Here is a 72,089-nt window from a genome sequence, read left to right on the forward strand (position 1 = left end):
GAAGTTGATTGGCTCCACCTTCAATCCAGTTTTCCACAAAGAGGTGATATCTTTTGTATCCTAAGGAAATTTCCTCTTACTCAATGATGGAAATCAGAGTTAGTGGATCAATGTGACATTCAATGCTTAAAGCTATACCTCACTGAAGGCGTGCATATCACTGCAGGTTTAGCTGAGTGAAAACTTAATGGAGTCTATTGAACTGTCCAGCTATTCAATTTCAAAACCTGTTACTATTATGCAAATATTTGTGCCCACTCAGTGGACAGACTCTTTGGCAGAACTTAATAAGTATTTTTTCTACCTCCAGCCCAATCTGAAGCTGTTTTCAATCGATTAGGTATTCCTGATGGAAAACTACATAGTGACAATTCAAAGACATTTCTCTTTTCAATTGTAGTCGTGAAAACCTGCAGCAGGGGATGGACCTGCATTTATGATATTGAAATGTATATGAATAGATTAATTGTCTGATGAAAACTCTGAAGATGAGCTGTTAATGCAGCGTATCAGAATTTCCCGTTTACCTGAATTTCACTGCACATGACAGTACTTCTGCCATCAGAGTCCAAGCTTAATAATTTGGACACTCGGTATGACCCAGGTAAAGCCTTCTTTTAAGCTACTCTTGTTAGTATGGATCACTTGCCCAATTTATCTCTTTGTAAACAGCACATTACATGCGATGTAACCACAATGTGAACTGACTGATTTTCATCTCCTCAGGGCAATGAAAGCTGCCTTGGCATTGCTGACATTTTTAAACATACAATTTGAACAGGTAAATTCATGGTAGAAAATCACTACCATTATTTCAAATGAGAAGCTATGTTACCTGGGCTCTTACTGAATATACTTTTATAGGAATACAGTTTCTGTGAAAGATATAGAACTATGTTGAAAATTTATAATCCAAACTGAATTTCTGGATGAAGCTTCAGTCTAAGAAGTGGGCTAATACAAACGTATAGAGTCATGTGTAAATAGATTGAAAAAAAAATAATTGGGTGAAAAATAGAGTAAAGTATTAAAAGTGGGAATAGAGCGGCATTTAAACATTTAGCATTATAAATTCAGGACTAATAATGAATATTTTCTTTACCTGCATAAACTAGGTTCACTGACAGACACAGAGGCTTCCACAGCTATTCATCCATCTAATTGTTAATGAAAACAAAGGGTTTGTGTTGAGGATTTAAAACCAAAAAGTAATCTCTTGAAAACTGTTGAAGAGTTGCTGTATTTGAAAAATAAAATTGGTTTTAATTGTTTTCATTGACATCCAATCTATTGTTCATTCGAAAAGCACTGACGTACAGTGCTAAATCTTTGCTGATGCACTAGTTGGAGAATGAAAAGTGGGGAAAAACACTTCTCAAAAAGATTACATCTGTGCCAAGATGGATTAACTAGTGTTGTACATAGGATGCAAGAAAGCTTCTGATTTCAGGGAAAATATGTATCAAAGGTGTAAGACAGGAATTTAAATGGTTGAAAATTGTTTCCTGAATCTATTTCTGAATGAGCAGTAGAACTCGAACTTTTGGACCCCTGAAGATCAATAGATGCCACATTTTCAAGGAACACATTAGCCAAGTGTGGGCTGTGGGTTCAAAATTAAAAAGGCATTGAATAAAAACTTATTGAGTTCAGCTTGTGTTTGGATGTAACAACAGCAATAACAACAACAATAAACTAACAAACAAACACATGGACATGTACATTCAAAACTATGGAGTTGAATCATGATGGCAAGAAAGGGAGACATGAATATGTACAAATGTGGTGAGTGGATTAGAATAAAAGAAGACGTTATTGCTATTATTTGTAAAATACCACCATGTGCTGATAGTCATAAAATCGATGAGGATATTATTTGATGTTTATTATTTCATTAGAATGATTGTGGTATAATGGCAATCAAGGCTACTTAGCTTGTTACACTATGCTATACTTTTAAGTATGAGATATATGGAAAAGAACATGACTTCTACCAATTCAAACCAAAACTTAGAAGTAAGAAACACTGGAATAAACAAAAGCGAAATGGATAAACAGAAAATAATTACTATGTGTTACACTTACATCAATTTGATATGTAAGTGTCCTTTTCAAGCATTCATAAATTAGAATTTCATTTGATTTCTCAAGTGTGTTCCACAAATTCCTTCAGTCCATGTCTTTCCTGTTATGACCATTAGTTTAAAAAAAATAGTAAGATGCCATTTACTTAGAATAAGTGGTGTTGAATACGCCATTTGAACGACCAATATATCCAAACCTAAGTATTTCTCAAAATAAGGACAAAGAAACCACAAATTAAACACGTATGTTTATTGTTGAAATGAATTATATGATGCCTTCTGCTGATATTTGTCAACATACATTTTAATCTTTGTTTTGCTTCATAGCCTTGTCAGTCATTCTGTGATTCGAAGAGGCTTCATCTTTTGTGGCATCTTTAAATGTGTGGAGTTTGGAAGTATACATGTTTACTTGTGTCAGCAAGAGAAACAGAACTATTGTTAGTTAAATGATACTTTGCTCTAAAGTGCTTATTGTTGAAATCTTGAACTGATGCAAATGATTGGGAAGCATTTCTCATCCCCACTCTTCTTTTCAATTTCCGTAAAAGATGGGGACAGCCCTGTTGAAATTTAAGATTTTGATAGCAGTGTAAGTAAAATAATGAAAGAAAGTTATTTACTGACATATAAAGAAAGATATGCGATCTAAAAGAATCAATGAAGAACCTAAGTTGTAAACGTTTATACATTAAGACCTTATGCAAAGACAATGTTGTCGATAAATTTACAGTGTGCACTGTTTTCAAAAATTACTTATTGATTGCAGGATGTAACTTTACTAACAATTGCCTCTCCTCCCCCAATGCAATATAACTTAAAAAAATACTTATTGGGAATAGAAATTTAAGTATTATACACTCAAGTGAAAAATGAGTTGTCTATTTAAAGGAATAGTGAACACATTTTTAATGTGTTTTCAAAGTTTCTCATTATTCAGAATGCCCACCCCTTTTCCATATTTTGATATGAAATTAATCCTTATGATTTTATATAATGCTTACAAATGTATTTACTGACTTTATCCTATTAGAAGTAAAAAACTGAATTTTGTAACTACCTTGCTGAACACAGATTCTGCCTTTTCTTCTTCCAGGAAGTCATGTAGGGAAGCAGATCTTTGAAAAGTCAGCCGCTGTTTCCTAAATCCATAGAAGTTTGCTGTCAAATTAAACTTGTGATGCTCTTGTTTCAAATATTTTGAAAGGGGCTTTTCTTTCCAAAACTTTTCTCTTAAAAAGATCTTCATCAATCACTATGGAAGTTCCATTCCTATCCCACCAGATAGATTTGAATTGTGTGCTTTTAACTATTTTCCAAAGTTTTCTGGGAAAGTTCATAAAGCAAAAATCATTGTCTTCCTCCGGTTCAGAGTCACAGTATTTGCAATGTAGTTCTCTTATCAAAGATCCTTCAGAGAGAGACAAAAATGCATTTTCTTCAATCACAGACCTCAAGTCCATGTTCTCAGTGTAGGAATGTTCTCGCGGTAAAAATGTGAAGGAGTTTTCTGTACCTGCGTATCCTCCTTTAGAATAAACATTTTGATTGCCTGAAGAAACATGTGCTATTTCAAAACAACTTTTCTTCACCTCCTATTCTCATCTGCATGGACTTGAGTCCTGAAGCATCAAATGTTGATTTGGCAGGCCTACTCGTGTAAATTCCACAGATCTTCACAATGGATTTCTACCTAAGCAGCAGTGATGTAACAAAACTACTGGTCTCCAAGCAACGGCATGTTACATAACACGAGGGCATTTTTCCCCACGTACATTTTATTCACTTCAAATAAATTTACACTGGTTATGCAGATGTTCTGGTGTGCAAAATCTGATTGCCTCAAGTATTTTACTCTGTACATTTGGGTGGTTCATTGAATTAATACCATTGCTTGCCTTTTATGCACACATATTATGAGATTTGTCACTGTAGTAACAGGTCTAATGAATGGATAATGAATAAAGTGAGATATGCAAAGCAATTGATTATATGGAGTGTGGTGTTTTGTACAATATCCTGTATAAATGTTGTGCATAATAAGGTCATGGATGTGTAAGTATAATTTTTTATTGTTAAAAGCAACAACATAGTTAATTGGAAAATCGAACTGGTTCACTATATCTGTTTTTACATGCATGGTTTTGTAATCACCAAATATTTATTACATTTCACAGACAAATCTCATGATAATCTCTTTTTGTTGTCTGTATAAATAAGTACATGTACATATAGAATTACTTATTTAAAAGTGAAAACCTCTTTCAGGATATCCTATGAGTCTCAAACAAACAGAAAAGTTTAAGACACTATATATCCTTGATTATATAAAGTATAATCAATATGTTTTCATACTTTTACCAGTTTTACAAAAAAAAAAGGAACATACAATGTGCAAATTGTCATTCCTTGGTGGTGTCAAAAGGACTCTGCTAATCCTAAGCCATTTTTGGTCATGTGATTGTGCCCTGGTGCCCTTGAACACCTCCGATAGTTCCTCAGTGCCTCCTGGTATCCCTGAGTTGGCCCTGGTTTCTTGAGTACACCCAGGTATTCCTGGAGTTTTGATTACCCCTTCGTATTTATGAGTGACTTTGAATGATCCTAATAACACTTATGTGATCAGCAATGTTTCCTGGTGATATGAGTCTTCTCTGTGGTGTTGATCAAATCCTGGTTGTGTTGATCTTCCCCTTGGAATTTTCATGCAGTCCAGTTTTGGTGTGTGACCTCAGAATTTCCTGAGAGTCCTAGCATTCTTTGAGTCTCCTACATTTCCAGAGTCCCTCACACTGGTCCTGAGGGGCATCAGGTCACCATGACTGTCTCCTGATGATCTTGATATCAGCATGGTAATTCTTATTGTTGCCTGCATTTCTGGAGAGAATGTATAATTGTTGTCATCACACCCTGGTGTGCCTATGCCCTCCCTGGGTATCTAGAGTGTCCTCCAATTACCTATTCAACCTAAGAGTGTCCTGAATCCCACAATTACTCCTGTGCACACTGATAATCATCAGTATACCATTTAAAGGGAGACACAAATTGTTAGCTGTATTCAATTTGGTAAAGCTCAAGCTTCAAAAATTTATCAGTAGTTTTGTAATGATCATACACTCTAAATTACAACTGTATCATGAACCATAAAATAATTGAATCCTAATGATTATGTTAGCAATTATGATATTAGTTTTTAATATGTAATAGCACATTTTCATGTCTAGTTGTTAGACTAGGGACAATAAAGATTTTTGACCCAACACTGGGGTAAGGTTGCAAAATAAATCTTCATGTTCATTTACAGTATTTCAGTGTTAGAGAGAAAATATTAAGACAATACCCAACTCATGGGAAATATGGCTCTCATTAGTTAGCGAAAGTGTGTCTGAAGGTAAAATACCTGATGCCAAAAGTGAAGTTATAAAACACAGAGGTTCACTGTACCTTAAAGAATAGGCCAGTACCTCTGCTGCTCTAATGTATGCCTGAAGTTCCTGTTATCTTCTTGTGCGTCCTAAGAGAACACTCTTAATGCCGAGCATAGCCTGGTGATCCTCCAAGTGCAATAATGGTTCTGAGCAAATACTGCTTGTTTTCAGTGACACCAAACAAGTTCAAAGTACCACTACTTACTGTTGGCACTTACTTGTAATCCTGTTTTAGGTTCTGGTGTTCCTGATCAAAACCTTTTGTAACTGAGTACCTGATGCAAATCCTGTGTATTCCTCATTTGTTCTGAGCGTCAGCGGGTTGTCCTGGGTAGCAGACATGGTATTGATTTTCCCCACATGCTCACAATATAAGCCTAATATTCGTCGAATCCCTCCAGTGTTTTGCAAACCTCCCGGTACTACTGAGAGGACTACGATGTCCTGAATGACTCTGATAATGAAGAGTGTCCCCTGTTTGTTTTGAGGGTATCTGGGTAGTTTTTATAGATGGTTGGTAGGCTTTTCACCCAGTGGAGTTTTTGAAGGTATCCTGGTGTTCCCACACATTCCTGGTTGCTGCTGAATAACCCCAGATTCTCTAGGTAAAACCTTGTTTTGTGGTTCTGAGTATCTCATGATTGCCATGACTCTCCCCTGGTGATCCACAGAGTTCCTTGGTGGTCTTGAGCATGCCTACTTTATTATGATTGTTCTCTGATGTCTTGATAGTGCTCTCTTTCTCCTCAGCAATTTCTGGGTATTTCAGTGTCCTTGAACACTTTAAAGTATTGGGATAGTTACATGGGTTTCCTGAAAATACCCCTGTGATCTTAGGGTAGTGGTTGTACCTACTGTTAAAACAATAATGATAGAGCACTGGATCCCTTCACTGCCTTGTGGTTCCTAATGCCCATTGATTGGGCTCATAGTTTTCTTTCTTGCTATGTTGTTGTTGATGATGTTGTTGCTTTTTGTTGGTGTGTCTCAGTGTCTTCTCATGGTCCTCTGGTTCACCCGGTATTCTGGATCCACCTCTGGATGTGATCAGTGAACCATCAGAAACCGGAATGTCATCAGGTAGTCTTCAATGAATCTTGGTGGACCTGATATTTCTCTGTAGTCCTCAGTGACTGAAAATGATCATGGATGTCAGCAGCTTGTCAGCAATGTCCACAGGCTGTCCTGGGAGCCTAGTGAATGCCACGAGTGCCTTCTCTTTTTCCTGATAGCCCTCTGGTCAACTGGAGTACTCTTTTTGGATTTTTTGGGTGCCACTGTTTCTTTTGAGTTACTCCATGTGTTCCTGATCATTATCATCATTAGTCTTCCTCAGGATCATTCCTCCTGACTATCATAATCCTGATGATCCTCACTATAGACCCCTGTACGTCCTGAGAATGTGTTTATTCTCGGTCCACTTTTGGTCTTCCTGACAAGGTATTTGGAGTTGAAGTGTTCCGTGGTATATTTTTTTTTAGCACTGTTGACTTGTCCTGATAGTTCTCTGAAGAATGTGAAAGACTGTAGGACTTTTGAGTACCTGCTGTTGCATCTGAATGCACAATGTGTCCAAAGGGCAAACAATGCTGTTTACTGATTGCTCTTTCCCAGAGATGATGCTTCTTACTTGTGCTGGTGCTCCCCTGGTCAATCAGAGTTTCTTCTGTACTTTTGTGCTGTGCAATGTTGGTTTTTGAGCACCCAATCATCTCCTGTGTACCTCAGGCATTGGTACTCATTTCTGGTTCATCATTAGTATTGCGTAGTAGTCCTCGGTACCCATTCTGGTCACAGAGGCCTGTGGTGGAACAAAGATCTCAGTGGTTCTTACACATGTTCACAGAAATGTCCATGTCCTGGAATTTTTCATGGCCTTTTTGTAGTTCTGATAACTCTCTAGTGTTTGTCTGCATGTTTAAGAGCACCCTATTTGTCCTGAAGACTTTATGATTGTTTTCAGTGTCCATGCGACCATGAACGCATGCTGCCTCTTCTCAGATTCTCTTGCTTTTCATGAGGGTCTCTGCTATTATTACCAGGTCCTGATGGGCCTTTCAAACTTCTGAGTAAACTTGTTGTTCGCTGTGTGTTCCAAGTACCGCAGTTTTACCTAATTGTTCTGGTGGTGGTTACAAGGCCCTGTAGATCCTTAGTACTTGTTCATGTTCATGAAAACTGCCTAGTGGTCCATGGTGCAGAGGGTATGCCATATTGTCCCATCGTGTTCCTCTTTGTTCTTGGTGGACCTGACAGTGTCCTCTTGTTTCTGGATGTCTTTCAATTGTCCTGAGGGCTGTTAGGTTTGAGGGAGTGTCTGCAAATTCCTCAGGAAGTTTTATTGTGCCGAGTTTCCCAGTTCTACCTTTAGATTTGTCCTGTGCACCCCTTAGTGCTGATGGCACCCTCTGTGTACCTGACGGACTCTGGTGGTCCTAATAGTTTCCTGGTGATCTGCAATGCTTGTGGAATCTCCCTACAACCCTGGTCCTCTTGAATATGTCCACATGATCATGAGCTTCCTCTCAAGATCTGTATATATCTATAGTGGTCCTGACTGCACACTGGTTGTCATGATGTCTCCTGGCTAGGCATCATCTCTTCACTGTGGCCTAGAAAGTGAATGGGAACAGCAAACAACTCCATAGATATCCTGTTAGTGTAAGAGTGGTTCCACAAATCTTCAGGTTACTCTGAAGTTCTCCTAGAAGTCCTGAGTGTCTCCTAAATGCCATGAGCAAACTCATAATCTTAGATCACCTATGTTAGTTTTGAGCCGGCACTGCTTGTTCCGAGCTACCCTAATCAAACTGGGATTGCCCTGCTTTAACTGAAAATCTAGTGGTAATTCTGATAGGATGCTAATTGGCTGAGCACTCTTTAGTGATTTGAATAGCCATCCAGCAGTTCTGGGTGACCTTGTTGGAACGACAGTGTTTCCCTGAAAATACGACCTAGGCTTACAATCAGCTGTAACACATCTTTTGGGGCAAAAATTAATATAACTTCTGGCATTATATTATATTATATTATATTATATTATATTATATTATATTATATTATATTATATTATATTATATTATATTATAATGTTATATTATATTATATTATTATAATTTATACTCTGTCTTATATCATAGTAAAATAAGACCAGATCTTATATTAATTTTTGCTCCCAAAAATGCATTAGAGCTGATTGTCCGGTGAAGTCTTATTTTCGTGGAAACTCAGTAAGTGTTGCATAAATAACTGGGAAAAAAGAGGAATCTTTGAGCACTTTCCTGGTATTGAAGACAGGCCCCATGTGGCCCTCACAGATCCTGATTGTAGTGGGGGCACTTTGTTTTGCTGAGCAACCGCTAGTACTGAGCTCTAGTACTGAGCCAATTTTTGCATTTCTGATAATGCCTTGGTTATCTTCAGCATTTTACAGTGATCCTCGGTAATGCCTGGTGATCCCGACCATCCTTGGTATTTGTAAATATCCTATAATGCTTTTCAGTGGACACTGAGCTTCTTTTTATGAGCATTCTTGCTAATTCTGAGCTCCTTCAGTCCAAGAGCACTGAGGTGATCCTGAGTTGTGCTTGGCTCTACCCAGAAACCAGACATTTCTGACGAATGCCTAGTGATTCTCAGTGCCCCATGGTTGTCCCGTTGCGCTTGTCATCCTAAGTGTACTCTGCTCATCGAAATGCACACTTGATTCCCTGAATATACCTATCCTTTCCAGAATGACCCCCAACATTTGGATATCTTTTTGTAATACTAAACAGTGATTGTGTATTAGTTAGTTTTCATGATTTCTGGTGAGTTTTGAGAGCCATTTTCTGATCTTGAGTACCCGCATCGTGATTACATGAGTGCCATCAAATTCCTGAGTCCAATCGGGAATTTAGGTGTTTTCTGATGGTCCTGCCCTATCTCTTTATGCCCATAAGGCCACATGTAATACTCAAACTGCCATGGATGTACTAATGATTCTGTGGTTATCCTGAGTGATATCTAGTGGTTCACAGGACCTCTTCATGATTTTTAGTGCCTTTGTAATTCTGAATAAGCTTTGCTGGTTGTGAGTTTTCTTGGTTTTCCAGATTCAATGCTGGTGTTAACAAGAGCTCCATTGATGTTTGTATATCTCCCTATTTTTATTTTTTTGGACAGTTGACATTGTGTCAAAGGCATGTTCGAATTTTTCTCTAAATATCCATGTTGTTTGAAAGACTGCCAATTCCCAAAATGTACAGAATGGTCACAGGTATTTTTGAGTATCCACTGAATGCCCTTACTGTATTCTACTGGATCTTGTAGTGTGCATGTAGATTTCATTCAGTACTTCAGTACTTCATTCAGTACCCTAGTAATGTCTGGTTGCTCACATCTACAACTTGTTATCCAAAAGAGCCCCTCAGTGATTTGGATTGTGTCCTTCACTTATCCTGAGTGAATCCTGCTTGTCCCAGTTGGTTTTCCCTGAATGCTTTGTTAGTCATAAGCTCCACCTCATGACTAAGGGTAACCCATCAATGTCCTGTGCATCCCTTTCCTTTCATTGTGAATTTCATTCTGTGTTCTACCAGTTTGTCATCAGTGAACTTCCATGGTTTTCATAGTACTCTGGTAATCCTGAGCAATTGTTGCTGGTCATGTGTTTCCCCTTCAGGGCCTAGTACTACTTCTTATTCCGATGATCAGGGGGTGCTCTTAATCACCTCATGATGTTGCTGGCATTTCTTTGATTGTCTTGAGAGCAACCTGGTTCTACTGCCTATCTGAGTTATATTGAATAAGCACTGATGATTTTGCATTCCTTGTTTTTATCCTAGGGTTGACATCAGTGGTCCTGTTTACCACCACAGTTCTCCCATGCTTTTCATCCATATCAAGGTCTTGTGTTTTTGGGGAAAATAGTGATAGTTTAATTAGACCATTGGATATTCTGAGTGCCTTCTTGTGGAACTTATAGCACTTGATGGTTCCTGAGAAAACCTTGTTGACTTGGGAGGCCTTTGTTGCTCCACCATAACCTTTGTTTTCATGGATGCCCACTTTTTGTCAGCACAACATGCTGTGTTTCAATGGGTTCCTTTTGTCTGTGAGTGCCTCATGGTCATCCTGGGAGATTTTGGTTTTCTGTTTGAATTCTGGCCGTTTGGGGCACATGCTGGTGAACTTCCTAATAGTCATGATAGCTCCATGTCTTCCATGATGAATTTAGGAGACCCCCTCTTGTTGCTGGTGTTCCTTAGCACTTCTTATTTGTCTTCAGTACTCCTTGTTTTCCTGAGTGCCATTTGTTATTCCTGAGTGTTTTCTGCTGTTCCAAAATTGTCTTTTTCAGACTTTGGTGGTACTGGAATATCCACCGGTAACCCTGAGTGGCCCATTATTGTCCTGAAAACACCCTAGTGTCCTCAGCAATTGTCCTCCATAATGGAATTTATTATGCCTTTGGGTCTTGAATGCTTTCTCTAATTGAATATTGATGGTCCTGAATATTTATTTGTGGCACTATGTGTCACTCACTGGTCTAGCGTAACTGGGAATTTTCTTCTGTTCCTGAAAGCTCCCTGGTGTTCCTGGCATTCCCCAGGTGGTCTGAAAGCTTTTAGAAGACATGGGCTTTTACTAGTGCTCCTGAAGTGTACCTAGTTTTGCAGAAAAATTTTGGTGTGCAGAATGCCCCCTGGTGATAAGTAATTTGTATTGCTCCTGAGAGATCATTGGTGATACTGAGAATGCTGAGGTAATACTAGGCCTCTTCAGTAAGTGTTTTGAGGGCCATGGTTTTCATGAATGGACTTTATCTATCCTAAGGTAAGTTCCTGTTGATTAATGAGCCCTCCATGTTCTGACACTGTCCTGTTTATGAATGACTCATGTATTATCCTGGATATTCCATGGTTGTTTGATCAGACTGTAGCAGTCCTGATAATGCCCTGGTTATCCCAAGTGTCTTTTAATTTTACTCAAAGCCTCTGTGTTGTCCTGAGTGACCCTGATGCATACAAACCATTTGCACAGGTTGAAATTCCCTGTGCTACTTTGAATGGATCATGATAATTTTGGGTATCCGTGGTTTCTTTAGCACCCCTTGTGTTCTCTGAGTGCTTCAGGATTTTTAAGACTTTTAAGATTTACATGCTTGTACTGACTAACCAGGACAGGAGAGACAGCTCTTCTTCACTTTTGGGCATCATTGGTACCACTGAAATGCTATGAGTGGTCGTGACTTTGCCACTCGTAGCACCATATAGCCCTTTCAGTCTGGAATTGATTTTGATGATACTGGAATGGACTGTAGATTCTCAGGTACTCCAGGTGCCCATAAGTTTACCTTTATTATGTAGAGCATGCCGAGGATTTCTTGAGTACTTTGATCCCAATAGATAATCTTTTTTATTATTTTCTTTCTGATGTTGAGGTCAAAATGGTGTTTCTGAGTACAGCCTAGTTCTCCAGAGCACTCCTTGATTGTTTTGAGTTTATCCGGGTAATTCTGGTGCACCTGGCTGGTCGTTATGGCCCCACTCATTTCCTGATAGCATCCTCATATTAGTGAACAGAAATTGGTGTACCTACGTTTCCCATGTTGGTATTAGGGGAGTCGAAGCATTCCTTGGTGTCCCCCAGAAATCCAAAAAAATGTGTGATTTTGCTGGTAGGTTCCTGAAATTCTTGATATATCCTGAAAGTTTACATAGTAAAATTGTGTTCTCTGGTACATCCTGGTTATTCTGACAGCATCCTCGGTCATTAAGTGTGCACAAAGTTGACCAAATAGCATACGTTTATACCAAGCGACTGAGCATCACTAATGGAACAATGATTCCGTGGGTATCTTATTGTGGTACCGAGTCTTTATTAGAGGGCCCAATAGTGTCCTGGTTGTTCCGTGCATCCCCTGGCACACCTGCGTGATATTTTTGGGTCCAGGTTGTCACTGGGTATTCATGATTATATCATGGCAGATATGATAGAACCATGGGAGTCTTGTACAGTTCTAAAAGATTTTGAGCATCCTCTTCCCCGTGTACTACATGGTGACTCTGACAAAGTGCTGGTGTCTCTGAGCATTGCCCATTTGTTTTCTCTAATTGTGCTGGAAGATATGTGTTGGTCCTGAGTGGCCCATGGTCATCCAGAGTTTTCACTACTTGTGCTAAATGCACCCTGAATATCTTTTAATTCCCGATTGTTGAAATGTATGTCCTGGGATTTTCAGTGTAACTGTGTCATCATTTGTGCCCTGTGGTTACATTTGATGCATCCTGCTTGTCCTGAGATCTACTTGGTAGTCCTGATAGACCACTGGTGGCCCTTGCACACTGCTGTGTTTCCTGACAATCCCGTGGAAATCCTTGGCTTGTTCTTATCACTGCCCAGTTTTACAGTATGCAACCTGTTGTCCTCAGCAAATTTCTATTTCTATGCTTAGGCCCTCATGGCCCTTAACACATCTTATTTGTTCCTTTTTAACTTGTTGTAAAGCCTGGCACCCAGTGGTGTTTCTGGATGCCCTGTGCTGCTCCTGAGTCTGCCCTGGTATTTCCTGGCTGCAGGTGTTCAAGTTACTATCTCGTCCTCTGGGCAGCACGTATGTGTTTCTAAGTGCTAGTTGGTGATTGAAAGCCATATAGAATATTGATGAAATCCTCTGTGTTAGACTGTGCCTCGTGGTGGTACTGAGCATTTAATAGTATTCTGACAGTGCTATTCATTGTTATATGGCTGCCTTGCCAGTGGTCTCGAGTGCCTCTTGGTGTCCTCCCATGCATTTTGATTACTATAAAAACCAGGTTGTTGTAAGACCTCTCTGGATATCATGAGCAACATCTCATCTTCCTTAGCAACCCACACAAATCTTGAACTCCATGAAATTGTGATACAGTTCTCATAGTCATGTATATCTCTGGAGGGTCCTGAGCTATCGTTTTGTTCTTGCTAGTCCCTTGGGTGCATTATAACATTGTGAACGTTTTGAGATTCCAGGAATATGAAGCATATTTGTTTTCTTCTGATTAAGCCTAGTTGGCACTAAGTTATGGCCAGTTGTGCAGAATGTCCTCATACCCAGAGTAATGGCAGGCAGTCCTGGTCATCCAATGTTTCTACTGACCATATTCAGGTGATCCTAATAATGCCTTGGTGGATTTGTGTATCAGCTGGATGTCCAGGATGCACCCCAGTTGCCAAGAGTGACTCCAACTTGTCCTCTACAAGCCAAGGGTATCCTAAGTGTACCTGACTTTTTCTGATATGCATCCCAGTGGTCCTCAGTGTTTCCTAGTTGTTTTCAGTGTTATCTACTGTTTTTGCTTGTCCCCGCTTCATAGAAGACTTTGAGAGGGTTTTGCCTTTTGATAAAAACCTCTTGCACTAAAAGCACAAGTGTTTTTCCTGTTTCCCAATGTTGTTCCTGAAAATCCCCTGGAAGTTTTGACAGCCCATGAATTGTTTTGAGAGTACACTATTCTACTTGGATGCAATCTGATATTTATGTATAACTTTGAATGTTGTGATAGCTTCTCGTTGGATACAGTAGTGCTCATGTGAACATCGTAATAATTGTGAGAGTGCCCTGGGTCCTCAGCACCCACACATTTCCCTTGGTGGGTCCTGCTCATCCAAGTAGCCACAAAGAGACTTAGGTGATTATTAATGTTCCTGAGCACCTCTGATTATACTAACAATGTAGATGATTTTTAAAAAATTAAAGTTAATGGAGTGACTACAATGGGATATAAATTATATATTTCAGACGTTTACACATGAAACCTATGTAATGATACTAAAAGTAGCCTAGGGGATTTAAGTACCTCTTGTTATTTCTGAGTCCCTGCCATTCGTATCAGTAACTTGATGTTATTCTGGTTGCCCTAGTGTTATTAGACAGTCAGATATTGACAATTGGTCATTTTCTTTCGAGAATGGTCATGTGCACTGAGCAACTTTTATTATTCCTGACACCAGCATAGGGTGAATCTATGATGGTTCTGCTCACCTCTTGGTGATTTTCCACACAGAATGGACTAGTCTTGAAATCTTTTGACTGTCATAGCCCTACACTAATGTTTGTGAAAGCATATGGTGTTTTTTGGTGACTGAAAATTGTTTTCATTATACAATGTTTGTCACAACTCCCATTGTTTATAAGTCAGATCCCATGGTTTGCTGTTGATTGTAGTGGTTTTGAGCACCTAATATTGGTTCTGATATACCCCTCATCTTCCTGTGATGAACCTGCATGATCTGAGCGAAGTTTTCTCCTAGTAGAATCCTTGAAGTTCTGAGTGACACTTGTTCTGGTGTCCTGTTCTCGTTTCGAGTATAATCTCCAGATCAGAATTTTTTTTTTTTTTTTAGATTGGCATGTCAACTGGTGGTTGTCTCAGATTTGTCCTGGTGGGGACGAGCATTTACAATTGATTTTTGACTTTCATTGTACTTTTCATAAAACCCTGGTGCTCCTAATTGTGCCCTCCTGTATTTGAGTGGCTCCTTGTTGTCTTAAGTACATGCTGGGTGTTCTGGGCCTCTCCTGGTCTGTTGTGATAGCTCAATTGAAGTTGTGAGTGACACCTAGGGTCGCTGATTAATGCCTACTCTGTTTACTAATTGTGTTTGGTGTACAGATGTATTTTGAGCAAATTTTTTTCCTCCTGACCATTGTTTTTTTAATCGTAAAAATTACCTTCCTCTTTTAGGAATCGATGGTGGTCCCGGTAATGTCCACAGCAATTGGGAATCCCATCAATTCCTGTTATTTTGGGGGATTGCTGTGATGCCTAATTGCTGTGGACATTACTGGGACCACCATCAATTCCTGAGAAAGGAAGGGAATTATTGTAGTGCTAAGACTGCCAAAAGAATTCAAGACTATCCCATTCCATGTGGAAAATCACAAAGAGGCGATCAGAACCATCATAGATTCACACTGTGGTAGTGTCAGGAATACTAAAAGTTGCTCAGTGCACATGACAATTTTTGAAGGAAAATTGGTCCTCAGCATTCCCTGGATTTTTGGTGTCCTTCCTGTCCACAAAGATGCTGGTTGATAAAATATTCCTGTGGTTGTGCTACAAAGCCCTTGTGAATATGAATGACTTCAGGTGGTCTTCATGACTATGGGTAAAGTTGCTACTGCTTGGTATTCCATATAGCCTCCTAATGTTCCTCAGGGCTTCTTGGTAGTTCTCCCTCTTATCAGGAGAATCTGAGTGTGCATGGTGATAGTGGAAAGATGCTTTTTAAAATTTTTACTACACTTTTGTGGTCTTGACTACTACATGGTTATCTCGGGTGTCTCCTGAAACTCCCAGAAACTCTTGGAGTGCCTGAGTGGTAAGATCCTTTGGAATGTTCCTGCATTGTTGTAAGAACACCCAGCTTTCCTTGGTGATGCCTGCTGTAACAAAGTGCCTTCTGGTGGTCCTCAGAGTCCCCCTGATGTCTCCCATACTTCCTGGGATATCATGTGTTTGTCCTGAGTGTATTCACCTGGTGCTCAGAGTGCAATAGTGTTTCTTAGCACACCAGGGGTGTTGTTCGATTTACCAAGTGTTCTGAGTGTCCCCTAGTGATGATGGGGGTTTATTGGTATCTTGATATTTTCTGTGATTTCCTGGAATCTTATGTTCAAAATTCTACTGATTCTATAATTCATGGGTGTTGTGGCTCCTCCAATTGTCCAGAGAGAGACTCAAAGAGGTTGGGGATACCCAGTGGTTGTTATGAGTCCCCCATGATTCTAATGATACCACACTCATTCTTTTGAGAACTCGAGCTTTTAGAGGCTACTGGTAATTCTGACAATGCCCTGTTACCCTGAAGTAATTTCTAGTTATGTGGAGAATTTTATTGTACTCTTCTTGTGCTCTTGTGGTTCTGAGTGAACCCAGTGTTCCCAGCTCCTCCTTGCTTTAATGACAGTACACTGTTTTCTATCAAAGTATTCATGGTCTGGAATGAATGCTAATTGTCCTGAAGCCACGTGGTGGTCCTGGTCCCCTGTCATTTCTATGCTCAGCCGTCTTGTACTTTTCCACCTAGTAGTCCTGAGATGTCCCTATTTGTCCTGAGAGAACCCTGGTCATCCTGGGATTCCCTATATGGTTTCATTAAACTACTGCTGTCTTCATAGAGCTCGTGTAATCTTGAGTAGTTGTTGGCCACTATGTGCTTGACTGTTGCTAAGGAAACATTTATGACTCTGACTGTCCCCTGATGATTCTGAGAGAATCTTTGTGGTGCTGTTACCAGCTTCTTACTACTGACTGCCAACTCAGTTTACCAGTGCCCCGGTATGTGTTGCCATGTTAGTCCTGAGTACTTCTGCTAATGCTGGATGACCCCTGCTTGCTAGAGTGACTTCTGGTAAACATGGGACTCACGGTTGGTGCTGAATATTTACTGGGGCTCCCAGTTGACCCTTGTTCATCTGAGTAGCTCCTTTTGGTTTTACAAGTGACTGGGTGTCCGTAATTACACCACGTATCCCTCGGTGCTACCTGCACATGTCAGTGTCACTCATTTATATGACAACAACTTGGTGTGTTTTCAGCTCCTCCTGCTAGGTCTCAGTCTCTCCTTGGGTTTGTGATTGCCAGTTACTGGCACCTTGCATGTTCTGATGCTTTCACTGCCTCTGAGATTCTCCTGGTATTCTTGTGTGCCTCATGTCCATTTGGGGTGCCCTTTCTTTGTACTCATTGGGTACCTGCTGCTTCTATGTCCCTTCTTGTTGTATTTATATTGAGCAGCCTTTTAAGACATATAATACCCTAGTATTCCTGAATGTTCACTTGTTATTCTGATAGATTTCTGGTGGTTTGGAGAATTTCCTGATTGTCCAGTTCTTTTGAATGTGTTAGAGTTCCCTTATTTGTCCTGAATTCACATTCTTTTTCCTGAAATGGTTTTGCTGGTATTCTCATTGCTGTTGTAGTTCAGACAATTTCTTCCTCATTTTCTATATCTCCTAGTTGTACTGAGCTACAGTTGAGTGTTTTGTTTATACTGTCCCCTTTTAGATAAATACAATAGTGCCCTTAATATCATGATGATTCCCTAAGTGTCCTGAGAAGTTGCTGGTGGTCACTGGTGTCACCAAATTTTCAAGAATAACCAAAATTAATTCAATATGATCACTGCTGTTTTTGAGCACTTTTTTGTCATCCCATTAACACCCTCGTTAACAGCATTTTCCAGATACTTCAGTCTCCCCTGTTCTGTTTTGTTTTTGACCTGCAATGTCATCTGGAGTTCTCCATAGTAGTCTCAACCTTTCTGAGTGTCTGCTTCTGTTTCATTAAAACCTTATGTTTTTCTGAGTTCCATGGTTGTTTTGGATGTCCAGCCCCTACTGCGCAAGTTCAGGGATTGCTAAGCACTGCTGATTTGTTTTCAGCATTCCCTGGTCATCTTAGGTGCTTCCTATGAATCCTGGGTTACCCTTAGCAATCCAGCATACTCCATTTTGATACTTGTAGTCACATGCCTGTGCTGTTAGGTTTGATTTTAAGAGACAAATTGTGGTCCTCAGATTTCCTGTTGCTCTTCTCTTATATAATTGTTCAGAGTCACCTTGGTGGTTTTGGTTTTACCAAATGTTTGAGAGCATGGCCTTGTACCTGCGTGATTACTGTTGTTCCTGCACATGTAGTCATTGTCACGACTGCACCCTGGTGTACTTGAGTGCTTCTTCGTGTTATGGGTTGTCCCAGCTGTTCTTGAGTGACCCTACATTATCCTTGGAGACTAACGTTCACTGTGAGAAGTGCTCCTTATATCCGTAGTGTTCCCGAGAATGCTCATGTGCCCTGTGCAAGCACAGTTTCTTTTAACATTACCGTGGAGATATTGAGTGAAACCTGGTGTTTCTGAGAGTTCCTTCATAGTCCTTAGAGTGCCATAGAGGGCTTGTGTTAATTCTTGGTGATAAAGGTGCCCCTGATTGTCATGACCATACTCTGTTGTTTCTGATACTACCCTAATGTCTCTGAAATACTCCTGGTTGTCCTCAGTGTGTGTTGTCCAGTATTTTGGTGATTGTACCAAGACCTCAGTCCTGGATACCCCCTTGTTACTCTGAACATCACTTGCTTGGATTGTTAGAACCTTATTTTCCTGTATCCCCCTCTTTCTTTTTTCATTGTGAGATATTTTCATCATTGAGCCCTGGCAGTCTTAAGTGTCATCTGAACGATTTTTATGTCCCCAGTGTGTATTTAGCTGTTGTCACGCAGCAGCCTAGCCATCTGCCCCTTGTGCCTTTCCTAAAGAAAGAAGAGTCTGTAAAACTGTTCCTTTCAAGGACTTTGCTTTACCTTTGTGCGTACACTTCATGCCTGTCTGTTTGTCCCATAAAGATGATTTGTCAGCCAATGATGGGTAAGATTTCTCAAGGGAGAAACAACCCAAGCTAGGCAGAACTGTGTGTGTGGACCAGCAGGAGAATTCACGGGGTCGATAGATGTGGCACAGTCCCAACTTACCCTGGTTAAGGAGAGCCTCTGCTTATGACGATTTCATCCCCCCACCTGCTTAGAAAGTGAGTCAGTGAAGTGATTACATCAACTCTTCTTCCATTCTTAGCAATAAGTTTCTGTATATAGGATTTGTCCCTGGGAAGGCACAAAGCATAATTGTTAAGACATCATGGAACTTTCTGGTTTGGCTGTTTGCAGACAATGGTAATTGTTTTGAATCTTTTCTGGTATGATGCTGAGACTCACAGACCATGGAAAAAACCATGCTACTTCCGTGTATATCAATAAAAGCCACAAGATGGCCCGATTTGGGACTCTCAGTCTTTTGAGGGTGCGAGACCGTTGGTCCTCTGATTAAAACTTTCTTAATTTCTGTTTCTTTTTTAACACAACGGTGTCCCTTCTCATTCCCTCACTACCCATGTTGTGCTGGACGCGATATTAAACTATCCATATTGACCACAGTTTCCTAGATTATCATGGGCATTTGTTGATGTACCTGGAATTCCTGTGGGAATCAATGCACACTTGTGGTGCTCAGACATACATGGGAATCTCATTGTTTTACGCATCTGCTTGTGGTTATCAGTGCCCTTTGGTAATGTGTATATACCCCCTGCTTGGTTCTTGTCACCTGTACAAAGAGAAAAGCACTTGATGGTGGTCCTGGATATATCCTGACTGTTCTCATTGGATTTGGGTTGTACAGCAGTAGTTGCGAGCACCTGTAGGTTCTCCTAAGTCATAGCTGCCACTCTAAAAATTTGTGATTGTCCAGAGTGACCACAGTATTCCTGATTGCACAGTGGTCATCCTTTTCAACACCTGGTAGAGTTAGGTGTCAATGTTGGCCCACGGTGCACATTGTGGAGCTATGCATCTAGTGGATTTCCTGAAAACTTCATAGCATTAACAGTTTCATGTTGATGTGATGGAATTTTCCAATTTATCACAGTGTTGTGGTGATTTTGTGCTCCCTGAAAAGGTGTACCTTATTATGCCTTGTTGTGTAATTTTCCAATGCTTGTCCTGAACACTACATCGTGGAACTGATATTACCACAATGGACATAAGTACTTTCCCTAGAGGTGCAGAGAAACTCCTGGTGTTGCTGGAAGACACTTTCAGTCCTGAACATAATGGGGCATTCATGGGGAACCCCACATAATCCTGGGTGTACCATATATCCTGTAAGCATGTTGATAATCTTAATTCTCTACTGAGTTTTTAAGCATTTTCTGGTGATGCTGAGTGACCTCTTGTTGTCCTCATTGAGCCCTCATGTTCTCGAGACTCATTGGCATTCTTCACATGTCCCCGGTAATACTCTGGACCAGAGTAATTTTGACAGTACACTGGGACTCCTTTGAACCAGGTGGCACCCCTGAGTGTCATCTGTGGTCTCCTAGTGCTTACATGCATCTTATAAGACACCGGTCGTGTTGAGTGACCGTTGGTGATTGTTGTGCTTCTTGGCTGTTGTAGAACCCCCTGTAATCCTCAAAAGTCACTAAAATTTCTGTGCTACCTGAGGGGTCCTGAGCAATCTCTGTGATCCTGAGTACACTGTGGTGGTCCATAAGTGGTCAGGTGATCCTGAGCATTTAGGTAAGGCTGATAGTGCTGCGGCCTTTCTGGATGGGACTCTATGGTCCTCAGTACCCTCCAGTGAACCTCATATTTTCCTGCATTTCCTAAATACACTCTGCTGGTACTGACACCTATGGATATCTTGTATTATCTGTAGTGTTATCCAGGGTCCTCCAGTTGTCAATATACCTATGGTTACTAGTAGTGCCTTCTGATGTCCCTGATGATGCTCCGGTGGTCCTGATTGCATCATGGTATTTGTGAGGGATGCTGGTTTTCATTTCATTTTCTGGTATTCCTGAATTTCCATGGCAGATTTTTGCTTCTGGGAATCTTTTGTTTTCCTGGATTCCAAATGCATGGCCTGAGGGCTTCCTGGTAACCTGAGATACACCCAAAAGGGTGAGCCTTCGGTCAGGATCATGACAGTGCACTAATATTTCTGGTTACACCCTGGGTGTCTTGAGTGACTAGAGTATCATGGTAAAGGACCATTGATTTCCTCAGGTGCCACAGGTTTACATTAATGACTCCTGGTGTACTTCATAGTGTCTTGGAAAACCTGAGTGTCCTATTTGTTTTTGCTAAGTACCCCCCATGTGTTCCTGCAACCATTCACTTTTCAGTGATACTGCTCTTCCTGTGCTCAGTTTTTTTGGTTGCCCTTAGTTGCATGTGGGCAACCTCGACACCACATTATACTCATGGGTGTTCTCTACTGCTTTTTTTTTTCTTTAATTTTATTTTATTAAATTTATTGGGGTGACAATTGTTAGTAAAATTACTGCTTTTTTAATGCAACTTCCTTTTGTGAATATCTCTATTGTGTTTGCTATTTGTCTAGATTTAATCTGCTAACAGTTTGAAAACCATTATTATCCCTGATCATGTATGTATGGTTTCATAGTATCCTGGTGTACTTGATACCTGTTCTTTTGAACGCTATTGTGTCACGTTTTAGAACCAAGTATCTAGATCTGGTCTCTTACTTAGGTCTTACTTGCTGAGCTCCTGATATCCCTGTTGGAATATGGTGGGATTTAAATGGCAATGGAGTTCCCCACGTTCTTAGGGGGTCCCACTGAATTCTGATTATTTTTATAAAGGCCTGGAAGTTCACAGTGCTTTTGTGTCCAAAAGCATTAGAAAGGTGGTTATTACCAAAAGGTCCTTCAGGATCTTTTAGTCTCTCAGAAGAAACAGGGGCACTTAAGATAACTAAGGCCACTCCGGAACACCTCAGGAAGCTGAGACCTTGGAATTGGAACGAAAAATAAATAAAAAAGGAATTACAAAAACTGAAAGGAAGTTATTGGAATAGCCAGGGGATTTTCAGAACGTGAATGGGACAACCTGAAAACTGTTGTGTAACTGAGCCCCCAGCAGAGGCTTTTTAGAGAGATAAGGGAACTATCAGAAGTACAGTTTAGCTCAAAGGCCACAAAGAGTATGTCAGGATTACCAGAAGGCCATCATGACAACTGAGAGACATCCAGAGCAACCACTGATTTCTCAGCAAGAGCAGTATGAGCTCACAGTTATCATGCTTCCCCTAGGACTTTTAGAGACTGGTCATGTCCATATCAAGAAACTCATAGCAACCAGAGTTATGAGAAATGCTACTGTTTTCTAAAGTACAATGGCACAATTGGAACCTCCACAAGTGCTTTGGCTTCAAAGGGGACATTTGGAATCGAAACAAATAACTCAGGGCAAACTAAGTGTTTCAGAATTAGAAAAGGGCACTCAAGAACATCAAAGAGCTCTAAGGTGCAAATGGAAATGCAGACAATCACTAAAGGGTTGTCCAAACAACTACGTCATGCTCTGTATAGCTATTAATTAGTAACTCCATCATGGGGCTCCCAACAGCATTAGTGTGTGGTTGAGCATCACCATGTTGTTGTCAAGATTCTAAAACCTGCTCATAACTAACAGAAGAATTGAGACCAGTGTGAGACGTGTTGGATTTCAGTACAACAATCTACATTACAAGAAACAGCCAAGCACTGTAGAACTCATTCAGGGAACCAAAGACATTCCCAGGATAAGTGGCATAACTTGATTTTATTGACCACCTGGGAAAGAGTGATGGAGAATAAGTTGTCTTCTGTCTTTCACTGATGTTATCAGATGGCTACAGGTGTGTTCACTGCACCACTCCCGGTCCCAAGAGATGTTTCTGGACCAAGTGACCCTTGTTGTTACACTTAGCACTCTGATTGCCCTTAGTGGTTTTTGTGCTCCTGTTTTCACCCTAGTGATTTGTAGCCTCCCTTTTTTTTTTTTTCTGTTTATCCTCAGATCAATTTGAGTAACCCCACCTGCTCCTGATGGTATATTCATTGTTTTCAGTAAATGTTTTCTGTCCCCTGGTTTCCAGAATTCACAGTGATTGTCCTGAATGGTCCGTTATGATACTGAGAAACGCCTGGTGATCCTGGTGTTTCTGCTAGTGCCCTGGTGCTTTTGAGCAGCTCCTTCTCGACCTGTATACACTGTGATGATTGTGAGTACTTCTTAGTTATCCTGCATTTTCCTTCATGATCTCTAATGCCCTTACAGGTCTTCAGTGCCTGTCACAGTGTTGGTGTGCCTTGGGACTTTGGGGATTCCTGAGTTTCTTCTGGTGGTTTTTAATGACAGCAGGTGATTCTTCATCCCTCCTAATGTAATTGTTAGTGCATTGGTAGTCCCACAGGCCTCCTTATTTCTGAAGATACCTCCTGGTTATGTTGATGTCTCCCAAGGGATTTTGAGCATTCTCTGGATTTATCGATTCTCTTTGTTTGCCTCATCATTTCTTTGTTGATTTTAGTCATTGTTAGCGCTCTGGAGCACACTTGTGGCCTTGAGTTTACAGTGGTCTTCCATACCTGGCCCTGCTTTTTCTGTGTGCTTCTACTCTTTCCTAGATTCCACTTGTGTTACTGAGCTTCGCCTGCTGTCTGCATTAATAGATTATTGATCCCTCAAAATCTCTGTTATCAAAAGTCCTTCTGGTGACTCTGAGTTTCAATCTTCTTTCCAGGGAGTACACTTGTTTCTTGTCATCTCTCTCTTTGACATGTGCACCCCACAGTGATCTTGGAAGTCCTGGTCATCCTCACCACTTCCTCCTTCCCAATTGTCCTCAGCCGTCCCCTGTGCATTTGATCCCATTATAGAATTCCTGAAAGTTCCTTGTTTGTCCTCAAGAGTTTTTGCTTTTCCTCAGTGTCACCTCTGGGTGTAACTCTGTTTCTGCTCTTTTTTGGGGATGGCTTCAGTTGTTCCTGAGTGCTCTGTGGCAATTATTTGTGTGTGCAGGTTATTGTGACCACTAGTCACCCTGACAGTATTTTAGTGGTTGTGAGCACCTCTTGGCTGTACTGGGTCCCTATGAACCCAGATGAAACCATGGTTGCTTGGAGTACCATTCTGGTGTTCTTGAGAGCCCCCATGGTCTTGACTGTACTTTCATGGTGTCGTGAACAACCCATGGCCTTGAGAGAACCCTAGTGGTAATGACAGCACCTTCCTTATCTTCAGTGGACACTGCTGGAATTGGTTGTTCATCCTGCTCAGGTTCTGAATCCGCATTTGGTAGAGACAATGTCTTGTCTTTCCGACTGCCAATATTGATGCTGTTAAAAATCTTGTGGACTTGAAATCTTATGGTAATTTCTGGTTCTTCTTTTATGATAGGAAACACGCAGGTTGTCCTAACTGACCTTGTCATGTTTTGTACAAACCCAGGACTTCTTGGTTTTGGACCTGTGATCCTGAATACATAGTGGTTGTTCTAAGTGTCATTTGGTGTTTCTGATAGAACACACTTGTTATGTTATGTTAGAGTTTTGTTTGTGTGAAGAATCCACTCTCTGCTTGAGTGTTCTGGTTGTTCTGAGCCCACAGCAGTTTTAGTACAATGTTCTGGTGTCCCTGGGTCACCGATGGTTTTGGAGTGTCCCCTAGTCGTTCTGGGTATTCCTGTTAGTGCATGTAAGCATTCCTAGCACCTGCTGGTGGACCAGTGCACTTTGCTTATTTTGTGATCATCCTTACTATCTAACCATCTCTGGGTTTTCTGAGTACATGCAGGATGTTTGGGGCACATGCTAATGGATTCACTTAGCTCCCTGATTGACCTCAAGATTTTCAGGTTGTTGGGCTTGCCCTCAGCTGAAAAGGAGGAATGTGACAATATCCTTGTGTTTCCTCTGTTTTCGTTTGGGGTAATTTGTTAGTCTAATGAATCCAGAATGGTCCTGATGAATCCCATGTTTTTGAGCTAATCTGGTTGCCCTCAGTAATCCCCTGTTGTTCAGGTAAGCCTCTTTATGTCCTTTGTGTTGCCTGGAAGTACAATGTTGCCACAGGTGTGCCTAATTGCCTTTGCAGTTGTGAGTGTGTCATGTTTGTCATGACAAGGCCAAAGTGGGAATCAGTTGTTAGTGATGCTCTTCATTTGCTCTGGTTGCTTTTCATGTAGTGTTTGGTGCTAAGCATATTTAGATTGTCATGTGTGCCAAGTAGAATACATCTGTGTCTCCCACTTTTCCTGTGCACCCTGGTCATCCTAAGGGCAACATTGTTGGTCCTGATATCTGCAGTGAGGTATTGAGAGTTTTTTGGCACTGATGAGTATCTCCTGCTGACTTTGAGTGACCTATTTATCTTGAGCACTTTCTAATGATCCTGTGTGTCCTTTGGGAGCTATCAACACCTAATGGGCTTGAACATTGTAAATTTGTTTGATAGGGCCATGTTGTCCTGCTCACCTATTCATGATTTCAACAATACCTTAGCATTCCTGTCTATCTGATTGTCTCTTGAATTTCCCCCATACTGAATGGTAATCTTTGGAACTGTCAGCAAGAACAAACTCTTAGGTGTCAACAACAACTTCCATGGTTTTATCTTTAATTGCTTTTCTTAATTTTAAACAAATATCTCACACAGCCTCTTATGACACGTAGATACATTTTTCTCACAGCGTTTTTCAGCAGTTATAGCCGTGTTTATTTGACTTTTGAAGACCCATTAAGTCACCTTTCTCATAAGTGACTAGTGTTCATTAAAATATAAATGACTTTTTATTCATAGTTAGGACAGTTGATTTGACATTCATGTTTACCTTTATAACTTTTTTAATTCCACGTGTATTTCTTTATATTTTTGTTTGTTTGTTTTTGTTTTGTTTTGTTTTGTCATGTTATACATTGAAGTGTTTTCCATTTTGTTGCCAGGCAGAACAAAAAAATTATATCACCAACCCTGCTATACACTTGTCAATGTTGCCTTTTATTTTTTGGTGTATAAGAGACAGAGGAAAATGGACTGGTTTATACTAACACTGTGCTTTACAGATTTCACAAACAGTTAGGAATATAGTTCATTTTATTGAATAATTGCATGCTTCTGTTGTAGGCTCATGATTAAAATGGGATTGATTGAATGTTGGTTATGAGTGGAATAAAATGAGAATAAAATTGAATTGGAATCCCCACAAAATCTCAGAATTGGAATTATAGTTTTCAGGGAGATATTTAGGTAGAATGTCTTGATGAGTGTGTTTATCCTATGTGTTTTTGTATCATTAGCCCCAAGTTTAATGTGGTGATACAATATGATTACCTCTATGACTATTTTACTGTATGAAAAATTGATTAGGCTATTCTACTCTTTACTCTAGGACATTTCCCATAGAAATATTTGGAAAAAATACCTTTAAAAGGTCAAAATCTGTATCCCTTATGAATGTATGTATACCATATATGTATGTATGTATATGTATATGTGTATATATATATATATATATATATATATATATATATATATATATCCTATGTATGTATGTATATATAATATATATATATATATATATATATATATATATATATATATATATATATATATATCCTGCATATGTATATATAATAGATATGAGACATACCATTGTTTAATAATAAATCTGGTATTATTTAGGACACAAGGTATAATAATCTGGTATGATAAGGGCACAAGGACAGTTGCATCCTCAAACACAGACAGCATCAGAGGGAAAATCAAATTGTGATTCTGCATTGGCAGTGTAAGATGAGGAAACTGCAGCCAATATAATCTATTGAAGCTGCTTTTAATGCCAGTGAGAATGTTCTTTGTCTTAGACAGAGAACTATGTCTACTTAAGCACCTATGAAAGAGCAACATGCTCGCTTAATAGTTCTCACTCATGTTGTACACAGCTATCAATCATTTTGTGCTCAGGATGCATTCACGTAAGATATGGTTTTGTTCAATACATTCCTATGATTGATTAGATTTTCAATTAGGTTCCATGATTAGGTTAACAATTGTAAACATACTCCTTGGGTACTGATAACATATGTATTTACACCAGTGGTATCTGAAAGAATATAATTGTCTTCAAGTCTGAAAACTAAGGTCTTCTTTTGAAACAAATTGTTGCTGATTACTTAATCTTTCCTAGTTGTTGAAGAAAAAAAAAAAAGATAATGTTCAAGGGGTAGGGAACAATCCAGTTGTATTATATCAGAGTGTACACAAAGATACAGTATGTCACGCCAACAATGACATATAATGGCAGACAAGTTCACTCAAACCTAATAAGGAATTCTAAAACCTTAAATAACACTGGAAAAGAGTATGTATGTACAAGGATTTTTCCTGTAAGTCAAGACTGTACTTGCTTGGATCCCGCTTCAACTAAGTTTTCCAAAAGGAGGTGATATCTACTCTCCAACTAGGCCCCCTAAATTGTCTCCTTTTCCACTATGCAAAGAAATTCTTGTGGATCAAGTGACCCTCAGTTCAAAAAGTTCTTATGAAGCTGGGTTGGTGCGAATCAGCACAGGTTTAGTTAATCAAAATTCAATGGTGTCTATTGAACTGTCTAGCTATTCAGCTTCCAAACCAGTTACAAATATGCACATATAAATACTAAGCAGACAGACCCAGTGGCAGAACTCAACTTAATAAGTGTATTTCTAACTCTAGTATTTCCGGTGTTTCCTGTTGGAAAACTAGTACTACAAATCAAATACATTTTTTTTTTTTTTTGGTCTCTGTTGTGAAAACCTGGAGCACACCACTGACCTGCCTTTATGATTATTGAGATGTACATTATTAGATCAATCATCTAATGAAGATTATAAAGAGAGCTGCTAACGTAGCCTACCTGAAATTCAGGTATTCATAGCACATGACAACTTTTCTACCATTGGTGTTGCACTTAATAGCTTGGACCATATGAACATGAAGTAAAGGCTCCTTTCCAACCACACTTATGAGTCCTGTTTCACTTGCCTATATAATCTCTCAGTAAACACCATGTTATATGAGAAGTTGCCACAGTGTGTGGTTGCCACTTTTGCAACTAGCAGGGCAGGTAAAGCTACCTTCATATTGCTGAAAATTTTCGAAGAAGACACAATGTTAAATTTGCATTCAAATTGCCTTAAGCACAGAATTTTCGTCAAATTCCTCACTACTTCTGGTCTTCCCTTAGGTGCATTTAGCATTCCAACGCTTTTGCATTTTTGAAAATTTTACATCTGCCTTTAAGGCAACACGAGGAACACAGAGTGTTACATGGTTAACTCATTTTCACTAACAAATGCAGGTATTTGTTATCATTGCATGTAGAGCAGAGTACACATGCAGTCCACACAATTATAACAGGTAGGTTGGTTGCACACTTCCATGATTTCAAATGAGAAACTACATTAACTTGAGTAGTCCTAAATATACTGTTAAAGGAACACAGTTTAGGTGATGGATATAGATATAGATGATATAGATACAGACACAGATACAGATATAGACCTAGATATAGATATACATGTCATAAACCTCTGAATTTCTGGATGAAACTTCAGTCTAAGTAGTGGCTTGTAGAAACCAATATAGTAACGAGTACAAGGATGGAAACATTAATTTGGATTAAAAAATACACTGAAATTTCCAAATTATGAAAACAGCAGCATTTTGACTTTTGGCATTACAAAATTCATAGAAATAGTTAACATTATATTTCCCTGTTGATGGACTCAGAGGCTACCATAGCTGCCACCTATTTCATTGCTAATGAAAACAAACTGTTTGTGTTGAAGAGATAAAAGAAAACAATAATGTATTGAAAACCACCGAAATGTTGCTATATTTGGCAAATAAAACAGGTATTAATTTGTTTCATAGAAATCTAATCCATGTCTCTTTCAAAAACACTAAACATGTTGCATGAGACGTACTGTTGTAAAGCTTTGCTGATGCCCTTGTTCAACAATGAAAAATGGGGAAAAGCATATCTGAAAGAGTTTACATCTGTGCTGAGATGGTTAACTAGTGTTCTATAGGCAACAAGAGAAAATAAAGTCAGGGGTGAAGAGCTAGGGTGAATGTGTAAGACAGGAATTTTAAGAGCTGAATATTGCTTTCTAAATCTAGTCCTAAAATGAATAGCAGAACTCCAACTTATAGAGACCTTGAGACCAATAGAAGCCACATATGCAAGGTATATGTTAGCCAAGCTCTGGCTCTTGCTTCAAAATCAAACAGGCATTGCATGCAAGCTGATGGAATTCAGCCTGTCTTTGGATGGAACATAAGGAACATAAGTATAGGCATAAAAACTATGGAATGGAATCATAACACAGGAAATAAGAGACATGAATAAGTAGGAATGCAATGAATGGATTAGTAGAAATGAAGGCTTTGTGCTATCAGTGGCAAAATCCAGCTAGATGCTGACAGTCATAAATTTGATGATGTTATTCTGTGATCTTTATTATTTCATTTGAGTTAATATGGTACAATGGTGATCATAGCTATTGAGTTGGTTGAGACTGTGCTGTATTTTTAAGGATGTGATGTATTTTAATGAAGATGAACTCTAGCGGTTCAATCCAAACCATAGAATTAAAAAGCACTGGAAGAAAAAAAGATAAATTGAGAAAATACCAAAGTAAATACTGTGTATTACCATGATGTCAATTTATTTCGTAAGAAGCCCTTTCATGTAGACCTAATTTAGAATCCCATTTGACATCTCATGGGGAGTTCCAGAACTTCCTTAAGTCATGTTACTGCTTTTCATATTACACTCATGAATTTATCTTCTTTAAATATTTAAGTAGATATTGTTTACGTAAAGGAATGCTCTTGAATAGTCCAATATAATGACCAATATATGCAAATATTCAGTATAGAATTTGGAGCCTATCATTGAAAGAAAACATCATTTGAAACCCAACTTTTTCACATAACATGGACAAAGAAACCATAAAGCTGTACATGTAAGTTTATTGTTGAAATAAAGTATATAAGTACTTCTGCTGATATTTGCCAACATGCATTATAATCTTTGTTATGCTGCATATACTTGTGGGTGGTTGGCAATAATGAAGATGATTCTATAATGCAGGCAATGTATGATGGAGAGGCAGCTAATGTACCAGCTATAATTGGCATTGGGAACCATGGGGTACCTGTCATTTGTAGAGTTAGAAAGATGAGCATCTGTAACCTATAAATCGGAAAACTGATTGGAAAAGTAGAAGCCACTACCATTTCAAAATTGTACCTTTGTAAGTGGGAAATATGTAGGAATGGGTATTAGAAGTTGTGGTGCAATTCAAGTCAATATGTGGCCATTTGCTTGAGTGTAGCTGCAATGAGAGTGCACATGAAAGTAGTAAAATAATTTGAAATGGCATTTTAGTACAATATAACTTGTTTTTAGGGTCTAACTGAAGTTGATGAGGAAGAAGATAAATTGTTGTAATTGGAGCTGTTGTGTGAGCCAGTCTGTGATTGGAAGCTGGCTTCAGGCTTCATCAAATATATGGAGTTGAAAGAGTACATTCTTTACTTGTGTAAGCTAGAAAACCAGAATGATGATTATTTATATTACACCCTGGTCTAAAGTGCTTATTTATTAATCTTACACTGTTCCTAATAACTGAGAAGCATTTTTCAATCCAACGCTTATCTTTTTATTTGTATTGCCCTTCTTAACACAGATGGCCATTTTTTTTTTTCCAGGAGAAAGTCATGGAGAGAAGCACATCTTTGAAAAATCCTTCATAGTTTACTAAATCCATAGAGGTTTACCTGTTGAGTTAAACTCTACATGCGCCTTTTTTCAAATATTTTGAAAGTAGCTTTCCTTTCCAAAATTTCTTTTAAAAAAAAAGTTCATCATTAACACTATAGAACTTCCATTCTCACCACACCAAATAGGTTTAAATTCCTTCCTCACAGATATTTTCCATAATATTCTGGGAAAGTTCATACAATGTAAATCATGATCTTGGACATCATCAAAATAGGGGCATGTGGTAGCCCTCTGGAAAACTCCCCTGGAATTTACAAGAAATTGAACTATAACTCTACAATAGACTCCCTGCACAGCAGACAGACAACATGAAGAGGCTCATACTGAATTCATCTGAAGGTGGGCAAATTGTGTGAGAAGGAGCAATGGAAACAATTAATCTGACAAAGAGTCGTTGCTTTGAAAAGATGAACAAATTGGACAAAACTTTGTCTAGGCTCACTAAGATAAAAAGAGAGATGACACTAATAAATAAAATCAGAAATAAAAGAGGTGAAGTTATCAAGCATGCCACAGAAATACAAAGGATCATGCAAGAATACTATGAAGGACCATATGCCACCAAATTCAATAACCTAGAATGTTGGACAATTTCTTACAAACATATAGGCCTTCCTAGGCTGAACCATGAAGAATTGGATAATCTAAATAGATGACCAGTAGCAAAATTGAAACAGTCACACAAAACCTTCCCAAAAGCAAAAGCTCTGGACCAGATGCCTTCACTAGTGAATTCTACCAAACCTTCAAAGAGTATCTAATGCCAATCCTGCTCAAACTCTTCCAAAAACTTGAAGAAGAGACATTACTCCCTAACTCATTTTATGAGGCCAACATTACCTTTGTACCAAAACTTAGTAAGTATAACAGAAAAGAAAAAAAAACAAAACTAAAGAACAATATCTCTGATTAATACACATGCAACAACCCTAAACAAAATTATAGCAAATCAAATGCATGAACGCATTAAAAACATTATTCATCACGACCAAGTAGGGTAAGTAGGGTTTATCCCAGGAAAACAAGGATGGTTCAACATACGCAAATCCATCAATGTGATCCAACACATAAAGAAAGTAAAGGACAAAAATCATATGATTCTATCAATTGACAGAAAAAGCATTTGAAAATATATAACATCCATTTATGATTACAACACTTAATAAAATAGGTATAGAAGGACAAATACCTTAATGTAATAGGGGCCATATATGACAAACCTTCATATAATTGCATAATCAACAATGAAAAACTAAAACACTTTTTCTTCATTCGGGAACACTTCCGGACTGTCTCCTATCACCTCTTCTTTTCAAAATAGTGTTCAAAGTGCTCGCCAGAGCAATCAGGCAAGATTATCAAATAAAAAGCATCCAAATTGGGAAGGATAAGGATAAATTGTCAACTCTTCAGATGCCAAGATGCTATATACAGATAATCCTAAATACTCCACCAAAAATCTATTAGAAACAATCAATGAATACAGTAAAATCGCCGGCTACAAAAATCAACATACAAAAGTCCATTGCATTCCTATATACTAAAAATGAAACTCAGAAAAAGTAATAAAAAAATTATTTTATCATTTTCAGGAAAAAGGCTAAAATACCTAGGAATAAAGTTAACTAAAGATGTGAAAGACCTATGTGCTGAAAACTGTAAGACATTTTTAAAAGAAATTTAAGGAGACGCAAAGAAATTTAAAGACATTTTGTGCTCATGGATTGGAAAATCAACATAGTTCAAATGGCCATATTACCCAAAGTAATATTCAGATTTAGTGTAATCCCCATGATAATCCCAATGGCATTTTTTAAAGAAATAGAACAAAAATTATCAGATTTGTTTGGAACCACAAAAGACTCTGAATAGCCAAAGCCATCTTAAGGAAAAAGAAGAATGCTGGAGGTATGACTTTCCCTGACTTTAACTTGTGCTACAGGGCAACCATGATCTAAACAGCATGGTATTGGCAGAAAAACAGATCCAGACCAATGGAATAGAATTGAGAACACAGAAATAAAAACACTTTAAATATGGACAGATAATTTTTGACAAAGAAGCAAAAACATACAATGGAGAAAAAACAACCTCTTCAGTAAACAGTGCTGGCAGAATTGGAAAACTACGTGCAAAAGAATGAAACTGGACTACTGTATGTCTCCACGTACCAAAATTAATTCAAAATTGATCAAAGATTTAAGCATACAACCTGAAACAATAAACTGCATAGAAGAAAACCTAGGTACTAAACTTATGGCCTTTGGGTTCAAACAGCAATTTATGAATTTGACTCCAAACGCAAGGGAAGTAAAGTTAAAATAAATGAAAAGGACAATATTAAACTAAAAAAATCCTCTGGACAGCAAAAGAATCCCTTGACAAAAGAAAGAGGCAACCAACTGAATGGGAGAATATTATTGCAAACAGTGCTTCCGATAAAAGGATGATGTCCAAAATATACAAGGAACTCATGCAACTTAACAACAACAACACAACAACAACAACAACAACAAAAAACAACCCATGAGAAAATAGCCAGAGAACTTTAGACATTTCTCTAAAGAGGACATAAAAATGCCAAATAGACATGAAAAAATGCTCAACATCACTAATCATCAGAGAAATGCAAATAAAAAACACAATGAGATATCACTCATCCCAATTAGAATGGCTATCATCAACAAGATATATAGTAACAAGTCTTGGAAAGGCTGTGGATAAAAAGGAACCCTCACACACTGCTGGTGGGAATGCAGACTGGTGCAGCGGCTATAGAAGGTAGCGTTGAGGTTCCTCAAAAAATTATGAAGATAATTACCATATGACCCAGCAAAACATCTCCTGGTACCAAACCAAAAATTCTGAAAACCTTTATAAATCAACACAACAGTGCTCCAATGTAATTGTAGCTTTATTTATGGTGGCCAAGACATGGAAACAACCACAAAGTCCTTTGACAGATGAGTAGAAAAGAAGTTGTGGTACATATACACAACGAAATACTATTTGGAGGTAAAGAAAGATGAAATAGGAACACTTGTGACAACATGGATGGATCTTGAGATTATAATGCTCAGCGTAATAAGTCAGACAGTAGAAGCAGAGAACAATATGATTTCAATGCTATGTGGTATATTAACCAAAAATAATGAAAGAACAAGACGAACAAATGAGAAACAAAAACTCATAGACACAGAATATAGGTTAGCGGTTACCAGAGGATAAGGGGGGTATGAGGTTGGTAGATGAGGGTAAAGGGATCAAATATATGGTGATGGAAGGAGAACTGACTACTGGTGGTGAACATATAAAGGCATTTATAGATGATGTAATACAGAAGAGTACAAAATTAAAAAAAAGAAATAGCATAAGTCTGTAATTGTAAACAACAACAACAGCAGCAGCAACAACAACAACAAGAAAAAGATGAAGGATGTCCTGATACTGGCAACAACATGGATGAATCTTGAGACTTGGCAAGTAAAAGAAGCTAGCTTCAGAAGGCCACATATGGTGTTACTACATTAACATAACAGAATGACAATATTAAAACATAGGAAAAGAAGGCAGGTCAGAATTTGCAATGGCACAAGGTGAGGGGAGAATGGAAAGTGAAAGCTTCATGGCTTTGGGTTTCTGGTAATAGTTTGGAATAAGACAAATGGTATTACATAGCTCGATTGACGATAGCAAAATGTTGTTGGCATATTAGCATCACGGAATTGTTTTTTTAAATGCTTTCAATGGCCATTTGGTTGTGTGTATTTACAGAAAGCAACCTAAGGAATATTCCAAGTAGTGCACATCTGACAATTCCTATAAATTCTGATAGACATGACTCCTAGACTATTTGGATTTTTCACAGATACTGATATGTGCTTGGACAGGAGGATGCAGAGCACCGATTAAAACTCCAGTGCTGGACAGACAAAAGAGATGGGATGATGACATGAAAGCAGTATCATTGTGACACATGTGGATCCACAGATGGGACTGGCCACAGGGTTGCTGTGTGGGGATAAAAGCTGCAGTACAGGGCAGACAACAGAGAGTGAGTCTGTGAGGGGAGTGACCTCTGTGGATCTGCTCAGGCTGAGCCATCCTACTGACACCCTCAAAATCAGACCATGCTGAGCTGGTTCCTTTTACAAGACCCGCATGAGAAAGCAATGCTTACACCCCCTTCAACTTGGACTCTCAAGACCGTGAGCTATATACCTCAATTATTGAAGCCACACAGTCTATAACATTTTTCCATGAAATTCTGAAAACACTAACACATTAACAGTTAGGGAAGTGGAAATCCCTAACTGAAGATATGAAGTGAAGATATGTTACACCCTCAAGAATGGTGTGATGAACACGAAGAGAAATTTCACTAGTCATTGACAATGTGATTTGGTGGAACTGGAACACTCACATGTCTCTGGTGGAAACACAGAATGATATAGCCCCTGTGGAAAATAGTTCACATTTTGTCCTGTATGTTGACAATGAAAACATAATATGATCATTGACATATAGACGAAAGAGATTAAAACAAGTATACAGAATCTCCTAAACAGAATTCAGAGCTGCACTATAGATAATTGCAAAAATGTAGAAACACAATATCCCATCAACTGATATATACATTAGCAAATGTGATATATTTTTAAAATGAAATGTCATATAGTCATAAAGATGACAGAAGTCCTGATACTGGCTACAACAAGGAAGTGTCTTGAGACCTTGGAAAGAGAAAGAAGCTAGCTTCAGGTGGCCACATACGGTGTTACTCCATTAACATAAGAGAACAATAGTAGTAAAATTCATAGGGAAAGAAGGCAGGTCAGTGTTTTCCAGGGCCCAAGGTGCAGGGAGAATGGGAAGTGAAAGTTCCATGGCATGAGGTTTCTATAAGTTGTTCGGAATCAGATAAATGGTATTAGATTGTGACAATTGAGGAAAGCACAATGTTGTTGGCATATTAGCAAAAGTGAATTGTATTTTTTAGAAGTTCCAATGGCAAAACTGGGTGTGTGCATTTTACCAAAATAATGTAAGGGATATTCCCAGTAGAACACTCTCTCATAAACCATATGTCCTCTAATATTTTAATGGCTCTGCCTCCTAGACCCTTTCGGCTACAGGAGAAAGCTCCTAAGATATAAAAACAAACACTGACAGTGAAGTTTTGGTCCCAATGGGAGAAGTGCCCTTCTTAGAAATATGTGTGGTGGTGGATAATTGCCTGATGGAGTAGATAACAATTTTACAGAGAGAGCAACTGATTTTGCGAAGGAGTTTTCACAGATTTCATTCACTGTGAATTGAAAGGGACAGTATCATTACACATTGAAAGAGCTCTAAAATCATCGTGATGTACCTACTTATCTGTGAGCATAGATATTTCCTTCGAGTGGAAAGGAAAGATTGTTCAGAGAGCCGGGTCAATGGGAGAAGCAAAGCAGACCCACAGCAATCTGGGTTTCAGCCTTGTCCAGATTGCAGTTCCTTCAGTATAATTCAGACAGGACCCTGGAAGAGACCACAGACCTCGACCAGGCTCTCTGACCACTCTTTCCTTTCCTTGGTGCACAGAAAGGCTTGATACATATTTGTATGTTCCTCTATCAGTTCTGATAGGCAGGATGGACTCCATGGGATTGCCACCTGAAAACAACGATATATTCTCTCAGCCAGGAGATTTCAGAGGGTTGGATTTAATTCAGTAGAGGTCAGGTTTTCCAGAAAATATCTAACAAAGACGGGAGGGTCCACTTTGGTTGAGTGTTGTCTCAATAGCTTGCCCAGTACTGTTAATCTAGTATATGCTGTTTCTCCATATTCTACTTGTCAAAGCACACTCTAAATTTCTCCAGGAAACATACTCTCGTCCACCACTTATTGGGTGATGTAACACAGAATTGGGAGACACGATACATTCTCTGGCCACAAATAGATTCACACATGTGAAATGTACAGACTCTCTGAGTAAACATGTAAAATTGGGAATGTTTCCTGAATTATGAAGATTGGATTATTAAAGAAACACACCCAACATGTGCAAAACATAACAGATGAAACAGATAGACTTCAAATTTGAGTCCTTAAATTATATCGAAGAAAATGGGGAGGCACAGCAGACCTGCAGCAGTCTGAGTTTTAGCCTGGTCCAGACTGCAAGTTCTTCAGTTTAGCCCAGGCCTCAAACCTGCAAAGTGACCACAGACGTTCACCCTGCTCTCTGACCTATCATTCCTTTCCACTTCAAGGAAATGTCTTTGCTCACAGGTGAGTAGACCCGTCAAGTTTTGTTGTAGAGACTTCTGTCCATGTGTAATGATTCTGTCCCTGTCAATTCACATTGAATGAAATCTGTGGAAACTCCTTTCCAAAATCAGTGCCCTCTCCAAAACTATAATCTACTCCATCAGGCAAATATTCACCACCACACTTCCTTTTAACAAGGGCCCTCCTCTGATTTGGACCTAAACCAGTGGCAGTGTCAAATGATTTTATACCTGAGAATCTTTGTTATGTACCCTAAAGGGTCTAGGAGGCAGGGCCATCAGAATTTACAATAATTATGGTTTATCAGATGTGCCCTGCTAGGAATATCCCTTACACTGTTTCCTAAAATGCACAACACCAGTTTGCCATTTGAAGAAGCATTAAAAAATACAATTCAGTCATGCTAATATGTCAACAACATTGCTATCATCAATGGATGCTATCTAATATGATTTATTTGATTTCAAACAATCAATAGAAACCCAAGCCATGGAGATTTCACTTCCCATTCTCTGTTCACCTTGGGCACTGTCAAACACAGACCTGCCTTCTTTTCCTATGTTTTAATATTGTCATTCTGTTATGTTAATGTAGTAACACCATATGTGGCCTTCTGAAGCTAGCTTCTTTCACTTGCCAAGGTCTCATGATTTATCTTTGTCGTTACTAGTATCAGGACATCCTTCAACTTTTTCTTTTTTTATCATTATGGACTTATATTATTATTTTTTTTTAATTTTGTGCAATTCTGTATTACATCACCTATGAATCCCATTGTGTATTATCCAAACAGAGTCAGTTCTCCATCCATCACCATATATTTGTTCCCCTTTACCCTCATCTACCATCTCCTCCCCCTTACACGTTGGAAAACACTGTACTATAATCTGTGTCTATGACTTTTTATTTCTCATTTGTTTGTCTTGTTTTTTTGTTGCTTTTTGTACATATACCGCATACCTGTGAAATCATATGGTTCTCTGCTTTTTCTGACTGATTTCGCTTAGCATTATAATCTCAAGATCCCTCCATGTTGTCACAAATGGTCCTATTTTATCTTTTCTTACCGCCGAATAGTGTTCCATTGTGTATGATACAACAACTTCTTTTTGTGTGTGTGTTTTGTTTTGTTTGTTCATTTATTTTGCTTTTTAGATGCCACATATGAGTGAAATCATATGGTATTTCACTTTTTTAAATTAAAGTTTATTGGGGTGTCAATTGTTAGTAAAGTTACACAGATTTCAGGTGTACAATTCTGTATAACATCATCTATAAATCCCATGTGTTTACATGAGGGTAAAAGGGATCAAATATATGGTGATGGAAGGAGAAGTGACTCTGGGTGGTGAACACACAATGTGATTTATAGATGATGCAATACAGAATTGGACACAACTTCTTTCTCCTTTAGTCTGTCAAAGGACATTTTGTTGTTTCCATGTCTTGTGGCACCATAAGTAAAGCTGCAATGAACATTGCGGCACACTTGTCTTTATGTATATATATGTTTTCAGATTATTTGGGCAGATACACAGGAGAGGGAGTGCTGGGTCACATTGTAGTTCTACTGTAAGTTTTTGAGGAACCTCCACACTGATTTCCATAGTGGCTGCACCAGTCTGCACTCCCACCAGCAGTGTGAGGGTTCCTTTTTCTCCACAGCTTTTCCTACACTTGTTACTATTTGTCTTGTTGATGATAGCCCTTCTAACTGGAGTGAGGCGATATCTCATTGTGTTTTTTATTTGTATTGCTCTGATGATTAGTAATGTTAGTCATTTTTTCTTTTCTTTTTTTTTAAATTCATTGGGGTGACAATTGTTAGTAAAATTACCTAGATTTCAGGTGTACAATTCTGTATTACATCATCTATAAATCCCGTTGTGTGTTCACCACCCAGAGTCAGTTCTCCTTCCATCACCATATATTTGATCCCCCTTACCCTCATCTCACACTCACCACCCCACTTACCAGAGAGCATTTTTTCATATGTCTAATTGGCATTTGTATGTCCTCTTTGGAGAAATGTCTCTTCAAGTCCTCTGCCCATTTTTAATTGGGTTTTTTTATTTTTTGTGTTGAGTTGCATGAGTTCCTTGTATATTTTGCATATTAGCCCCCTCATGAGAAGCAGTTTGCAAAAATCTTCTCCTATACAGTGGGTTGCATTTCTCATTTAGTTGGTTGCCTCGAACGTTTCTTTTGCTGTGCAGAAGCACTTAAGTTTGATATAGACATTTTCATTTATTTTAGCTTTTACTTCCGTTTCCTTTTGAGTTAAATTCATAAAATACTCTTTGAACCCAAGGTCCACAAGTTTAGTACCTATGTTTTCTTCTATGCAGTTTTCTTCTACCTCTCTGCATTTATTCGGTTTTATTCCTGGTTTCTCTATTTTATACCATTGTTCTATGTGTCCATTATCCTCCCAAAACTCCTGTTTTGGTTATTGTTACCCTGTAGTAAAAGCTAAAGTCAAGGAGTGTGATACCTCCAGCATTGTTCTTTTTTCGTAAGATTGCATTGGCTATTCGGGGTCTTTTGTGGATCCAAACACATCTGATGATTTCTTATTCCATTTGTTTAAAAAACGCCATTTGGATTTTGATGGGGATCACATTAAATCTGTATATTTCTTTGTGTAATATGGCCATTTTAACTATACTGACTCTTTCAGTCCATGAGCATGGAATGTCCTTCCATTTCTTTGTGTCTTCTTCAATTTCTTTCAAAAATGTCTCACAGTTTTCAGCATATAGGTCTTTCACATCCTTGGTTAAGTTTATTCCTAGGTATTTTATTATTTTTGCTGCAATTGCAAAAGGAATTGTATTTTGTATTTCTTTTTCTGACATTTCATTGTTAGTATATCGGAAAGCAATAGACTTTTTTGTACGTAGATTTTGTCGCCAGCAACTACACGGTATTTGTTGATTGTTTCCAACAGCTTTTTGGTGGAGTTTTAGGGTTTTCTATATATAGCATCATGTCATCTGCAAAGAGTGATAATTTAACTACTTCATTCCCAATTAGTATGCCTTTTACTTCTTTCTCTTGCCTGATTGCTCTGGCAAGGACTTCCAACACTATGTTGAAAAGCAGAGGTGATAGGGGACATTCCTGTCGTGTTCCTGAACGTAGAGCAAAGGGCTTCAGTTTTTCTCCATTAATTATGAGATTAGCAGAGGTCCTGTCATATATGGCCTTTATTATGTTAAGGTATTTTCCTTCTATACAGATTTTATTAAGTGTTTTATTCATAAATGGATGTTGAATCTTGTCAAATGCTTTTTCTGCATCAATTGATATAACCATATGATTTTTGTCCTTTATTTTGTTTATGTGATGTATCACATTGACGGATTTGTGGATGTTGAACCATCCTTGTGCCTCGGGGTTGAACCCAACATGGTCATGATGAATAATGTTTTTAATGCAGTGTTTTATTCGATTTGCTAGAATTATATATATGATTTTTGCATCGGTATTCATCAGGGATATTGGTCTGTAGTTTTCTTTTTTTGTGCTGTCCTTATCAGGTTTTGGTTTCAGGATAATGTTGGCCTCATAAAATGAGTTAGGGAGTACTGTCTCTTCTTCAATTTTTTGGAAGAGTTTGAGCAGGATTGGTATTAGATCCTCTTTAAAGGTTTGGTAGAATTCACTAGTGAAGCCATCTGGTCCTGGACTTTTGCTCTTGGGAAGGTTTTGGATGACTCATTCAATTTCGTCACTGGTGATCGGTCTGTTCTGATTTTCCAGTTCTTCATGGTTCAGACTTGGAATACTATATGTTTCTAAGAACTTGTCCATTTCTTCTAGGTTATTGAACTTGGTGGCATATAGTCCTTCATAGTATTCTTGGATGATCCTTTGTATTTCTGTGGTGTCCGTAATAAATTCCCTTTTTCGTTCTTATTTTGTTAGTTAGTGTCTTCTCTCTTTTTATCTTTGTGAGTTTAGCCAAGGGTTTGTCAACTTTGTTAATGTTTTCAAAGAACCAGCTCTATTTCACATTAACTTTTTCTATTGTCGTTTTGTTCTCTATTTTATTTAGTTCTGCTCTAATTTTCGTTATTTCCTTTTTTCTGCTAACCTTGGGTTTTACTTGTTCTTCTTTTTCTAGTTCTTTAAGGTGTAAAATGAGGTTATTTATTTGGGAGTTTTCTTTTTTCTTGAGATAGGCCTGTAATGAGATATATTTCCCTTTTAAAACTGCTTTCGCTGCATTCCAAAAATGTTGGTAGTATGTATTTTCATTGTCATTTGTTTCTATGTATCTTTTGATCTCTCCTCTAATTTCTTCTTTGACCCTGTCATTCTTTAAAAGTATGTTGTTTAATCTCCATGTATTTGTGTTTTTCCCTCCTTTCCTTTTGCAGTTTATATCTAATTTTAAAGCCTTGTGATCAGAGTATGCTTGGTATGATTTCAATCCTCTTAAATTTGCTGAGGGTGATTTTATGTCACAATATATGGTCTATCCTTGACAATGTTCCATGTACACTAGAAAAGAATGTATAGTCTGATGTTTTAAGATGAAGTTCTCTCTAAATGTCAATTATGTCCGTTTTATCTAATGTGTCATTTAGGGCTGCTCTTTCGATATTTATTTTGTGTTTGGATGATCTATCCATAGCTGTCAATGATGTACCTAAGTCCCCTAATATAATTGTGTTTTGCTCAATTTCTCCCTTTAGTTCTGTTAGTAGTTGTTTGGTATATTTCGGTGCTCCCTGATTGGGGGCATAAATATTGATGACTGTTATGTCTTCTTGTTGTATAGTCCCCTTCACCATTATGAAATGTCCATCTTTGTCTCTTGTTATTTTTTTCACCTTGAAGTCTGTTTCATCTGATATAGTTATGGCTACACCTGATTTTCTCAGTGTATCATTTTCTTGGAATGTCAATTTACACCCTTTCACTTTGAGTCTACGCTTGTCCTTGTAACTGAAATATGTCTCTTGGAAAACAGCATATGGTTGGGTTTAGTTTTTTTGATCCAATCTGCTACTCTGTGCCTTTTTATTGGTGAGTTCAATACATTTACATTTAGGGTGAGTATTGATATGTGAGGATTTCCTGTCATTCTATCTTTAGTTTTCAGGTAATGCTGTGTCTCCGTTGTTTCTTTGCCTTTTTGTTGTTGTCTATTATTTCTGTGTGGTGGTATTCTATGATGTTTGCCTCTGTTTCTTCTTTTATTTCAGTATATATTTCAGTTCTGGATTTTTTTTGAGTGGTTACCTTTAAGTTTATGTAAATGTAAGTTTGATATTTAGAGTGTTCCATTTTCTTCACCACGCTTACTTTCTCCATTCCCATACTCCGGTTCAGGCCTTTACTCTCCCCCTTTTTGAGTTTTGGTTGCCACAAATTGTCCCTATTGATGGTGGTCGAATAGCCTCCTTTAGTATTTCTTGTAGTGCAGGTCGTGTATTAGAAAATTCCCTCAGCTTCTGTATGTCTGGAAAGGTCTTTATTCCTCCTTCATATTTAAAGGATATCTTTGCTGGATATCTTATTCTTGGCTCATGATTTCTCTCTTTCAATAGTTTGAATATTTGTTTCCACTCCCTCCTGGCTTGTAGAGTTTCTGCTGAGAAATCTGATGATAATCTAATGGGCTTTCCTTTGTAAGTTACCGTCTTCTTTTCTCTGGCTGCCATGAGGATTCTTTCTTTGCCATTGATTTTAGACAGCTTCAATACAATGTGACTTGGAGACGACATTTTGGGATTGAGGTAATTAGGTATTCTATTTGCTTCTGGGATTCGAGGGTCCAGTTCTGTCTAAAAGTTTGGGAAGTTCTCATCGAGAATTTGTTTGAATATATTCTCTGTTCTCCTCTCTCTTTCTTCTCCTTCTGGTATGACCGTTATTCTTCTATTGTTCTTTCTGATGGAGTCAGAAAGTTCTTCTAGAATTCTTTCATTTCTTGTGATTCTCAAGTCTCTTTCTTCTTCCATCTCTGTAATTTCCAGGCTTCCATCTTCGATGTCACCGATTCTTTCCTCCATCTGGTCAACTCTACTACCTAGCTGGTTATTTCATTCTTAATTACTTCTATTGATTTCTTAAGCTCCAGAAATTCTATTTGGTTCTTTTAAAATTTCAATCTCTTTCATAAAATGCTCATGCTGCTCTTTGATTGTGTTTCTGAATTCATTTAACTGCCTATCTGTGTTTTCTTGCATCTCGTTGAGTTTTTTCAGAAGTGTACTCTTGAATTCTCTGTCATTTAAGTCACATATCTGAATCTTTAAGTGTCTTTTCAGGAGATTTTTCACTTTCTTTATGAGCTATCTTGTTGCCTTGGTTATTCATGGCAATTACTGGTTTACTATTTCTCTTTCTAGACATCTAAAGGAGTGGCTTCTGCAATAGGTTGATAAGAAGTGGTCTTTCTTTTGTTTTCGAATACTTGTTGGTAGAATGTTTTATTTTTTCTCCTACTGAAGCTTATTTTTCTTGTCCCACACGGTAGTGCTCTCTTTTCTCTGCACTATTCCAGCTTCTCACACAATGGGGGATTCCCTGGCAGATGGGCTTCTCCTAGGTTAATAGTTTGTCTAGGTCACTGGGCGCTGTGTCCCGATGGGTATGTGGAGAGCTTTTGATGTTCCAAAGCTCTCCCAGCTCCAGATTCAGAGACCGTATGTTTCAGCAATTCTCTTTTCTCCTGCAGGGATCTGCCCAGATAGGTGGGGTCAGGGGCAGGGTGAGTTGTGAGAGGTGGCCCAGAGCAATGGCGGTGACCACCACCATAGCTGGTCCTGCCTCCACAGCTCCCTCCCCTTTGCCGGAACTAATTGTTCTGCGAATCTGTGTCTACGGTCCACAATTCTCAGAACATCATATATTCTATTCTTTTGATCTGACCCTGCTACTGTTCTCTTTCTAGCATCAGGCAAGTGGAGGTGGGGCGAGCTCTGGGAGGGTAGGTAGAGGGTGGCTAGTCTCAGTGCCTAAGGATTCCATTTTCTGCTCGGCAGTGAGGCCTTAAAGCACCATTTTCAGCCTTCTTTCCTCATCTTTTCTCCGAGGTCTCTGCTGTGAGCGTTGGGTTCAGCTGTGTTATATGCTGCCCCCTCAGCCCTGTGGGTAGCGGAACCCTAGCAGTCCGAGTTCCTCCATCTCCTGCAGCTGCGGTAGTTTCAGGAATCAGCAAGCTCGGAGTACTGAGCTAGGTCTGCGTCCTGTGCCTGTGAGGCTCCGTCACCACACTTCTCCCTTCCCTCCTCCCCTGCCCTCCGCGATTCTCCCACCTGTGGGGAATTCAGTAGAAGACCTCTTTGTCTTGCCTGTCTGCTGTGGAGAGATTCCTTTGTGGAGTTTTTGTTGTTTGATTTGTTGTAAATTCCAAGGGAGCTATACACAGGCTCACCTCACACCACCATTTTCCTGCCCTCTCTCATCTTTTACATTTTGCGCAAGTTGTGTGCATTACTTTAATACTCTGATCTTCATAATTGAGGAAACATTCCCAATTGTCACAATCTTACTCATAGACTCTGCATATTTTGCATGTTGTACTCCATGTGTGGTCAGTGAATCTATCGTGACTTCCAATTATTTGTTATGTCACCTGCTAAGGGGTGGCAGAGAGTTTCTTCCATGGAGAAATTCAGTGTATTTGACAAGTAGATTAAGGAGAACTACCATATATACTGAGCCAGCTACTGAGCCCACAAACAAAGAAAGTGGACCTTCCTATCTTTCTTCATTAATTCCTGGTAAACATGACATCTAATGAATTACATCCAACCCTCTGAAATCAGTCATTTGATAGGCAGATATCAGGGAGTTCAGAAGACAGAACCATGGAGCCTACCCTGCCATTCAGAACTGACCGAGCACCATACAAATATGTATCCTTCCTCTCCGTGTACCAAGAGGCCCTTGACACTACTCAGCAAATGATGAGGACAATCAAAACCTGATGCCCAAACTTGCTAAGTTTGATAAGTGGATTTGTTTAAAATCAACATCATAGACTAGAAGACCTGATCTGCTTCTATCTGGAGCTCACATTCATTTGGGAACACTCTTTGATGGGACACATTTTGGAGTCAGCGTTCACACCAGAGCAAGAACTGCATGTCAGTTCTTGCTCCTCTTGAAGTGACAAGGAGATTCCTTGCAAGTCATTATGTCTGGCTCAAGGACTTCTTTTATATGAGAACGCATGTTCTACGGAGCACGAGAATGGTGAAGTCACATTCAGGGGTCAAACTGGATGAACTGTCATGGAGAAATCCCTGGACAGCAAATGGTCCAAGACAACTCAGTGGATGTGGCCTCCTGGAGAGAGGATGATGATGTCACATTTATTTTTTAGTGACACATGGGGATACTGATATATGATTGGCCAGGCTGCTATTAGGCACGGATTCCAGATCCTGTGCTGGGCAGATAATAGAGTGTGAGACTGTGAGTGAGCAACTTCTTTGGCTCTACTTGGGTTTTTCCTTCCTCCTAATACCCTCAGCAGTTCCCTGTTGACAGACAATCCTGAGGAAGAACTTTCTGGCACCTGCATCTTTGATTTTCAGGATGGTGAGAAATACACTTCTGTTATTGAAGCCACACAGTCTATAACATTTTTCTTTGAAAATCAGAGACTTTGTCATTCAGGGAGGGCAAATCAAAAGCAGAATGGGACAATACACTACTCCTACATGAATGCTGTGATCAACCAAAGAGAACAGATCACATGTGTGTTGACAATGTGATGTGGAAAAACTGGAATGCTCTGATGTCTCAGCTGGATGCATAGAATGATATAGCTATGGTGGAAAACAGTTAGGTATTTTCCAGTATGTTGAGAATGAAGACATCACGTGACCTCTGATATATACACAATAGTGTTTAAAACGGATGCCCAGAAACTCATAAACAGAATTCAGTACTTCACTGAAGATAATGGCAAAAATGTAGACACAGAATACCAGGTCAACTGATGAATGCATTAACGAATGTGGTATATGTATAAAATGAAACAAGATACAGTCATAAATGTGACAGTAGACTTCATGCTGGCCACAGTAAGAACGAATCTTGAGAAATTGGCAAGAAAAATAAGCTATCATCCCAAGGCCACATAGGCTCTCTTTCCATTAAGATCACAGACTGACAATGTCAAAATCATAGAGAAAGAAGCAGGTTATTATTTGCCAAAGTGCAAGGTGTTGGGCCACATGGAAGGGAAATAAAAGTTGCATGCCTGGGGTTCTATTGATTGCTTGTAAACAGAAAAATGGTACTACACAGCAAGGATTGAGGAAACCACAACGCAGTTGACATATTACAAAATTGAATTGTATTTTTTTAAAGGTTCCAATGGCAAACTAGTGGTGTGAATTTAACCAATAGAATGTAAGGGATATTCCCATTAGGACATCTCTCATACACCACAAGTCCTATAATTTTTTCATGGTCCTGACCCTAGACCCTTGCGTTACATGATATAGGTCCTCAGATCTGAAAACAAACATGGCCAATGAAATTTGGTCTCAATGGGAAGTTCCTTTGCTAGAGTACTTTTTCAGCACAATAGTGTTTAAAATGGATGACCAGAAAATCCTAAACATAATTCAGAACTGCATTGGAGATAATGTCAAAAATGTAGAAACACAATGTCAGGTCAACTGGTGTATTCATTAACGAAAGTGGTAAATGTATAAAATGAACACGATACAGTCATAAAGGTGACAGAAGTCCTGATGTGGCCAAAGTAAGAAAGAATCTTCAGAAATTGGCAAGAGAAACAAGCTAGCATCTTAAGGCCACATACACAGGTTCTCAATTAAGATAACAGAAAGAAAACGTCAAATTCATAGGGAACAACAAGAGTAATGGGGGTTGATATGGGTGATGAAGGTAAGGGATATCAAATATATGGTGATGGAAGGAGAAATGACTCTGGGTGGTTAACACACAATGATAATTATGGATGATGTAATATAGAATTGTACACCTGAAATCTATGAAATTTTACTAACAATTGTCACCCCAATACATTTAATAAAATAAAATTAAAAAAAAAAAGACAGTCATAAAGGAGACAGAAGTCCTGATACTGGCCACTGCAAAAAAAATAAAATAAAATAAAATAAATGTACCTTGAGAAACTGGCATGAAAGAAGCAAGCATCCCAAGGCCATATATGCTGTGTCTCCATTAAGATAACAGAACAACAATTTCAAATTTATAGGGAAAGAATTCAGGTCAGTGTTTGCCAGGGCACACGTTGTGGGGCATCATGGATGGGAAGTTGAAGTTACATGGCTTGTGTTATATTGATTGCTTGTAATCAGAAAAAAGGTATTAGAAGCAAGGATTGATGAAAGCACAATTATGTTGTCATATTAAACACTGACTTACATTTTTTTAAAGGTTCCAATGGCAACCTTGTGGCGTGAATTTTATGAAAACAACGTACGGGATAATCTCAGAGGGCATTAGTCGGGCACCGCAAGTCTTCAGTGTTTTGATGGCCAATATCCTAGACCCTTTGTATACACGAGAAAGCATCTCAGCTCAAAAACCAAAGATTGCCAGTGAAATTTAGGTCCCAATGGGAGAAGTTGCCTTGCTATAATTCAGAGTGGTGGTGGATATTTACTTGATTTAGTAGATTACCATTTTAGAGAGAGCACTGATTTTGTAAAAGAGTTTTCACAGATTTCATTCACTGTGAATTGAAAGAAGTCTCTGAAGCAAAACATGATGGGCTTCCTCAAATGTAAGCATAGATATTTCCATCAAGTAGAAAGGAAGGATTGGTCAGAGAGCCTGGGCAATGGCTGTAGTCTCTTCCGGATCAAGCCTGGGCAATCCTGATGGACCTGGAGTGTAACAGTCTAAAACTCAGATTCCTGTGGATCTGCTGTGCATCTTGCTTTCTCTTCCATGTTATAGAGGGCCTCCTATGGCTTACCTATCTGTTTCATCTTTTCCATTTTGCACATGTTGAGCATTACTTTAATACTCTGATCTTCATAACTGAGGAAACATTCCCAATTTTCACACTTTTACTCATACAGTCTGTATATTTGGCATGTGGGACTCCATTTGTGGTCAGAGAATCTATAGTGACTTCCAATTCTTTGTTACTTCACCTGCTAAGGGGTGTCAGACTGTATCTGGTCCCACAAAAATTCAGTGTCTTTGATACATAAAATATGGAGAAATACTGTATATACTGAATCAGCTACTGAGCCCAATCACAAAGAAAGTGGACCTCCCTTTCTATCTATCTATTCCTACTGAACCTGACCTCTACTGAATTCCATCCACCCTCTGAAATCAGCTGGTTGATAGGCACACATCTGGGAATTCAGATGGCAGAATCATGGAGCACATCCTGCCTGTCAGAACAGATAGAGCACCATACAAATGCGTATCCTTCCTCACCAAGTAAGAACACTCCCTTGACACTACTCAGCAAATGAAGAGGACAATAAAGTACCTGATTCCTTAACTGGCTATGTATGATAAGTGGTTCTTATTGAAAATCACCATCAGAGACTAGAGGACTGATCTTCTACAATCTGCAGCTCACAATCATCCGGATATACTCTTTGAAAGGGCACTTTTTGAAGCCAGCGCTCACACAAACTGCACGTCGGTTCTTGCTCCTCTTTGAAGTGGCAAGGTAATTCCTGGCAAGTCATTATGGTTGGGGCCAAGGGCCTTTGTATTATGAGAAAGAAGGCTCTATAGAGCACAGAGAATGGTGAAGTCACACTCTGGACTCAAAGAGGAAGGACTGTCCTGGATATGTCTCTGGACAGCAAATGGTCTAACAAAGTTCTTGGGCTGCAGCCTCAGCTGAGGGGATGATGACATCACAGTTGTCTTTTTGTGACACATCCACATACTTATATGTGATTGGCCAGGCAGCTGCTGGACAAGAATTACATCTATAGTGCTTTGCAGACAACAGAGTGTGAGTCTGTGAGGAGAGCAATGTCTGTGGCTGTGCTGAGTCTTCTCCTTCCTCCTGAAGCCCTCAGAGTCAGACCATGCTGAGTAGTGTCCTGTTGACAGACCATGCTGTGAAAGCAACATTCTGGCACCTTCATCATGGAATTTCTGGACGGTGATCAATACATTTCTGTTATAGAAGCCACACAATCTATAAAATTTTCCTATGAAATTCAGACACTTTATCAGTCGGGGAGGGAAAATCGATAGCATGATGAGACAATATGATACTCCATCGAGAATGCTGTGATCAACAAAAGAGAAAAGATCATATGTGCAGTGAAAATGAGATGTGGAAGAACTGGAATGCTTTCCTGTCTTCGGTGGATACATAGAATAATATAACAAATGTGGAAAACACTTCACAATTTATCCAGAATGTTGAGAATGAAGATATCATGTGACCATTGATATATACACCATAGTGTTTATAACGGATGCCAAGAAACTCCTAAGCAGAATTCAGAACTGCACTATAGACAATGGCAAAGTGTAGAAACATGTCATTTCAAGTGATGAATGCATCAGCGAAGGGTGTATAGGTACAAAATGAAACAAGATACTGTCATAAAAGTGACAGAAGACCTGATACTGGCCACCGCAAGAAAGTATCTTGTGAAATTGGCAATAGGTAGAAGTTAGCATCCCAAGGCCACATACGCTATCTCTCCATTAAGATAACAGACTGACAATGCCAAATTCATAGGAAAAAGGTCAGGTAAGTGCTTGCAAGGTCGCAAGTGTTGGGGCAGTGTGAATGTGAGGAGAAAGTTGTGTGGCATGGGTTTCTATTGATTGCTTGTAATCAGAAAAATGGTACTACACAGCAAGGATTGAGGAAATCTCAATGCTGGTGACATATTATAAAACTGAATTGTATTTTTTTAAAGATTCCAATGGCTAAATGGTGGTGTGAATTTTACCAAAACAATGTAAGGGATATTCCCAGTAGGGCACCTCTGATAAACCTCAAGAACTCTAATGTGAAGGCCCTGTTTCCTAGAACCTTTGATTTGCATGATAAAGCTCCTCATTAATAAAAACAAACACTGAGAGTGAAATTTAGGTCCCAATAGGAGTAGTATCCTTGCTAGTAATAAGAGTCCTTGTGGATATTTGCATATTTGCCTGATGGAGTAGCTTGCTATTTACAGAGATAGCACAGATTTTGTAAATGTGTTTTCTCAGATTTCATTCACTGTGAATTGAAAGGGAGAGAATCATTATACATTGAAAGAAATCTCAGAAACAAAATGTGATGGACCTCCTTACCTGTGAGTGGAGGTATTTCCTTTGAGTGAAAAGCAAGGATTTTTCAGAGAGCTGGGGCACTGGCTATGGCCTCTTGTGGCATTCAAGCCAAGGCTATTCTGAAGGACCTAGAGTCTAAATCAGTTGAAAACTCGGATTACTGCAGATCTGCTGTGCCTCTCCCATTCCCTTCAATGTCATTGAGAGCCTCCTATGACATGATTTTCTTTTTCATCTTTTACATTTTGAGCATGTTATGAGTGTTTCTTTAATACTGTGTTCTTCATAATTGAGTAAATATTCCCAATTTTCACGCTTTTACTCAGAGAGTCTGCAAATTTTGAATGTCGGACTCCATGTGTGGTTAGAGAATTAACCGTCACTTCCAATTCTTTGTTATGTCACCTGCTAAGGGGTGGCTGAGAGTGCCTTTCATGGAGAATTTTAGTGTCTTTGACAAGTAGAATATAGAGAACTATAGTATAAACTGAACCAGCTATTGAGTCCACACAAAAAATAAAGTGGATCTACTGTTCTTTCTCAGGTAATTTATGGTTAACCTGATCACTACTGAATTACCTACAACCTTCTGAAATCAGTAGGTTGATAGGCACATATTGGGGAATTCAGAGCTAGACCCATTGAGCCCATCCCTCATGTCAGGACTGACAGAGCACTTTACAATTGTGTATCCTTCTTCTCTGTGTACCTACACGCCTTAACACTGCTCAGAACTTAATGCGGACAATCAAGAACATAATGTCCAAACTTGCTAGGTATGATAAGTGGTTCCAGTTGAAAATCACCATCTGAGGCTACAATACCTGATGTGCTTGTATCTGGAGCTCACATTCATCCAGGAACACTTTTCTTTTTTTCCCCTTATCTCAATACTTTATTTCCTTTTACTGTCTCAACCTTGATCTTGGCTTGCTAAATTCGTATTCATTTTATTTATTTATTTATTTATTTATTTATTTATTTATTTATTTATTTATTCATTCATTCATTCATTTATTCATTCATTCATTTATTTTTTAATTTATTGGGGTGACAATTGTTAGTAAAATTATATAGATTTCAGGTGTACAATTCTGTATTACATCATGTATAAATCCCAGTGTGTGTTCGCCACCCAGAGTCAGTTATCCTTCCATCACCATATATTGGATCCCCCTTACCCTCATCTCCCACCCCCCTCCCCCTTACCCTCTGGTAACCACTAAATTATTGTCTGTGTCTATGAGTTTCTGTTTCTCATTTGTCTTGTTCTTTTGTTGTTTTTGGTCTATATACCATTTGCAGCTTTGTTTACAGTGGCCAAGACATGGAAACAACCAAAATATCCTTCGATAGGTGAATGGATAAAGAACTTGTGGTATATATACACAATGGAATACTATTCAGCGGTAAGAAAAGATGATATAGGAACATTTGTGACAATATGGATGGATCTTAAGAGTGTAATGCTGAGCAAAATAAGTCAGACGGGAACAGTTTTTGGAGGCAGCGCTCACACGAACTGCATATAAGTTCTTGCTCCTCTTTAAAGTGGCATGGCAATTCCTGGCAGTCATTTTTTCTGGACTTAGGGGCCTCTCTAGTATGAGAAAAATGGCTGTACAGAGCACAGAGAATGGTGAACTCACACTCAGGGCTCCGAGTAGAGGACAGTGCTGGATAAGTCTCTGTGTAGCAAAAGGTCCAAGGCATGTCTCATGCTGCAGCCTCCTGGGGAGAGGATGATGATGTCACAGCTGTCTTTTTGTGACAATAGAGGATACTGATATGTGGTTGACAAAGTGGCTGCTAGGCACGGATTAATGTTCCATTGCTGGGCAGACAACAGACTCTGAATCTGTGACGAGAGCGATTTTTGTGGCTCTGCTTGGTATTTTTCCTTCTTCCTGACACCCTCAGGATTCACACTGTGTTGAACAGTTTCCTATTGACAGACCTTCATGAGAAAGCAACGTTCTGGCACGTGCATCTTGGACTTTCGGGATGACGAGAAATACAGTTCTATTATTGAAACCACATAGTCAAAATATGCTATGAAAATAGGACACATTTTCAATCAGGGAGGGAAAAACGAAAGAACAATGAGATAATATGCTACTCCTTCAAGAATGCTGTAATCAACCAAACAGTGAAGATCACATGTGCATTGATAATGTTATGTGGAAGAACTGGAACGCTCACAAGTCACTGGTGGATAAATAGAATGATATAGCTACCATGGAAAACAGTTTGCTATTTGTCCAATATGTTGAGAATAAAATATAATGTGACCATTGTGCTTAAATTGGATGCCCAGAAACTCCTAAACAGAATTCAGAAATGTACTGTAGATAATGGTAAAAATGTAGAGACACAATGTCAGGTCCATTGATGAATGCATTAGCAAACTTGGTATATTTATAAAATGAAACAAGATACAGTCATAAAGGTGACAGAAGTTCTGATATTGTACACAGCAAGAAAGCATCTTGAGAAACTGGCAAGAGAGGGAAGATAGCATCCCAAGGCCACATACCTTATCTCTCCATTAAGATAACTCACCGACAATGTCAAAAATCATAGGGAAAGGAGACAGGTCAGTGTTTGCCTGGGTGCAAGGTGTGGGGCAGCCTGCATGGGATGTAGAACTTGTATGCCTTGAGTTTCTATTGATTACTTGTAATCAGAAAAATTGTATTAGAAAGCAAAGATTGAGGAAAGCACAATGCTGGTGGCATGTTTAAAAACTGAATTGTGTATTTGAAAGCATTCAGTATCAATATGGTGGTGTGAATTTTACAAAAACAAAGTAAGGATATTGCCAGTAGGGTTCCATTCATAAATCACAAGTACTTTACTATTGTTAAGGCCTGGGCTCATAGACACTTTGGGCTACATGAGTAAGCCCATTAGTTCTAAAAACAAACACTGCCAGTGAAATTTAGGTCCCAATGGGAGAAATGCCCTTGCTGGAAATAAGTGTGATGGTGGATATTTGCCTGATGGAGTAGATTGCTCTTTTACAGAGAGAGCAGTGATTTTGGAAAGAGGTTGTCACAGATTTCATTAACTGTGAATTCAAAGGGGGAGAATCATTACACATTCAAAGTAGTCTCTGAAACAAAACGCGATGGGCCTCCAAACCTGTCAGCATAGATATTTCCTTCAAGTGGAAATGAAGGATTGGTCAGAGAGCAAGGGCAATGCTGTGCACTCTTGAGGCTTTCAAGCCAAGGCTTTCCTGAAAGACCTATTTTCTAAATCAGGCTAAATCTCGGAAAGCTTCGGATCTTCTGTGCATCTCCCATTCTCTTCTGTGTTAATGAGGGCCTCCTACGGCATGCTTATCTATTTCATCTTTTACATTTTGCATATGTTATGTGCTTTTCTTTAATACACTGATCATCATAATTGAGTAAACATTCCGAATTTTTACACTTTTTCTCAGAGAGTGTGTACAATTTGCATGTGGAACTCCATGTGTTGTCAGAATCTATCGTGAGTTCCAATTCCATGTTATGTCACCTGATAAAGGGTGGCAGAAAGTGACTTACATGGAGAATTTCAGGGTTTGACAAGTAGAATATGGAGAACTACAGTATATACTGAATCAGCAAGTGAGCTCACACACAAAGAACTTTCCATTCTTTCTCAGGTAATTGCTGGCTAAGCAGACCTCTACTGAATTACATCCAACACTCAGAAATCAGGAGGTTAATAGGCATATATTGGGGAATTCACAGACAGACCCATGGAACTCATGCTGCCTGTGAGAACTGACAGAGCAATTTTCAAATGTGTATGCTTCCTCTCCATTTACCCACACTCTCTTAACTCTACACAGCACATGATGATGATAATCAAGAACCTGATGCCCAAACTTGCTAGGTTTGATAAGTTGTTCTGCTTGAAAATCACCATCAGATGCTAAAAGAACAGATCTGCTTCAATCTGGAGCTCATATTCATCTGGGAACACTCTTTGATGGGGCACTTTTTGGTGCCATCACTCACACCAATTGCATATAAGTTCTTGCTCCTGTTTGAAGTGGCATGGTGATTCCTGGAAATCATTTTTGCTGGGCCAAGGGCCTCTCTATTATCAGAAAGATGGCTCTACTGAAAACATGGAATGGTGAAGTCACAATTGGGGCTCAAATTGGAAGAACAGTCTGTGTAGCAAAAGGTCCAAGGCACATCTGAGTCTGTGGCCCTCTGGACAGGACTTTATGATGTCACAGTTGTATTTTTGTGACACATGAGTATACTAATATGTAATTAGCCAGGTGGCTGCTTGGCAGGGATTCAGCACCATTGATGGGCAGACATCAGAGTGTGAGTCTAGAGGAGAGTGAGTTCTGTGACTCTGCTTGGGCTTGTCCTTCCTCCTGAACCCCTCAGCGTCAGACCCTGCTGAGGAGTTTCCTATTGACAGAACATCCAGAGAAAGCATAATTCTGACACCTTCATCTTGGACTTTCAGGACGGTGAGAAATACACTTCTACATTGAAGCACATTGTCTGTAACATATTGCCATGAAAATCAGACACAATACCAGTCGGGGGGGGGGGTGGGGAACAATGAAAGCTCAGTGAGATAAAATGCTACTCTTTTATGAATACTGTGATCAAACAAAGAGAAAAGAGCACATGTTCTTTGACAATGTGATGTGGAAGAACTGGATCCCTCATATGTCTCTGATGGCTATATACAAATGATATAGTTACCATGAAAAACAGTTCATTATTTGTCCAGTATGTTGAGAATGAAAATACCATGTGACCATTGATATATAAAAAGTAGTGTTTAAAACGGATGTCCAGAACTTCTATACAGAATTCAGAACTGAATGTATATAATGGCAAAAACGTAGAAACGCAATATCAGGTCAAATGATAAATGCATTTGCAAAAGTGGTACATGTATGAAATGAAAGAAGATACAATCATAAAGGTGACAGAAATCCTGATATTAGCAACTGAAAGAAAGTATCTTGAGAAATTTGTGAGAGAAAGAAGCTAGCATCCCAAGGCCACATATGCTGTCTCTCCATTAAGATAACAGAACGACAATGTCAAATCCATAGGGAAAGAAGGCAGATCAGTGTTTGCCAGGGTGTAAGATGTGGACCAGCATGGATGGGAAGAGAAAGTGGCATGGATTGGGTTTCTAATGACTGTTTGTATTAAAAAACATGGTATTAGGAGTGAGGAAAAATGGCGGTGTGAGGGGAGCCTCTGTAAAGCTCCCCTGGTGAAGGGATAAAATAAATAATCAAAGCAGTATGGTATTGGGACAAAAACAGACAAAAAGACCAGTGGAATAGAATTGAGAATCCAGAGATAAAACCACATAAATATGGACAGATTATTTTTGACAAAGAAGCAAAATACATAAAATGTAGAAAAGACAGCCTCTTCAATTAATGGTGCTGGGAGAATTGGATAGCCACGTGCAAAAGAATGAAAATGGACTGTGATCTGTCAACATTTATCAAACTTAATTCAAAATGGATTAAAGCCTTAAGCAAAAGATGTGAAACAATAAACTGCATAGAAGAAAACATAGGTACTAAACTTATGGACGTTGGGTTCAAAGAGCATTTTACGAATTTGACACCAAAAGCAAGAGAAGTAAAAGTTAAAATAAAAGAATGTGACTATATAAAGCATAAGAGCTTCTGCACAGCAAAAGAAACCATGAACAAAATAAAGAGGCCACAAACAGAATGGGAGCAGATTTTGGCACACCTTGCCTTTGATCAGGGGCTAATATAAAAAATATACAGGGAACACATGGAACTCAACAACAGAAAAACAAACAACCCAATTGAAAAATGGGCTGATGACCTGAAGAGACTTTTCATCTTGTTTCATTTTATACATATACCAACTTCACTAAAGGATTCATCAGTTGACCTGATATTGTGTTTCCACATTTGTGCCATTATCTACACTGCAGTTCTGAATTCTGTTTATGAGATTCTTGGCATTCGGTTTTAAACATTATTATGCATATATCAATTGTCATGTGATATTTTCATTTTCACCTTGCTGGACAAATAGCGAACTATTGTCCAATGTAGGTATGTCATTCTATGTATCCAGAAGAGACATGTAAGCATTCCAGTTCTTACAAATCACACTGCCAACACACATGTGATCTTTTCTCTTTGGTTGATCACAGCATTCCTGAAGGAGTAGCATATTGTCTCATTGTGCTTTCGATTTTTCCTCCCTCACTGATACACTGTCCAATTTCCATAGTAAAACATTATAGACTGTGTGGCTTCAATAAGATAACTATGTTTTTCACCATGTTGAATGTCTAAGGTAAAGGTGTCAGAACTTTGCTTTCTCAGGACTCTCTGTGAACAGGAAACTGACGCCTGAGGGCGTCAGGAGGAAGGAACAACCAGTAGAGCCACAGAAGTCAATCTCCTCACAGACACAGACTCTGTTATCTGCTCAGACTGGAGCTGTACCCCATGCCCAGAGGTGCCTGGCCAATCATATGTCAGTGTCCTCATGTGTCACAAAAAGACAACAGTGACATCGTCAACTACTCTCTAGGAGGTTGCAACAAAAGAGGTGCCATGGACAATAGTCCCCAGACAGTTATCTAGGACAGTTCTTCCACATTGAGCCCTGAGTGTGACTTTACCATTCTCTGTGCTCCATATAGCCTTCTTTCTCACACTACAGAGGCCCTTGGGCCCAGCAAATATTACTTGCCAGTAATCACCTTGCCCCTTTAAGGAGGAGCAAGAACTTATGTGCAGTTGGTTTGAGCGATGGCTCCAAAAATTGCCCCATCTAAAATTGTTCCCAAATGAATGTGAGCTCCATATTGAACAAGATCCAGTCTTCTAGTCTCTAATTGTCATTTTCAACCAGAACAACTTATGATACTAGCAAGTTTGTGCATCAGTTTCTTGATTGTCCTCATCATGTTAAGTAGTGTCAAGGGAGTGTTGGAACACGGAGAAGAAGGATACACATTTGTATGATCTGTGCCTGTTCTGACAGGCATGATAGGCTCCATGGGTTTGCCAACTGAATTCCCCAATACTTGGCTATCAACCGGATGATTTCAGAGGGTGGAATGTAATTCACTAGAGGTCGGGTTGACCAGGAATTAAGTGAGAATGAAAGGAAGGTCCACTTTCTTTGTGTGTGTGCTTAGAAGCAGGCTCTGTACACACTGAAGTTCTCCATTTTTTACTTATCAATGCCACTGAATTTCTCTGTGGAAGTCACTCACTTCCACGCCATAGCAGGATAGCCCTAAGTGTGAATTCACCATTCTCTGTGCTCCATATAGCCTTCTTTCTCGTACTACAGAGACCCTTGGGCCCAGCACTAATGACCTGCTAGGAATCACCTTGAAACTTCAAAGAGGTGCAAGAACAGACATGAGGTGGTTTGAGCGATGGCTCCTAAAAGTGCCCCATCGAAGAGTGTTACCAGATGAATATGAGCTCCAGATAGAAGCAGATTAGGTCTTCTAGTCTCTGCTGCTGATTTTCAACATGAACCACTTTTCATACCTAGCAAGTCGTGGCATCAGTTTCTTGATTGTCCACATCTTTGCAGAGGAGTGTCAAGAGAGGTTTAATACATGGAGAGGAAGGATACACATTTCTATGCTGCTCTGTCAGTTCTGAAAGATATGATGGGCTCCATGGGTCTACCATCTGAATTCCCTGAGGCGTGCCTGTCAACCTGATATTTGAGAGGGTTGGATGTAATTCAGTAGAGGTCAGGTTCAGCAGGAATTACCTAAGAAAAAAAAGGAAGGTCCACTTTCTTTGTGTGTGGGATCAGCAACTGGCTCAGTATATACTGTATTTCTCTATATTCAACTTGTCAAAAACACTGAGTTTCTCTGGGGAAGACGCTCTCTGCCACCCCTTAGCAGGTGATGTAAGAAAGATCTTTAAGTCACGGTAGATTCTCTAACCACACAAGGTGTCCCAATTGCAAAATGTTCAAACTCTATAAGTAAAAGCATGATAACTGGGAATGTTGCCTCAATTATGAGTATCAGAGAATTAATGTAATGCACATAACATGCACAGAATGTAAAATATTAAATAGAAAGGAATGCCGTAGGTGTCCCTTGTAACATGGAAGAGAATGGGAGAGCACAGCAGATTTGCAGCAATATGAATTTTATCCTGATTTAAAAGCCAGTCTTTCAGGAAAGCCCATGCTTGAACCCTGCAACAGACCACTGCAGTTGCACAGGATCTCTGATAAATTATTCTTTTTACTTGAAAGAGATATCTATGCTCACGGGTGAGGAAGCCTATCACGTTTTGTTTCAGAGACTTCTTTCAATTTATAACGATTCTGTACATTTCAATTCACAGTAAATGAAATCTGTGAAACTCCTTTTCAAAATCAGTGCTCTCTCTGTAAAACGGTCATGTACTCCCTTCAGGCAAATATCCATCAACACACTTATTTCTAGCAAGGGCAATTCACTCATTGGGACCTAAATTTCACTGCCAGTGTTTGTTTTTAGAACTTACGAGCTTTCTCCTGTTGGCCAAAGGGTATAGGAGACAGGGACATCAAACATCAGAGGACTTTTGGTATTTGATAGGTGCCCTACTGGGAATATCCCTTACATTGTTTTGGTAAAATTCACACCAGGGTTTGCCTTTGGAAATTTTGAAAAATACAATTCACTTTTGTAACATGTCAACAGCATTGTGATTTTCTCAAACATTTCAGTATAAAATTTTTTTTCTGATTACAAGCAATCAATAGAAGCCCAAGCCATGCAACTTTCACTTCCCATCCACTCTGCCCACACCTTGTGACCTAGCAAACACTGACCTGCCTTCTTTCCCTATGGATTTGACATTGTCTTTCTGTTATCTTAATGGAGAGATATTGTATATATTCTTGGGGTGCTAGCTTCTTTCTCTTCAAATTTCTCAAGATTCTTTCTTGTCGTGGCCAAAATCAGGACTACTGTCACCTTCATGACTGTATCTTCTTTCATGTTATACATACACCACCTTCGCTAATACATTCATCAGTGTACTTGATATTGTGTTTTTACATTTTTGCCATTTTCTACAGTGCTTTTCTGAATTCTGTTTAGGAGTTTCTCGGCATTCCTTTTAATATATCCATTCCTTTTTTATATCCATTGTCACGTGATATTTACATTCTCACAATACTGGACAAATTTCGAAGTTTTTTCCACAGTACCTATATCATTTCCACAGTACCTATGTATCCACCAGACACATGTGAGCGTTCCACTTCTTCCACATCGCATTGTCAACACACAGGTGATCTTTTCTCTTTGGTTGATCACAGCATTCTTGCAGGGGCAGTATATTGTGTCATTGTACTTTCAATTCTCCCTCCCTGACCAACAAAGTGTCTGATTTGCATAACCAAATGCTATAAACTGTGAGGATTCAATAACAGAAGTGAATCTCACCCTGCTGAAATTCCAAGATGAAGGTGCAAGAACGTTGCCATCTCAGGAGGGTCTGTCAACAGGAAAATGCTCAGCATGGACTGACGCTGAGTGCCTCAGGTGGAAGGAACAGCCTGAGAAGTACCACAGAACTTGCTCACCTCACAGACTCACTCTCTCTTGTCTTTCCATCACTAGAGCTTTAATCTGTGCCTAGCAGCCACCTGTCCAATCACGTATCAATATCCTCATGTGTTACAAAAAGACAACTGAGACATCATGATCCCCTCTCCAGGAGACCACAGCCACAGTTGTGCCTTGGTCCATTTGCTGCCCAGAGACTTATCTAGGATGTCTTTCCACTTTGAGACCTGAGTGTCACTTCACCATTTTTTTTTTCAATTAAATTTATTGAGGTGACAATTGTTAGTAAAATTACATAGATTTCAGGTGTACAATTCTGTATTACATCATCTATAAATCCCATTGTGTGTTCATCACCCAGTGTCAGTTCTCCTTCCATCACCATATATTCGATCCCCCTTACCCTCATCTCCCACCCCCCACCCCCCGCCCCCGTTACCCGCTGGCAACCACTAAACTATTGTCTGTGTCTATGAGTTTCTGTTTCTCATTTGTTTGTCTTGTTCTTTTGTTGCTTTTGGTTTATATACCACAGTGATCTTGAGAGTGTAATGCTGAGCGAAATAAGTCAGACAGAAAAAGCACTTCACCATTTTCTGTGCTTTGTAGAAGTATCTTCTCATATTACAGAAGCACTTGCAGCAGCCAAATGACTTGCCAGGAATCACCTTGCCACTTTGAAGAGGAACAAGAAATAATATGCAGTTGGTGTGAGCACTGGTTCCAAAAAGTGCCCCATCAAAGAGTGTTCCCAGATGAATGTGAGCTCCAGATAGATGAACATTACATCTTCTAATCTCTGATGGTGTTTTTAAGCCAGAGTGCCTTATCATGCCTAGGAGGTTTGGGTATCAGGTTCTTGATAGACTTAATCATGTGCTGAAGAGTATCATGGGAATGTTGATACATGGAGAGGAAGGCACACATTTGTATGTTAATCTCTCAGTTCTGATAGGCAGGATGGGCTCCACAGTTCAGCGGTTTAATCTCCCAATGCATGCCTATCAACTGTCTGATTTCAGAAGTTGGATGTAATTCAGGAGAGGTCAGGTTCACCAGTAATTACCTAAGATAGAAAAGCAGAGAACCATGTGATTTCACTGATGTGTGGTATATAAACCAAAAACAACAAAAGAACAAGACAAACAAATGAGAAACAGAAATTCATACACACAGATAATAGTTTAGCGGTTGCCAGAGGGTAAGGGGTGGGGGGTGGGGTGTGGGAGATGAGGGTAAGGGGGATCGAATATATGGTGATGGAAGGAGAACTGACTCTGGGTGATGAACACACAATGGGATTTATAAATGATGTAATACAGAATTGTACACCTGAAATCTATGTAATTTTACTAACAATTGTCACCCCAATAAATTTAATAAAATAAAAAAAAAGAAAAAGAAACAAAGGTCCATTTTCTTTGCATGGGGACTTAGTGGCTGGCTAAATATATACTGTAGTTCTCCATATTCTGCTGGTCAAAGACACTAAGTTTATCTGGGGAAGAAACTCTCTGTGAACCCTTAGTAGGTGATGTAACAAAGAATTGGAATTCACGAAAGATTCATTGACCGCACATGGAGTCACACATGCAAAGTGAACAGACTCTAGGAGTAAAAGGGTGAAAATTGGAATGTTTCCTCAATTATGTAGAACAGTGTATTAAAGTAACACACACAACATGCATAAAATATAAAAGATGAAACAGGCATGCCACAGGAGAATGGGAGGTGCACTCAGATCTGCAGCAATCCAAGTTTCAGCCTAATTTAGAATCCAGATCCCTCATGATAGCCCAGTATTGAACCCAGCAGGATACCACAGCTATTGCACAGGCTCTCTGACCAATCCTTCCTTTCCACTCAAATTAATTATCTATGTTCACAGGTGAGGCGACCCATCATGTTTTGTTTCAGAGACTTCTTTCAATGGGTTAGGATTTTTTTCCCTTTCAATTCACAGTGAATGAAATCTGTGAAAACTCTTTTCCAAAATCAGAGCTCTCTCTGTGAAACGGTTATGTAGTCCATCAGGCAAATATCCACCATCACTCTTATTTGTAGTAAGGGCAGTTCTCCAATTGGTACCTGACTTTAAATGGCAGTGTTTGTTTTTAGAAAAGAGGAGCTTTTTCATGAAGCCAAAAGTGTCTAAGAGGCAGTGCCATCACAACATTAGAGGACTTGTGGTTTTGGAGAGGTGACCTACAGGAAATATCCATTACATTGTTTTGGTAAAATTTGTACCTTGATTTTGCCATTGGAAACTTTAGGAAATACAATTCAGTTTTGTAACATGCCAACAGAATTTTGCTTTCCTCAATCCTTGCTGTCTAATACCATTTGTCTGATTACAAGTAATCAATAGAAACCTAACTAATGCAACCACTTCCCGTTCGTGCTGCCCCACACCTTGCACGCTGACAAACACTGACTTGCCTTCTTTCCCTATGAATTTGACATTGTCAGGCTGTTATCTTAATGGAGAGACAGCATATGTGGCCTTGGGGTGTCAGCATCTTTCTCTTGCCAGTTTCACAAGATACTTTCTTGCTGTGACCAATATCAGGACTTCTGTCACCTTTATGACTGTATCTTGTTTCATTTTATTGATATAACACCTTCGCTAATGCATTCACCTGTTGACCTGATATTGTGTTTCTGCCTTTTTCCCATTATCTACAGTGAACTTCTGAATTCTGTTTAGGAATTTCTGAGCATCTGTTTTAAACACTATTATGTATATATCAATGGTTACGTGATGTTTTCATTCTCAACATACTGGAGAAATAATGAATTGTTTTCCACGGTAGCGATATCATTCTATGTATCCAATAGAGACATGTTCGCATTCCAGTTCTTCCACATTGCATTGTCAAAGCTCATGTGATCTTTTCTCTTTGGTTGATCCCAGAATTCTTGAAGGAGTAGCATATTTTCTCATTGTATTTTCGATTTTTCCTCCCAGACCAACAATGTCTGATTTTCATAGCAAAATATTATACACTGTGTGGCTTCAAAAACAGAAGTGTGTTTATCACCATCCAGACATCCAAGATGAAAGTGTCAGAACGTTGCTTTCATAGGAGTTTCCATCAACAGGAAAATGCTCAGCAGGGTCTGACACTGACATCAGGTTGAAGGAACAGCGCGAGCATTGCCAGAGATCACTCTCCTCACAGACTCCCACTCTTTTGTCTGCCCCACTCTGGAGCAGTAATCCGTGCCCAGCAGCCACCTGGCCAATCACACATCAGTGTATTCCTGTATCACAAAGACACAATTGTGACATCATCATCCCTTCTCCAGGAGGTGCAGCCACAGAGGTGACTTGGAATATTTCCTGCCCAGAGATTTATCCAGAACTCTCCTTATTCTTTGAGACCTGAGTGTGATTTCATCAATCTCCGTGCCCTGTACAGACATCTTTCTCATTCTAGAGACGCCCTTGGGCCCAGCAAAAATGACTTGCCAAGAATCACCTTGCCCCTTTAAGGAGGAGCAAGAACTTATATGCAGTTGGTTTGAGCGATGGCTCCAAAAACTGCCCCATCTAAAATTGTTCCCAAATGAATATGAGCTCCATATTGAACAAGATCCAGTCTTCTAGTCTCTGATCATGATTTTCAACTAGAACAATTTATGATACCAGCAAGTTTGTGCATTAGTTTCTTGATTATCCTCATCATGTTAAGTAGTGTCAAGGGAGTGTTGGAACATGGAGAAGAAGGATACACATTTGTATGATGCTGTGCCTGTTCTGACAGGCATGATAGGCTCCATGGGTTTGCCATCTGAATTCCCCGATACTTGGCTATCAACCGGATGATTTCAGAGGGTGGAATGTAATTCACTAGAGGTCAGGTTGACCAGGAATTACGTGAGAATGAAAGGAAGGTCCACTTTCTTTGTGTGTGTGCTTAGAATCAGGCTCAGTACACACTGAAGTTCTCCATATTTTTCTTGTTAATACCGATGCATTTCCCCATGGAATTCACTCACTTCCACCCCATAGCAGGCTACGCAACAAAGAATTGTAAGTCACGATAATTTCTATGACCAAACATGGAGTACCACATGCAAAATGTACAGACTCTCTAAGTAAAGAGTTGAAAAATGGAAATGTTTCCTCAATGACGAAGATCAGAGTATTAAGAAATGCACATAACATTCGCAAGCAGTGTTACCAGATGAATGAGATCTCCACATAGAAGCCGATTGGGACTCTAGTGTCTGACAGTGATTTTCGAAAAGAACAACTTATCATAATAAACAAGTCTGGGCATCAGGTTCTTGATTGTCCTCACCATTTGCTGAGTAGTGTCAAGAGAGTGTTGGTACATGGAGAGGAAGGATACACATTTGTATGGTGCTCTGTCAGTTCTGACAGGCAGAATGAACTCCATGGGTCTGCCATCTGAATTCCCTGATGAGCGCCTGTTAACCTGCTGATATCAGAGGGTTGGATGTAATCCAGTAGAGGTCATGTTCGCCAGGAATTACCTATCAAAGGAAGGAAGGTCCACTTTCTTCGTGGGTTGGCTCAGTAGCTGACTCACTTTATATTGTAGTTCTCCATATTCAACTTGTCAAAGCACTGAATTTCTCTGGGTAGACACTTTCTGTCACCCTTTAGCAGATGACTTAACAAAGAACTGGAAGTCATGATAGATTCTCTGACCACACATGGATTCTCACTTACAAAATGTACAGACTCTATGAGTAAAAGGCTGAAAATTGGGAATATGTCCTCAATTATGAAGATAAGAGTATTAAAGTAAAGCACCCATCACACGCAAAATGTAAAAGATGAAACAGATAGGCATGACATAGGAGGCTCTCAACATGGAAGAGAATGAGAGTGGCAGAGAATATCAGCAGCAATCTGACTTTTAGCCTTGTTTGGACTTGAGGTCCTTCAGGATAGTCCAGGCATGAATCCCACAACAGACCACAGCTGTTGACCCGGCTCTCTGACCAATCCTTGCTTTCCACTAGAAGGTAATATCTATCCTCACAGGTGAGGAGTCCCATGATGTTTTGTTTCAAAGCATTCTTTCAGTATGTAATGATTTTCTCCCTTTCAATTCACAGTGAATGAAATCTTTGGAAACTTTCCTAAAACAGTGCTCTCTGTGTAAAACGGCAAGCTATTTCATCAGGTAATATCCATCACCTCACATATTTTTAGCAAAGGAACTTCTCCCATTGGGACATACATTTCACTGGCAGTGTTCGTTTTTAGAAATGAGGAGGTTTCTCATGTAGCCCAAAGGTTCTATGAGGCATGGCCATCACAACATTAGAGGTCATGTGGTTTCTGTGAGATGCCATACTGGGAATAGCCCTTACATTGTTTTGGTAAAATTCACACCACCAGTTTCCCATTGGAAACTTAAAAAAATACAGTTCAGTTTCCTAATATACCAACAGCATTGTGGTTTCCTCAATCCTTGCTTTGTAATACCATTTCTCTGATTATAAGCCACCAATTGAAACCCAAGAGATGCAACTTTCATTTCCCATCCACTCTGCCCCACTCCTTGTGCTATGGAAACCACTGACTTGCCTTCTTTCCCTATGAGTTTGAGATTGTTCTATTATCTTAATGGAGAGAAACGTATGTAACTTTGGGATGCTAACTCATTTCTGTTACCAATTTCTCAAGATCTTTTCTTGCTGTAGCCAGTATCAGAACTTCTGTCACCTTTATGACTGAATCTTGTTTCATTATATATATATATATATCATCTTAGCTAATGCATTCATCAGTTGACCTTATATTGTGTCTCTCTATTTATGCCATTATCTGTCGTGCCATATTGAATTCCGTTTAGGAGTTTCTGGGCACCTTTTTAAAACACTACTACATATTTATATCTATATCTATATCTATATCTATATCTATATCTATATCTATATCTATATCTATATCTATAGCTATATCTATATCTATATCTATATCTATATCTATCTATATCTATATATACACAATGCCATGTGATATTTTCATTCTCAACATACTGGACAAATAACGAAGTGTTTTCCACAGCAGCTATATCATTTTATGTATCAACTAGAGACAAATGAGCATTCAAGTTCTTCCACATCTCAATGTCAACACACGTGATCTTTTCTCTTTGATTGATCACAGTGTTCTTTCAGGGATACCATATTGTCTCATTTTGCTTCCAATTTTCCCTCCCTGACCAATGAAGTGTCAGAATTGCATAGCAAAATGTTATAGATTCTGTGGTTCCATAAGAGAAGTGTATTTCTCAAAATCCTGAAAGTCCAGGGTGAAGGTGCTGGAACATTGCTTTCCCAGGTGAGTCTCTCAACAGGAATCTGTTCAGCAGGTTGTGCCACTGAGGCTGTCAGGGGGGAGAAACAGCCAAGCAGAGCCACAGAGGCCACTCTCCTCACAGACTCACACTGTGTTCTGCCCAGCACTGGAGCTTTATTCGGTGCCCAGCAGCCACCTGGCACAACACATATCAGTATCCTCATATGTCACAAAAAGACAACTGTGACATCATCATCCCCTCTCAAGAGGTCACAGCCACAGAGATGCCTTGTACCGTTTGCTGCCCTGAGACGTATCCAGGACAGTCCTTTCACTTTGAGTCCTGGGTGTAACTTCAACATTCACTGTGATTTGTAGAGCCATCTTCTCGTACTACAGAGGCCCTTGGGAGCAGCCAAAATGACTTTCCAGGAATAACCTTTACACTTCAAAGAGGAACAACAACTGACATGCAATTGGTGTGAGCACTGGTTCCAAAAATTGCCCATCAAAGAGTGTTCCCAGATGAATGTGAGCTCCAGATCCAAGCAGATTGTGTATCCTAGTCTCTGATGGTGATTTCAAACCAGAACCGTTTATCATAAATAGCAAATTTGGGTATCAGGTTCTTGATAGACCTCATCATGTGCTGAGTAGTGTCAAGGGAGTGTTGGTAAATGGAGAGGAAGAATAGATATATGTATGGAGCTCTGTCAGTTCTGACAGACAGAACAGGCTCCATGGCTCTGCCATCTGAATTCCCCGATACGTGCCTGTCAACTTGCTGATTTCACAGGGTTGGATGTAATTCAGTAGAGGTCAGGTTCACCAGGAATTACCTAAGAAAGAAAGGAAAGTACACTTTTTGTGTGGACTCAGTAGCTGGCTCAGTACATGCTGTAGTTCTCCATAGTCTTCCTGTCAAAGACTCTGAATTTCTCCAGGGAAGTCAATCTCTGCCAACCTTTAGCAGGTGACATAACAAAGAATTGGAAGTCACAATATATTTTCTGACCACTCATGGAGTGCCACATGCAAAATGTATACACTCTATGAGTAAAATGGTGAAAATTGGTAATGTTCCTCAATTGTGAAGATCATTTTATGAAATAAACCCACATTACATGCGAAAAACAGAAAAGAGGAAACAGATAGGCAAGCCATAGGAGGCCCTCAGTAACGTGGAAGAGAATGTGAGAGGCAGAGCAGATTGTCAGCAATCCGAGGTTTAGCCTGATTTAGATTCAAGGTCCTCCAAGATTGCCCAGGCTTGAACCCCACAAGAGACCATAGCTGTGACCCAGGCTCTCTGACCAATCCTTCATTTCCTCTCGATGGAAATATCTATGCTCATGGATGAGGAGCCCAAGCTCCTATTTTTTCAGAGACTTATTTCAATGGGTAATGATTCTCTCCTTTTCATTTCACAGTGAATGAAATCTGTGAAAACTGTTTTCCAAAATAATTGTTCTCTCTGCAAATTGCTTGAACCCCGCAAGAGACCACTGCCTTTTTCCCAGTTCTCTAAGCAATCTTTCCTTTCGACTTGAAGGAAATGTCTACAATCAAAGGTGAGGAGGCCCATCACGTTTTGCTACAGAGACTTCTTTGAATGCATAATGAATCTCCCTTTCAATTCACAGTGAATGAGAAATGTGAAATCTCCTTTCCAAAATCAGTGCTCTCTCTGTAAACAGCACTTATTCCATCAGACAATATGTACCACCACACTTATTTCTAGCAAGGCAACTTCTCCCATAGGGACCTAAACTTCACTGGCATTGTTTGTTTTTATAACTGAGGAGCTATGTCAAGTAGCCCAAAGGATATAGTAAGCAAACAATCACAACATTAGAGGACTTGTGTATTAGGAGAGGTGCCCTACTGGTAACATACCTTAAAATGTTTGGTAAAATTCACACGTCAGTTTGACTTTTGAACCTTTAAAAATACAATTCATTTTGTAATATGACAACAGAATTGTGCTTTCCTCAATTCTTGCTGTGTAATACCATATTTCTGATTAAAAGTAATCATTAGTAACCCAAACCATGAAACTTCCACTTCCCAACCACACTGCCCTACACTTTGCACCCTGGCATACACTGACATGTCTTCTTTCCCTATGAATTTGATATTCTGTTATCTTAATGGAGAGGCAGCCTACATGGCCTTGGGATGCTAGTGTTTTTCTCTTGCCAGTTTCAAAAGATATTTTCTTGTGGTGGCCAGTATCAAGAATTCTGTCACCTTTATGACTGTGTTGTTTCATTTTATGCACATAACACCTTCACTAATGCATTCATCAGTTGAACTGATATTGCTTTTCTACGTTTTTGCCATCATCTACAGTGCATTTCTGAATTCTGTTTAGTAGTTCCTGGACAGGCGTTTTAAACTCTAGTTTGCATATATCAATTGTCACGCAGTGTTTTAATTCTCAATATACTGGGCAAATAAGGACCTGTTTTCTATGGTAATTATATCATTCTATGTATCCAGCAGAGATATGGGCACATTCCAGTTCTTCCACATCACATTGTCAACACTCACGTAATCTTTTCTCTTTGGTTAATCACAGCATTCTTGGATGAGTAGCATAATGTCTCGTGGTTTCGATTTTCATTCCCTGAATTATAAATTGTCCGATTTTCATAGCAAAATATTATGGATTGTGTGGTTTCAATAATAGAAGTGTTTTTCTGACCATCTTGAAAGTCCAAATGAAGGTGTGAGAATGTTGATTTCTCAGGAGGGTCTGTCAACAGGAAACTGCTCAACAGGTTCCGACATTGAGGGAATCAGGACGAAGGAACAGACCATTGACAGTCACAGAATTTGCTCTCCTCACAGACTCACACTCTGTTGTCTGACTAGCACTGGAGCTGTAATCTGTGCCCAGCAGCCATCTGGCCAATCACAAATCAGTATCCTCATGTGTGACAAATAGACAACTGTGACATCATCATCTTCTCTACAGGAGACCTCAGCCACAGAGTTGCCATGGACCATTTGCTTCCCAGAGACTATCCAACACAGTCCTTTCGATTTGAGCCCTGAGTGTAACTTCACCATTCTCTGTGCTCCACAGACTTCATTACCATACTATAGACCCCTTAAGGCCCACACATAATGACTTGACAGGCATCAACTTGTAACTTCAAAGAGGGCAAGAACTGACATGAAGTTGGTGAGAGCGCTTTCTCCAAAGAGTCCCATCAAAGAGTATTACCAGTTGAATGTGAGCTCCATAAAGAAGCAGATTGTGTCTTCTAGTCTCTGATGTTGATTTTCAAAAAGAACCACTTATCATACATAGCAAGTTGGGGCATCAGGGTCTTGATTGTCCTCATCATTTGCTGAGTAGTGTCAAGGGTGTGTTGGTACAAGGAGAAGAAGCATACATATTTGTCTGGTGCTCTGTCACTACTGACTGGCAGGATGAGTGCCATGGGTCAGCCATCTGAATTCCCCCAAGTGTGCCTGAAGTGGCTGATTTCAGAGTTTGGATGTAATTCAGTAGAGATCAGGTTCGCCAGGAATTACCTAAGAAAGAAAGGGAAGTCAAATTTCTTTGTATGTGGGCTCAGTATGCGGCTCAGTAGATACAGTAATTCTCCATATTCTACTTGTCAAAAACAGTGAATTTCTCTGGAGGAAGACAACTCCTGCCACCCCTTAACAGGAGACCTAATAAAGAATTGGATGTGATGATAGATACTCTGATAACACATGGAGTCCCACATGCAAAATATGCAGATTCTATGAGTAAAAGGGTGAAAATTGGGAATGTTCCTCAATTACAAAGATCAGAGTATTAAAGAAAAGCACATTACGTTTGCAAAATGTAAAAGATGAAACATATCGGTGTGCCCAAGTAGGCCCTCAGTAACACAAAAGAGAATGTGAGAAGCAGGTCATATCTTCAGCAATCAGAGTTTTAGCTTGATTTAGACTCCAGTCCATCAGGATAGCTAAGGCTTGAACCCCGCAAGAGACCATAACCACTGCTGCGAGTCTCTGAGCAATCACTCCTTTCCACTCCAAGGAAATATCTACCCTCATAGGTGAGGAGGCGCATCACGTTTTGTTTCAGAGACTTCTTTCGATGTGTAATGATTCTTCCCCATTGAGTTCACAGTGAATGAAATCTGTGAAAACTACGTTCCAAAATAATTGCTCTCTCTGTAAAATGGTAATCTACTCCATCAGGCAAACATCCACCACCATACTTAATTCTAGTAAGGGAAATTCTCCCATTGGGACCTAAATTTCTCTGGCAGTGTTTGTTCTAAGAAGTGAGGAGCTTTCTCATGTAGCCCGAAAGGGTCTAAGATTCAGAACAATCAAAACATTAGAGAACTGGTGGTTTATGAAAGGTGCCCTACTGCGAATAGCCCTTACATTATTTTGGTAAAATTCACACCAGCTGTTTGCCATTGGAACGTTTAAAAAATACAATTCAGTTAGGTAACATGCCACCAGCATTGTGCTTTCCTCAATCCTTGCTGTTGAATACCACTTTTTTTATTGCAAGTAATCCAATCTATGCAACTTTTGCTTCCCATCCACACTGCCCCATGTGTTGCGCTCTAACAAACACTGACCTGCCTTCTTTCCTATGAATTTGACATTGTCTGTCTGTTATCTTAATGAAGAGAGAGCGTATGTGGCCTTGTGATGCCAGCTTCTTTCTCTTGCCAATTTCTCAAGATATTTTCTTGCTGTGGCCAGTATCAGGACTTCTGTCATGTTTATGGCTGTAACTTGTTTCATTTTATACATATACAACCTTGATTAATGCATTTGTCAGTTGACCTGATGTTGCATTTCTACTTCTATGCGATTATCTGCAGTGCAGTTCTGAAATCTGTTTTGGAATTTCAGGCATGCCTTTTAAACACTACTGTGTATACATCAATGGTCACATCATATTTTCATTCTCAATATACGGGACAAATAGAGAACTGTTTTCCATGGTAGTTGTATCATTCTATGTATCCAACAGAGACATGTCAGTATTCCCGTCCTTCTACATCAGATTTTAACTGCATGTGTGATCTTTTCTCTTTGGTTTATCACAGCATTCCTGGAGGAGTAACATATCGTCTTATTGTGCTTTCAATTTTTTCCCTCCCTCATGGGTAAATTGTTCAATTTTCATAGCATAATGTTACAAACTGTGTGGCTTCAATAACAGAATTGTATTTTTCTCTGTTCTGAAAGTCTAAGATGAATGTGCCAGAACCTTGCTTTCTCAAGAGGTTCTGACAACAGGAAACTACACAGCACGGTCTGATGATGAGGGTGTCAAGAGGAAGGAAAAGCCCAAGAAAAGCCACAGAATTTGCTACCCTCACAGACTCACTCTGTTGTCTTTGCAGTTGTCTTTGCAGAACTAGAGCTGTAATCCATGAACAGGCGCTGCCTGGCCAATCACATATCAGTATCCTCAGGTGTCACAAAAAGACAACTGTGACTTCATCATCCTCTCTCCAGGAGGCCTCAGCCACATAAGTGCCCTGGACCATTTTCTGCCCAGAGCCTTATCCAGGACAGTCCTTCCACTTTGAGCACTGAGTGTCACTTCACCATTCTCTGTGCTACGTAGAGAATTCTTTCTCATACTACAGAGGCCCTTGACCACAGCCATAGTGAATTGGTCAGAATCTACTTGTCACTTCAAAGAGTAGAACAAACTGACATGAGGTTGGTGTGAGTGCTGACAAATATATGTGTTCCATCAAAGAGAATAACTGGATGAATGTGAGCTCCACATAGAAGCAGATTGGGTCTTCTAGTCTGTGATGGTGATTTTAAACAATAACCAATTATCAAACCTATCAAGTCGGGGCATCAGGTAATTGGTTGTCCTCATCAATTGCTGAGTAGTGTCAAGGGAGTGTTGGGACACAGAGAAGAAGTATACAAAACTGTATGGTGACGTTTCAGTTCTGACAGGCAGGATGGGATCCA

Source organism: Rhinolophus sinicus, unplaced genomic scaffold (assembly GCF_057876585.1).
Source record: "Rhinolophus sinicus isolate RSI-liver-muscle unplaced genomic scaffold, RSI-T2T HiC_scaffold_23, whole genome shotgun sequence".
NCBI classification, from domain to species: domain Eukaryota; kingdom Metazoa; phylum Chordata; class Mammalia; order Chiroptera; family Rhinolophidae; genus Rhinolophus; species Rhinolophus sinicus.